Source organism: Ziziphus jujuba, chromosome 7, assembly GCF_031755915.1.
Source record: "Ziziphus jujuba cultivar Dongzao chromosome 7, ASM3175591v1".
Lineage (NCBI taxonomy): Eukaryota > Viridiplantae > Streptophyta > Magnoliopsida > Rosales > Rhamnaceae > Ziziphus > Ziziphus jujuba.
In genome coordinates, this window is record NC_083385.1 from 16765891 (window position 1) to 16827603 (window position 61713).

General features: G+C 32.8%; 7 protein-coding genes across 8 annotated transcripts; 3 read left to right on the forward strand and 4 right to left on the reverse strand.

The window, feature by feature from the left end:
• Window positions 1-3149: 3149 nt before the first annotated feature.
• LOC107425350 (amino acid permease 4) lies at window positions 3150-7254 on the reverse strand. Its single transcript, XM_048478416.2, has 7 exons — window positions 7095-7254; window positions 6575-6716; window positions 6236-6469; window positions 5001-5094; window positions 4657-4871; window positions 4376-4515; window positions 3150-3970 (listed from the first exon to the last, which is right to left on the reverse strand). Exons 2-7 carry the CDS (start codon window positions 6714-6716, stop codon window positions 3317-3319), a joined length of 1479 nt encoding a protein of 492 aa, XP_048334373.2. The 5' UTR covers window positions 7095-7254; the 3' UTR covers window positions 3150-3316.
• An 8280-nt stretch (window positions 7255-15534) lies between these two features.
• Window positions 15535-23354, reverse strand: LOC107425329 (probable glucan 1,3-alpha-glucosidase). The gene is made up of 6 exons (XM_048479000.2): window positions 21573-23354; window positions 19557-19830; window positions 19343-19478; window positions 17514-17724; window positions 17181-17387; window positions 15535-16205 (listed from the first exon to the last, which is right to left on the reverse strand). The coding sequence occupies exons 1-6, from the start codon at window positions 23163-23165 to the stop codon at window positions 15837-15839; spliced, it is 2790 nt and encodes a 929-aa protein (XP_048334957.2). The 5' UTR covers window positions 23166-23354; the 3' UTR covers window positions 15535-15836.
• A 1528-nt stretch (window positions 23355-24882) lies between these two features.
• On the reverse strand, window positions 24883-29103 carry LOC107429913 (glycolipid transfer protein 1). 2 transcript variants are annotated; one of them, XM_048479904.2, is made up of 8 exons: window positions 28915-29103; window positions 28709-28761; window positions 28346-28478; window positions 27758-27813; window positions 26790-26920; window positions 26173-26308; window positions 25545-25676; window positions 24883-25082 (listed from the first exon to the last, which is right to left on the reverse strand). In XM_048479904.2, the coding sequence occupies exons 3-8, from the start codon at window positions 28461-28463 to the stop codon at window positions 25047-25049; spliced, it is 609 nt and encodes a 202-aa protein (XP_048335861.1). In that variant the 5' UTR covers window positions 28464-28478; window positions 28709-28761; window positions 28915-29103; the 3' UTR covers window positions 24883-25046. The 2 variants fall into 2 exon arrangements, with proteins under 2 accessions (XP_048335861.1, XP_048335863.1); XM_048479906.2 differs by lacking the exon at window positions 28709-28761.
• Window positions 29104-29323: 220 nt separating this feature from the next.
• Window positions 29324-34831, forward strand: LOC107425332 (uncharacterized). Its single transcript, XM_048479042.2, has 5 exons — window positions 29324-29507; window positions 30075-30233; window positions 30331-32054; window positions 32643-32757; window positions 32854-34831. Exons 1-5 carry the CDS (start codon window positions 29445-29447, stop codon window positions 33970-33972), a joined length of 3180 nt encoding a protein of 1059 aa, XP_048334999.2. The 5' UTR covers window positions 29324-29444; the 3' UTR covers window positions 33973-34831.
• On the forward strand, window positions 34515-39072 carry LOC132799227 (aspartic proteinase Asp1-like). The gene is made up of 8 exons (XM_048479043.2): window positions 34515-35165; window positions 36131-36248; window positions 36739-36962; window positions 37479-37703; window positions 37810-37948; window positions 38206-38406; window positions 38508-38580; window positions 38683-39072. Exons 1-8 carry the CDS (start codon window positions 34951-34953, stop codon window positions 38793-38795), a joined length of 1308 nt encoding a protein of 435 aa, XP_048335000.2. The 5' UTR covers window positions 34515-34950; the 3' UTR covers window positions 38796-39072.
• An 8740-nt stretch (window positions 39073-47812) lies between these two features.
• Window positions 47813-52398, forward strand: LOC107425371 (aspartic proteinase Asp1). The gene is made up of 8 exons (XM_016035372.4): window positions 47813-48519; window positions 49500-49617; window positions 50083-50306; window positions 50823-51047; window positions 51154-51292; window positions 51534-51734; window positions 51836-51908; window positions 52009-52398. Exons 1-8 carry the CDS (start codon window positions 48305-48307, stop codon window positions 52119-52121), a joined length of 1308 nt encoding a protein of 435 aa, XP_015890858.3. The 5' UTR covers window positions 47813-48304; the 3' UTR covers window positions 52122-52398.
• A 1630-nt stretch (window positions 52399-54028) lies between these two features.
• On the reverse strand, window positions 54029-56125 carry LOC107409894 (NAC domain-containing protein 2). The gene is made up of 3 exons (XM_048479687.2): window positions 55761-56125; window positions 55135-55412; window positions 54029-54992 (listed from the first exon to the last, which is right to left on the reverse strand). Exons 1-3 carry the CDS (start codon window positions 55921-55923, stop codon window positions 54495-54497), a joined length of 939 nt encoding a protein of 312 aa, XP_048335644.2. The 5' UTR covers window positions 55924-56125; the 3' UTR covers window positions 54029-54494.
• Between the last annotated feature and the right edge of the window lie 5588 nt (window positions 56126-61713).

Below are 61713 nucleotides of genomic sequence, written 5' to 3' on the forward strand. Positions count from 1 at the left end.
TGACTAAAGAAAGATGCATTTAACTAGTCGCAGTTGTTCCCGTACTAATATGTCTCAAAACCATAATTTTCCATCAGAAATTGAATTATATAGCGTAAATAATCCATTAAAAAAAAAAAACAAAACAAAAAGAAAAACTCTCTTTGCTTTCTTGTCCGTGATCAAGGAAAAACAAAGTTGGATAAAAGAAAGACATATTAAAAAATTAATTACGCTAATAATATATATATATTTTATATCTATAAACAAGATAGAAAATCAAACACTTGAAATAATAATATATGGGGGAAAAATTTGAAAGTACCAAGATTGGATCTGACAACGTCCATGTAAGTATAGTTTCGCTTGCCGGAAATGGGATCTCCAAGACATATGTAGTAGCTCACAAACGCAAACATGAGCAGCACACGAGGGCCTGCAATCCAACCCAGCTGAGCCGTGGCCCATGCCAGTGACAGCACCCCTGAGCCTATCACTGCTGTTATTACACGGGCCATTGCCGTGCATGTAATAAAATTTTATTATTTAACAATAAAATTTTATCTGTTCACAAGGAAAATATGTTGGTCTAACATAAACAATTATATAATTTAAATTTATCCTTTCTGACAAATTAGATAGTCTCCCTAAACATACTTTTTGTTTGGTAGGTAACATTGATGAAGTTACTGCGAATGCTACAGGCTTGGGAACGGAAAGCAAATTGAAGAAATGACTTTAAATTTTTTTATACTGACTCCGAATCAAATTGTTTGGGATTCGAAAGTGAAAGAAATCATTTTATCTATTAATAGTGGACAAATCAGCATATTACCAAATAACGCCTATTGCCACAGCTATAGATATTGGTATTTTAAGAATATGCCTTAACAACCAATGGTTAACGATGACTCTAATGGGTAGTTTTGCTAGAATAGGCAATAATGAGATTACTGTTTTAGTAAATGATGCGGAGAAGTACAGTGACATTGATCCACAAAACGCTGAACAAACTCTTAAAATAGTGGAAGCTAACTCGAGTAAAACTGAAGAGTTTATTAAATATTCTATTTTTTTTTTAAATATAACACTAATCTTAAAAGTTGAATTCTTAAAAAAATATATATATATTAAAATTTTTAATAAATTAATAGTCATATATAGCTTTTATTTATATTTTCATTGGATAACAATTTTAAAATTAATTGTATATTTATGTCACCTAGATTTAAACAGTTTCAATTTTTATACCATATAAAAAATGGACAGTTATTAAAAAAAAAAAGAAAAAAAATCTTTCCATTGGTTTCTCTAAACATTTTGTTAAACGGATCTAGTAAGAAAAGAAATATACATTATTAAATTGACCCTCTATTTTTAGAGAGTCTATAAGACATTCTAAAATTTTCTACAATATAAATTTTTTCTTTAAAATTCAATTCTTAAAAAAAAAAAAAGAAAATAAACTAATAAAATTTTTAATAAATTAATAGCCATATATAGTTTTTATGCACATTATTAATATAAAATAATTTTAAAATTGACTGTATATTTATACCATCTAGATTTTGACAATGTAAATTTTTATGCCATACAAATAGAAATCATTTATTATTGGAAATTGTTTAATCTAAATTAGAGTAACATTTAGAGATGTCCAATTTGTTTGGTGTTTTAAAAAATACCAAACAATGGGTGGAGAAAAATTATATACTAACTACATTTACAATAAAACCTGAGACACTATAAAAAATTATTCATTTAAAATGAGTATAGAAAAATTATATTATAACTACATTTATAATAAAGTCTCTATAAATGAATATCTATGGGACACTATACAAAAATATTCATTTAAAAAATAATTATTTATCGATAAATGAATAATTTATTAATTTATCAGTAAAACGAATTTTTTACTAACTATATAACATATATTAATAAAGAAAAAGATCAATCAGGTTAGATTAAATCATAATCACGAGATTCATTACTACTTAATCAACAGATAAAAGAAAAAAGAATCAATAGAAAATTTTACTATAAAGAGAAATCTACTAATAGAAGGAATCTTATCAGTAAATGCAAAGAAAACCTTCGTTGTTTTGGTTAATTATTTGACTTCTACTTATGAAAAATTATGGATCAATTAATCAAATAGTATTTCAAATCTAATTTCATTTTCTTGTATATCTTTGAAAAAGCAAACAATTTTAGACGCACATTTTGGGAAAAAAAAATGCTAAATTAAACAAAAAAATAAAAACTGTGAAGTAATTTTTTTTCAATCATGTATAGTAAATTTTATAACCATTTTTTATAAAGGACTTTTTTTTTAACAAAAAATTATTATCTTATACATTTGACAAATTTATTCACTTAGTATATTAGTCCGGGTTGAAAATGAAAATTTTTATTTATTTAGCAAGATTATTTATTTATCAGATATCAATTATTTATCGATGTTTTTCTGTATTAAAAAAGTATTTCCACATCAATTTAATTTGTTATATTATAGCCTAAGCAAAGCCACATTTTCTAACCTTCGGTTTCCACTTCAAGAAGTCTCCAATAACAAGAATGCATAATGTGCATACTTTTCTTTTGTTTGGTCTTTTTAAAGCCGAATTCTTTAATTTTTACAAACATTTGATATAACAGCTTAAACTCTTACGTGTAAAACTGCTTCATACTAATTTATTTAGTACCCATATTACAAGTTCATCCAAACATGCACCCCTAATAAGCTTTGCCTTAGTTTTCTTAGGTATACATTGTACCAAAGCTCCAAACTCAGCCTACCTAGGTCCATGCTAGTATACAAAAGAAAATTAATTTTTGTTAAGTGTACAGATCATAATTAGTGCAAGGGTAGCTGACATTGACAAATCAGCTAAAAGAAATTCAACTAAAGCTAATTAATAATCGTCAAGTTGACTATTCATTCATGGATTACTACTTGTAACAAATATGATAAATGGTAATACTTTTACAAAAAAAAAAAAACTATAATATCTGGTATAATAACAGTAAAACAGTATTGATAAACTTGGTTGAATGATAAAATTATTGAGAATGCATTTCCACGTCCAGGATTCAATTATAATTTTGAAAATCCACATTTCCACAAGTTGTAATTAATAAAGGAAAAGAAAAATGACACAGTTAGGTAACAAATACTAATGCCATATTAATCTACAGTTATATTTGCGGTGTTTATTACACGAATTTTCCTCCTCCATTTCTAAGAAGAAGAGTATTTAATTTAACCAGGATCCTTAATTAAACAAATAGCTATAACTAAACTATTTGGTACAAAGAGATCTATTTTTCATAGCTAATAGCTTGTGTGGAATGGCCGGAAAACTTTAAGCTCGAGAATAACACCAGCGACCGATCCAACTCCGGCCACAACAGTAACAATCAGGCAAAAGAGACTCAACAAACGAAGAAATATCCATTTAGTTGACCACTTCTCAATCTTCTTGTGGACCATATACATTTCAACTGGAAAATATACTGTTAGGGGCCAAAATCCAATTGCACCCATAATTCCTAGTATATCATTGAAGAATGGTAGCATCATTGATACAACGGTGGTTAGGGTTACGAAAGATGTTCGGAAAACCAACCGAAAGAGGGTTAAGTTGAAAGATCCAAGCCCTGGGACGGAAATTTTGATTTGCTTGGTGATGAATTTGGATGTGTTACAATTTTTTGATACCCATTTCTCAGCAAAGGCAAAAATGGGTTGACTAAACACTTGGTAAGCTCCAAGAAGATGGACTACTATGGCAATGTTGGCTATATCAAGAAGCCAAAATGGATTATGGAAAGCAAATCCAGTTAGGAGGTTTCCAGGGGCTAGATTTCCCACAGCTGCATATCCCAAGCAGCCACAAAGCATGTAGAAAGTTGTTGTCACTGTTGTGCTTATTAGATTGGCCCTTTTCATTGTTGTGGCTTCTGAAGGTGGAGATTTAAGTGTATCCTGATAATTAACAACTTTCTACTTTAGAAATAAAGAAATAAATAATTAAAATTAACTGAACTTTTAGAACTTGATAGATCCTTAATATACACACACACACATATATATATATATATAGCAATCTATTTATATAGTCGATTTGTTAATATTAAACTAAAGATTAAGCACAAATTTAATTGGTTGACCTTATCTTTTAAAAGCAAATTATAAATGGTTGATATGGTATATATATGGTAAATTAAATAAAATAAAGTTGATAAAACATATGAAATAAATTAACTGATCAAACATAAATAAAGATAGGAAAAAAAAAACAGAAAATCTTCATCCATATATATATATATATATATATATTATCAAATCGACTTAATTAAAAAACTATATACATGATGGTCAACAACTTACTTGGATTTCTATAAGGATGAATGAGTAGCAATAGGAAAAGGACATGTCTCCAATTGCTTGGAAGCTCCTCCATATCCTTTCACTTTGACTTACCGCTCCCGCACTAACTCCAGTGAGACTGCCCTTAATAGTTCCATTAGCTATATACAGTCATACATAAAACGGATAACAGGTAAATCCAAGTCAATATTCAAATTGATTTTGGATACATCAATGCATGTTTATACAATATATGGTTTTATTGTAAGAATTAATATTGCTTTAAGAATGATATGGTGTACCTGCAATTCTAGCGATTGCAAGGCCGAGGCCAATTGTGGAGTAAGTAAAAGACATAACAGCAGCAATAGTGGAAAGCCACCATGCCTGGCTAAGGTCTGGAATCTGAGATAACACAATTTCTATGATTCCAAACATGATCATGTACGGGTTGCTCGATGACCGACATGCCTTTTTCTCGCCGTTCTTATGGAAACAATTAGAACGGTTTATGGCCCTGCATGTTGAATTTGATTAAGTTATTCCATTGAGCCAAGGATCACAGAACATGATTAATTAAGTTCGTTATTCAAAACATGAAAAATTAGAAAAAAAATTAATAATTATGATAAATATTGTAGCTCACATCATGCTTATGGAAGTTCCAATGGTGTATCCAATGCATATGCCGAAAAGGTTCAAGTATTGAACAACCCCACATATCTTTACCTTTGTTCCTCCTGCCCACATGACAAAGACGACAGATTGATTTCAATGTTATATATATATGTTCACCAAATTAAATTAAAAAGTACTCTTTTAATCTAAATTAAAATACGTAATAAAAAAATTAAATTAAGATTGAAAATTTTAAATTGTGCATCTGCTTGTTTACCAATCAATTTAATCCTCATTTTTAGTTGCCATATATGGTTTTAGGTATAAATTTCTAATTACCCACCTAAGCTATTGAACCATCGTAAGAAAAACAATTATGGTCTCGTCAAATTAATTTGGAAGAAAAATTCGACACCAAAAATTAGACTTCATGTATCATGTGAAGAACAAATTGCTCACGATCAACTATTATTAATAATGCAAATGCTGATCGACTATTATTAATAATGTAAATGCTAATAGAATATTTACTGATATAATGAATGATATAATAATATTTAATTAACTAATTAGTTATTTATTTATTCATTGTTATTGATAAATTATATAGATATGTTAACTGATAGTATATTAACATGTGCCTTCAATATTTTAGTATCTGTAGTATTGCTATATTTATAATTAATGCATACAAAAATTGGTTTTCTTTTAAATGTTTTATTTGGAACAAATTGCCGGATGTTATGCTCTAAAAAGAAGATTATAGTTTCAGCTACAACCCCTTTTTAGCAAAATCATAGTTGTTAATTTATAGCTAAATTTACGTAAAATTTTTCCTACTGTGAATAAATGTATTGTATATTCATTCGTAAGTTTTGGTCATTGAATTAAATGTGATTAGTAAGACAACTTTTTCTTTTTCTTTTATGAGTCAAAGAGACTTTTACTTTTTGACCAAGGAAAGATGCATTTAACTAGTCCCAATTGATCCCGTACTAAGTGTCTTAAAACCAAACTTTTTCATCAGAAATAGAATTATATAGCGTAAATAATCCATTAAAAAAAAAAAAAACAAAACAAAACTAAAAAAAAAAAAAAACTCTCTTTGCTTTATTGTCCGTGATCATGGAAAAACAAAGTTGGATAAAGAAAGACATATTAAAAAATTAATTAGGCTACTAATATATATATTTTATATCTATAAACAAGATTGAAAATCAAACACTTGAAATAATAATATGTGGGAAAAAAAATGGAAAGTACCAAGATTGGATCGGACAACGTCCATGTAAGTATAGTTTCGCTTGCCGGAAATGGGGTCGCCGAATCTGTAACAGTCGGCGAGAAGAGAAGACATGTAGTAGCTCACAAACGCAAACATGAGCAGCACACAAGGGCCTGCAATCCAACCCAGCTGAGCCGTGGCCCATGCCAGTGATAGCACTCCTGAGCCTATCACTGCTGTTATTACATGGGCACTTGCTGTCCATACACTCCCTGTGCAGTTTCATATACGAAATTAATTTTTGTACATAAAATAATCATATATAACTTCCTAATTAACTAAAATTTTGATTTACGTATCAAATTAATTATACTTACCGGTTCGTTTTGGACGGCCATCGTCGTCGTAAAGTTTGGGATTACTTTGATCAGAGAGCACATGATCATCATCATGATGATCCAATGAGACATGAAGTACTTGGTTTTGGCTGCTCTTTATAATCCCATTGTTCTCACCCATCTAGAATTACACAAATTATACACATAACTATATGCATATTACCATTTCAGGAGTGGATATAATTAGTCTATATATACAGATATAGAAATTCTATTATCCAAAATTCTAGATCAACTTATTGAGAATATAACAGCGGATATTATGGATAAACGTCTGGCTGTGTATATTAAAAGCAAAAATATGCTTATTGCTTGTCTGATATATATGTGGATATATATTCTGCATGATGGATTAATCAGCATCAAGTATTTATAGAAATAATAAGAGCTTAGCACATTTGATCACTACTCCAAATAAAGGTAAAAAAATAATAATAACAAAAAAAAAAAAAAAAAAAATAGCTGCATCACTATGTACACACACTCGTCCAAATATTACCTGTGTTTCACTTGAGGCCAGAAAACAATTAATCAGAACCGGACAATGAAAGGGCAATGAAGGTTTTTTCCTTTTTCTTTTTTTAATTTCTCAGTGAAAGGGCAATGAAAGGTTATGGAAGGGTTATTGCCCCGTGGCTTCTATGGTTTTTCCTTTTTATAAACGAAGAAGGTGGTGGGTGTATCTAATAATTACTGTTTATTTAATTTAATTAACATTAATTAATTTCCTTTTTCTCATTATAATCAATCTCTTACTTTCAGTAGTGACTGTGTATTCCATGCGGCATCTTATCCATGTCTATGATATTCAATAGTAGCTAGGGGAATAGAGTCTTTCCTACACATTAAATAAATTTTAAACCCGATTTTTTATTGATATTGTTATTATTAATTATTATTATTGCTTGCTCTTGATTTCTATTCCCTCTTCTATTCAATATTGATGTCTTACCATATAAAATATTATTAGAAGTAATCATTGAGGCTTAGAAAGTTGGCAGCCATAATATGAACCCTTTCGGAAAAAATATAAAAATCTAATGTATATATATAGTAACTGACCTCTTCTGGCATGGACTGGGACAAGCATTAGTAGAATCATGTAGACCTGGTAATTCATGTTCATGGATCGTGTTCTTGTCAATCCATTTAATAATCGTGTTAAAAATGCCTAACCTGAACACGATCCATTAATCGTATCAGGTACCTAAAACACTAATCTGACCTGTTTATAAATAGGTAAACACGACACGATCCATTTAATACGATTATTTTACTGGGTCGTGTTGACCTATTAATCTGTTAACCTGAAATTGACCAGTTAACCCGAAAATTAACCTATTAACCTGAAAATTAACCTATTTATTTTTGTTTTATTAAAGATTTATTTTTATCTTTAAAAAATTAATAATGGAAAATTATTTTTATAAAGTTTTTAATTTATAATATTTTTTAGTTATTAAATATTATATTATGGATAAAATTATAATTTAAATAGGTTGTAATAGGTATATAATCGTGTCGGGTTGAAATTGACACGTTTAATAAATAGGTCATAACGGGTCAATTTCGAGTTAAATGGGACAACCCGAAAATGACACGATTAGTAATCGTATTAAACGGGTTGACCCGATTATGACCCAAATCCATTTATGATAAACCCAAATCTATTTATTCTGTATCGTTTTCGAGTCGTATCGTCGTATCATGATCTAGATTGCCACCTCTAGAACCATGCATGTGCATCAATTTCTCTTTCTGTCGATCTGTCTCATTTCTCTTCTTATTTTTCGGTTTTTATGCATGGACACATCTAAATATAACCAAAGCTTTTAGAAATAAATAAATAAAAGAAATATAAATAGTGAGAAAATTAATTATATGAATTCATCTAGAACAATCCTACCTCACATTATTTTTCTTAAACTTCAAAAATTGAAAAAAAACTAAAAAAAAAACTTATGAGGTAAATTTGTACATAAACAATAAAATGTATTTATATATCAATAATACTATATTTACTAAAATAAATTATTTATATTGTTATCATTAAAATGTTTACAAAATTAAATAATTCAAAATTAAAATTTACTTAGTGAACAGAATTTATATATATTTTTAATTTACTTATATATTTAAGAGTTTATTTATTTATATTTAAAGTATATGATTTATCCATTTAAAAATCCAATTATCCATATTTAAATTATATAAATATATCAACTAATAATATATTTAATACATATCATTTGATAAATGTTTTACCAAAAACATTTGGTGTCTATTGCATTAATGATGTGCATATATAGGTTTTACCATCAAAATTTTCTTTATCAGCATTTTAATCTATTAAAGGTTTGAGATTTAAAATTAATACATGTTTATCTTATATGAATTTAGTAGATTACAAAAATCTCATATGGACCCTTAAAATAGTTTTAATTTTTAATAATTAAAGCAATTCAAAAATTGAAAAAAAGAAAAGAAAAAAGTATTGATGGTAAAACCCTTTGTGATTGGAGCTTGGTATTGTGTATATACATATATACCTAAAACCAGTTTAAGTATTTATTTATTTTTCTTATTGTCTTTTCCCAGAAATTTTTGAATCTTAATTCAACGTAAACAGTAAACTAAGCAAATAATTATCATTTCCTTTCTCTAATGTCAGAGGATTCCACAGGCCAATTTTTACTATTAATCCTCCAATTATCTCCTCCGCGAAATTAAACATGAAAGTGCCTCTCCTTCGTCACTTTCGCTCAGAATATAAGGATTTATTGATTTGTAAGTTTGTAAAACGCACAAAAATTATGTATTATTTTTAATAAGCTAGCTAAGAATAATTAGCATGCATATATTCGATCGTCCAATGAATTATAGAAAACTGTTTCCAATTAAGCTATATATTGATTGAATAATGTCGTCAATAGAAATATCATTGTATATATCTTTTAGAATAATTTAAGATCCATTTACATAATACCCCATTGTTGACTTATTGATGTAATTATTGTTTAACAAAATATATATTTTAGAGATAATTATGACAATATGGAAATTACGGGTTTGCATTGGAAATTAAATGCAACAAATATTGCATGTCGTCCTTTCAAAGGAACACACCAAAAGTACTTCCCAAATTACATGGACTTTGCCAAAAAAAAAAATTAAAAAAAAAAAAAGGTTAAGAGTAAAAGAAGAAGAAAGAAGAAAAATTAGACTATCTTGAATGACTCTTGAGTACAAGATTTTTTTCTTTTTACTATATTAAAAAAATAAATGCCCATTTAAAAAAAAAATTTCAAAAAATATATCTAAACTTTTTATCATGTAATAAACAAATAAAAAAATATTGTCAAAATGACTTTTTATTTTTATTGGACATTCTAAAATTTTTTGAAAATGATTGTTTTTAAAAACAATCAATTTTTTCGATAAGAAAAAAATATTAAAATATTTAATCAATTAATATCCATAAATAATTTTTAAATACATTAACATATAAAAATAATTATAAAATTAACTATATAATTTATACCAAAACAAAATCAATTTTTATGTAAATATTTAGCCATTCACAAAATGATGAGGGAAAAAAAAAAAAAAAAAAAACACAAAGAAACAAAAGCGGCGCATTAATTCCACTTGGGCATCAACTTCCTTGAAGCAACAATTCGGCCATCAAATCAGTTCCCTTAATGGAATAAACAAAACACAATGGGATACGATAGGGTAAAAAAGTCCTATGACGAATATATCATGTGTAAAAATATATAATATAATATATATATATATATATAGTCCGTTTATGGTGCGGATTATAGTATTGATGACAGTTTTTCATAATATTGGTAACGATTTTTTCAAAAACCATCGTTAATACTATGAAAAACCGTCATTAATACTGCGGTTCTCATGCGGACCGTCTTTACTATAAAATTTTCATATATGTATATATAAGTATCTGGTTCATCATAATTTTTTTTTTTTTAAGGTGGCATTAAAATCAGAATTCTCTGCTCTCCAATGTAGTGGGGAACAGATATGCCTTAATTGTTTATATTTTTCCTACACAGAACCAATGAAACACGTATCAAATTGAGTCAACCGATCCATTCCCAAATGCAATAATTTTTCATACACGCCACTTATATAATATGCATAGTTTCTTATTAAATCAACTAGCATAATACTACTATTCTAAAAATTTATAAAATAAGTCCCTCAAATTTAGTTTAAAAGATAGATTCATCGTTGTTAAATAAACCTATGTCAAATTGACCGATTGACTTTTTTTAAAATTTATTTAATTAGAAAGAACCTATATTCTTAGAAATATTTGATAAAAGAATAACTTTATATATATATATATATATATATATAATCATTTTTGTATTACGTAAATGGTAAAATCATTTTTTTTATCAGCTTGTAAATTGTTAAGGTTAAAATTTATAAATGTATTAATAGATTATACATTCTAATAAAATAGTAAAACTTTAGCATAGCAAAATCTTATATCAACTTAAATAAATTACTTATTTAAATTTTAACGCGTGGAACACTTTTAAGAGGAGGAGGAGGTACTAAACTAGGAGAGCCGGATACGGATAGAATTCCTATATATATTATTTTCTACATTCTCTCAGAGTCCCACTTTCTATTTAATATTTTTTCTTTATTAATTACTGATGTAAGTTACCACTATCATGGAATAAATACTTAAAATGGGTATCACTTGGTTACTTTTTTAAGTTGGAAAAAAAAAAAAGAAAAAAAGAAAAAAAAAAAAAAGTGAATTGAGAGATGGGATTAAATGAAACACATTGTCATCCACATAAAATGCACAAATTGAGCTTATTATTAATAAAGACACAGAATAGCTATGGTTATCACAAAGAACTAAACAACAGCCACACAAAATCAAGCAATAGAGTTTCAATTATCCCAAAAAACCGAAAGGAAAAATCAAGATCAAAATCAAAGTCATTTCTTTTGAGCTGCCACCAATAAAACCCCACTTTGATTTCATGATCATCTAGTGGTCCTGTACTTTTATCCACCAACGTAAGCTTTTCGGAAAGCCGTCTGTACTCAATCATAGTGCCTTTGGAAATCAGACAATTCAAAAAGAAGCACATGGCCGACTCTTTCGTGGCCAAAAAGCTTCAAACCCAGGACACCATAATTCTAGATACATGTCTGCTCTTTCTTGTACATTGATATCATGATTTTACCTTCTTTTTGTTTTTTTTGTTTTTTTTTTGGGTGAATGATTTCATGATTTTGCTTAAAGTCTGTAAAATATAACATTTGAATATGTATGTGTATATTTAGAGAGAATGAATAAGGTGTACATAAAAATTAAATATCGTAATTAATTATCACATGGGGATTTTTAGTTTTGGTGAAGAAGGGATGTATTTTGCTGCTTTGTTCAGGATATTAAATGTGAAAGGCTTCGTAATAATTAACCAACAAGATCTCCAATATATTCACCCAAAAAAAAAAAAAAAAAAAAAAAAAAACCAAGATCTCCAATATCATAAAATTTCCATGAGAAACAATAAAAATTAAGCTAGTGATAGAACCAGTCATATTTCCACTACGCTAATGCAAAGCCAAAATTCCAAATATTTATATATCCTTGCATATGACATCACTTTTTACTCGATACATATCCAAATTTGATGAAGTTACAGATCACTTGCTTCCTAAGACATTGGACTATATTGACCAAATTTTCAATTTCATATCATGAATGTAATGAGCTTTTATCGATGAGAGAGAGAGAGAGAGAGAGAGAGAGAGAGAGGACTAGTACGAATTGGCTGAGATTGATGATTACAGTGAAATTTTTATGGAGCTAAAAGGACGCAATAAAGTTAATGAACAAAATACTTGACTAAATACTTGCAGATAAAAAATGCTCGACTAAACGAGGAAGAAGAAACGTTGACTGAAAACCATAACAACCCCTCCCGTAGCCGCCCCTTCCCCACCCCCCAACAACCCACAAAAAAATGCTGCATACCGGAAAATAGAATCCTAAGAGAGGTATTAATCATTTTATTTATCATTTTTATTTTTCTTATTAAAATTTGACTTTGTAATTAAATGTATCTCTGGTCATAACTTACAGCAGCATATTGTAGTAAAATTTCGATAAATAAATAATCTCTCACTAAATAAATAAAATTATTCGATCCCAACTCGAATCAGGATACTAAATGAATAAATTCACTAAATATATAATATAATAATTTTTTAAAGCATTTTTAGGATCAATTGAATATATAAATTAACAATTAATCAAACTTGTAAAAAATCAATAATATATATAAACATTTATTGTACATAATTAGAAATTTTTACTTAAATGAGTTTTTTTTTTTTTTTTCAAAATATGCATACAAGAAAACAAAGTACAATTTAAAATAAGAATTGATGAATTGATCCACAATTTTTCATAAGGGAAGGAAAACTAATTAGCAGACTTAGCAATGGTCCTTTTTATATTTATTGGTAGAATTCTTTCCTTTAGTAGACTTTTCTGTATGGTAAAATTCTCTATTTATTTTTTCATTATTTATTGATTAATTGATGATCAATCATGTGATTGTAGATTTAATTAAGCCTAATTGATATGTTCTTTTATTAATATTTATTATATAGTTAGTAAAATTGTTTCTCAAAAACAGTATACAATAATTCTTTTTAAGTTGATAAAGATTCATTCATCAATAAATTATTCATCTATAGATGAATAAATAATTTATTTATATTAATAATTTTTCATGGTGCATGAATATTTATTTTTTTTAATAGAGGTTTTAGTGTATGGCTAAATGTTACATTTGATCACAACCAAACTTCAGTATAGCATTTCAAGACCAATCCTTGTTGTAAAGTTGGATGACATAATTAATAATGGTTAAAAGTACCATTAGTAAGAGATAAAGATTCAAAGGAAGGAAATTGGATCACAAAACACCTGTCCTCAATAATCTCAGAAGTACACAAGTTATCCAGTAGATTACCCAAAACATAAGCAAAACAGCAATTAGCATGATAATCAAGAATCTAAAGTGGCATAGAAAAAAAATGATTGGAAAAATGACCTAAAATTCCTTTATATGGTCTCGGTGAAAATATGAACAAAGTGCTTTCTGACAAACACCTATTAAAAACTATCCAAACGTCAAAAAGTAAGAAAAGTGGGAAGTAAAGGATTTTATGCGCTCATGTTTATTATGTAATTTGAAAATTGCATATCCATTCACATCAAATCATGGTTAAAATGCTTAGATTCTGATATTGAATAAAAAACTCCATTGTTCCCTTCAACATTTATAGAAGATTTTCATTTATCTTTCTACCAACTTATTTATTCTAAGCTGTCAATATGAGAACCAAATTACCACTCCTCAAGAAAGCTCTGAGAATACTCTGAATAAGAAAAGGTAAATTCTCTCTCCCTAAAACATGTTGTTGACAGGTTCCATTAGAAAAAGAAATTATGCAACTGTCTGGATAGGCTTATCAGTCTTCTCAAGTCTTACGAGCTTCTGTTCAGATATGATCTACTCAAATTGGGATATGAGTAGGCTTTATTATAATGAAACACGTTTTTACATACCCCAACAAAGAGGCAAATCAGCACCACCAACCAGTAATGCTAGCTATATAGTCATAGTGGTTAAAAAATAGCAACATTAATCTAATTATCACTAACCAATTTGACAAAATAAAGTACAACAAATATGACATTTTAAATTGAAAATTGAGATTGTAACAAGATTCCACCATGCTTCTAAAACTCGATGTCCATGTCGATCAACAATATTGGCACTGATCCGACAGCTTCATGCTTGACCATAAGTATTCAATCTGGCCTATAATTTCATCTCCATGACTCAATTGACTGGTGGAGCAGATACAAAAACTTTGAATAAAAATAATCAGAAAGATAGAATAGATTTTTCGGAAAAATCCAACCTTCCAATAAGCTTTTTAAGAAAAACCTGACCTCCTCAAGATGAAAATAATGATTCATACATTTTAATTAGAATAATGCGCACCTCCCATATTGTCATTTGTTATATCTTAGATAGAAAAAATTGACACCATGAATCCCTAAATACTAGGGATTAGGCGGGCATATGAGGTTCTGATCAAACGACTTAATATGGTGTCTCTTCAACTTGAGTAGCTAACAGAGAAGAACCCAATTAGCAGAAAGTGAAGCGAACACACGGGGTGGTGCACGTATGATATCTTCTAATTTGTTGGGCACTAATCACCCACAACCAGTAACACTAGCTTATAGTCATAGTGGCTAAAAAGTAGCAACATTAATCTATCAGTGACCAATTGGACTAAAGCAAAAACAATAAATATATCTAAAATGAAAATTGAATTGTAATAAAGGAATCTAACCTAGCTTGAACCAAACTAACCCTCCTAGAGGAACCTTTCCTTGAATAGTTTTAGTACCTTAAATTAAATGTGGGTACATCAACCAAATCGACATTCAATATGGATTTTGATCTACTATCAGTTTCATTCGATTTTTTGGGCAATTTTAAACCCAATCCAAACTAAATCAACTAAACCATATATATATATATATGTAAATTTTTTTAACATTTTTACTATAATTACTTAAATTTTTTATGTATTTTTATGTTTTTAAATTATTTAATTTAAAATTAATAAAAATATTAAAAAGTTAAGAATAATAACAAAATAATAAAACGACCAAACACAACCAACAACGAACCATTCAGTTTGGTTCTTTCCATTGGTAAACAATGCAAAAAACCAACCTGCCTGAATCGATGTCGATCCCTACAAGAAAAGCCGGAAGATTTCACCAAGGAAGCCACAATCCAAAAAATATCGAACTCCTTCCTAGTCGGAGATCAGGCACAGGCTTGGTTAATAACTCTATATATTGTATACAATTGGATAAAGCTTCAGATGGTTTGCCGAAAGCAAATATCATAGCAATCAAATACACATGAATTGTGCAACGCCAACAACATACGGATGGCAATCCCAACAAGCCTGAGAAAATAGCATGATCTTGTCGAACAGTTTGCTGTATATGAAATATCAGTTGCATGTAGAAAGTAATTTTGCATTTAAAACTAATATAAGAGATGTATCCCTCATCCAGTTAAAGAGATCCTACCAATGGTAATAGAGATATAATAAATTAGACAGCATAAAAGGTCTACAAAATTTTTATCGTCCAATCACCCGTAATTGGGATATTAGGTTTGCGGACGGTAGCAAAAGCCAAGCCTTGCGTTGGTTTAACTAGAAGTGGTCCATATTCAATTTCAGCTTGCCTTTTTGATGGTTCAATGAGAGCATTTTTTGGTTTAGCCGAGTATCCAAGCAGTATAATTCTCTCTATCATGCATTCTGAAGAAAACCGGGCTTTACCAGGGCCAGTCGGTGGTATATTAATAGAGGTAAGCTTGCCATCTTTAAATATAAATCGACGATGTATATAGGCACCTTGCTCAAATTGAAAGCTTTTTCCATCATCCACATACAACTCTCCTTCAGCCTCTTGTGAGCTATTAAGTGCAACTACCTACAAATGGCATAGAGGAAAAATATTAATGTTAAGGTTGCTTACCACTGTTCTCAAAAACTTAAGATGTTAGGAGGTGGACGAAACTATATATATGAACTCTTTAACACAGTAGATAGTTAACATCCGCCTTTTTTTTCACTGGCCCAGAATAAGTTGAAAATGTATGTATGTCTCTGTTACAAAAGGTTATGGCAGTATGCCGAAGTCCAAAGTGAAACTAAATCAGTTGGTAGCCTTAATCAAAAAATTCATACCAGGGAGTACACGCAGATACTTAGAAAATTACAAAAAGAAACTTTACTAAAATCCAACATGATGGCGACATCAGATAAGTACCAATGCTTTGAACCCAAAAAAAAAGAAAAAAAAGAAAAAAAAAACAACTAACATTCTTTACAAAAGAATCGATATAATTCATAAAGTATTACTAAGACCAAGTTGCACAATTCTGGGTACTGGCTCAAACTGCTGGTAACCCCAGCTAGTTGAACTGGTTCTTCCTGTGCCACATATTATTTTTGTGTAATCATGTAATACCAAACAAATTAGTTATTAGAATAAGACATGTTCCCACCTCAATTTCATACAGGTGGAATTAATCATTACTAAAATTTTGCATACCACATCACATTATGAGGAAGCTTTCTTACAAATCAACCTAAGGGTGCCATAAGACTTGGCAGTTCAGAATAAGCAAAAGCATGTCTACAAGTATACAGATCTATATATGTATATATATATATTTATATATTAATGCCGGCCAAAACACACATAAAATCTACACACACATGTAGATGAAACCTATCACCCCAGGAGAAAAAACATAGAGAATTATATAGCAACTAATTAGCAAGATCCTAAAGCTAAGATCCGTGTATTAAGAAAAGAAAATTTGAGTATACCTAGTATGAAAGATGTGATGAGGATTTGAATATTATGAAATTTCTCTAAATCTTGGAATCAAGTACATACCAGAGTATATGGATCATTCGTCATCTGTGTGGAGCTCCGACGGAACCTGTCTTTCCTTGGTATGATGGTTCCAGCCTTTAAGAAAGCAGGAATACACTCTTCAGAAATATCCAACTTATAAGTCTTCCCACCCTTGTATACAGCTCCAGTCCTCAAATCATACCAAGATTGTTTCCCAGGCAAATAAACTGATGCATGCCTTGCTCGCTGGTAGTAATGATTGAAAATAACAGATTTTAACATCACAATAATATTGCAACTTGCAAGTGAACAATTGAAAATAGGGAAAAGGGAAAATATTAAACCACGTAAAAGAACCAGATATGAAAGTACCTCGGTATAAACCCCTTGCACCAAGAGACCACTTCCAACCATAAAAGCCTCATCATTGCTGAAAGTAGCTTCATCAGAAGGAAACTCCATCCATAATGGACGAACAACAGGAACACCAGTCACATTTGCCTCTCTAAATAACGTGTAGTAGTATGGTAGCAACATGTAACGCATGTGTATGGCATCCCTTATAAGTTCTGTATTTCTTTCTCTGTAATGAAATTGGAGACTAATGTCACAAATGTGGTAACGGACTTAAAAATATTTCTCATGTAAGTGATAATATGGTAAATGAGTAGCATCTTAGTCTAAATGCTCTAGATTTTCCAAGTGAAAAAAGCAATGCATGTTTAAGGTTTTTAGCATATCCTTCTGTAAATACTAATATAGGCTCTTTGAGGTATTTTTACTAGACACAGTTGTTCACAGCGGATACCAATCATACATGACTTAGGTAGTGTTTGGTGATTGAAACTTGAAATCAACCTTAGAATGAAACAGGCATTCTAAGGGAATGTTCATTTTCTTATTTGGTTTACAAATAACATATAGGAACAGAGAATCCATAGGAATATGAATGGCTATTGCATAGAAATAGGATGGACATTCCATAAGAATATGAATGGATGCCCCACTACATGGGAAGAGAACATGCCCATCGGTAAATTAGGGAATGGGCATCCACTGCCTAAAAGTAAGAAATGTTTATGCCTTTCTCAATCCTTACTTTCTCTCCTCTATTCTCAAGTTTTTTTGGGACTTTTCTCTTTTCTTCTCCCTATTTTATCTACATATCTTTTCTCTTTCTTGTCTTTACCTCTTAATTTTCTTTCAACTTACACTTCCTATTTCTCAGCCTAGTCTATCTTTCTAGTTATTCTCTCTACTTTGTCTCTCTAATTTCACTCTCTTTGTAATTTCTCTATTTCTTTATCTCTCCATGTACACTCTCTTCAATTTATTCATTTACTTTCACTCTTTAGTTTCTTTATTAACCTTCCTCTTTCTTATCTTGCTTCTTTATATCCTCTCTAAATCTTTCGATGCATCATTGATTAGAATCCAAACATCATAAATTCAATTGCTTATTCACAAAATGACATCATTTTTCAACCACACAATTGACTTGATTCCTTGTTCCATTCGACTACTCATGTAATTTCATTATAGACCATGGCAGTCATCTGTCTTCAAAATAAACTTGTTCCATGATCTTTTATGGCTTCCCTTTACCCAATTCAAGTTGCATCCAATATTATTTTTCAATGATATTTACCCCTTATCTTCTGCTTGCCTAAATGCATGACACTATGCTGCATAATTTTTTTAATTCTAATTTTATTATAAAAAAAATAAATAAATTTTATTCTTATGTGCCGCCCCCCCCAAACCCCCCCCCCCCCCCCCCCCCCCCTCTCTTTCTCTCTTCCTCCTCCTCCTCCGGACAGACTTCATAGAGGGGCAAACAATTTAAAAGTATAAAGTAGATAAGCAAAATAAACTAAGGAGCCCATGTTTATGTCTCAGTGGTTAGCATCCACACCATACCGTCGTGAACCTACCATTGGAATTCTCTCTATGAAACCAATATATTTGAATAGATAAAATATGGAACACTCTAACAGAAAAATGTAAATCAAGCAGCCCCCAACATCCATACATTGGAAAAGTGCCACATTTTGTAATGATGCATGAAGCAAATGAAATTACAAAAACAGCATAATGCCTCTATAAAAATTATACCAGACTTTGATTTTTGAACTTCGGAATTTGAATCAAGAGATTGCAAATACAATGACATAACACTAGAATGGTTAAGGAAGTCCTACCCAAATAACCATGGTTCTCGTCTTTTTGTGTCTTGATGGGCATGACCCCTAAAAAAGGGATAGTATGCCCCCAATTGATACCAACGAACTAATAATTCAGGCTCAGGATTGCCAAAAAACCCACCAACATCAGCACCTGCATGAATATGATAACAACAAATACCCATTAATAAAGAAACTTCCTGTCATTATTCAGATTAAGTGACGGTCTAACCTGCAAAACTAATTCCACTAAGACCAAGAGTCAAAATCATAGGAACTGAAACCCTGAGCTGATCCCAATCAGCTGTGTTGTCTCCTGTCCAAACAGCTCCATGCCTTTGACTTCCAGCAAAGAATGCTCTTGACAATACAAAAGGCCTTTCCTTCCCATCACCTCGTTTTACAAGACCATCACTTGAAGCCATGTGAAAGTAATACCCATATACATTATGTAGCTCCCGGTGCTCAACACCTCCCTCATGTAAAGCATCTCTAGGCATAGTTACCTGGTGACAGTTTATAGTTATGTAAGAATGCAATACCATGGAACTTATAATGAGAGCTCAACTGCTGAACCATCAAATTTGTTGAGTTTATATAAGAAAAACATGGCATATACACAAGATGAGAAGGTAGAACTTGCTTCCCATTCGCTGATAGGATGTGGACTCAACCATGTAATCAAGCTAACACAATAGACAATTTCAACATTAACCCTTCAAATTAATTTTTAATCTTAAGATTTATGTATTACTTCATTGTTTAAAAAGGGCCAATATTAAAAGTTTTTCAAACAATAATTGAGTTATCATTTAATACAAAAAGGAAAAAGAAAAAAAATATACAGTACCATGAGCATTAGGTATTATCTAAGGATCAAGAAAATATCAATTAGTTTAACCACAGTGCCCTGCATATTCTACCATTTCTAGGTGAAGCCCTCTTAGATAAAACAAACTAGCATCGCTAACATTTGTTTTATTACCAGCTCAGGTGCACTGCAAATGAGAGGCTAATCTCAGAATACATGCCTTATCAATTATACATTTGTTACATTTACTTGATCTAACTGTTATTTTACTTGCAGCACCTAAGTGACAACTTAATGTATAGATTTTCTTCTTATTTCTAGCAAGCATTAAATAATAAGAGTCTAAACACTCTCAGATGCATCCATAGAAGTATATATGCATATTCAAAAGAGAAAATACACAAAAAAAATACGTTTAAGTTTCCATATTCTAGAAGATGGCATTGACTCCATGTACATTTAGCTCGGGTAACTTGGAATTAAAGAGCAGACACTCTAGATGGTGACTGGTGCTTAGTATTTGGAGTGTGTGCATGTCAATCTCTTGTTTCCAAAAAAATGAGAATGTTCACTCTTCCACCCCAGGATGTCGAATCACCTTTTATATGGTTATACATTCTACGTTTAGTGGGGGATGATGCTCACTACGGTCCCAATTTTTTGGATCAGGATGCATGCATTTATTCTCATAGAAATGAAGTATAGATTGATCTGATGATTCCAACATACTAGGAACTTATAAACAAACCAAAAAAGAAAAACAACATGCTTACCTCTAATCTTGCACATCTAAACAGAAAAGAACAAATCGCTACTCATATCTCTTAATACATTTCCAACTTATAAATTGCCAAATGGAACCTCCTGGTCTCGCATACTTTTCTTCCCATATCCAAGAGGTGATTCTTAGAGAGAGAGAGAGAGAGAGAGAGAGAGAGAGAGAGAGAGAGAGAACCACATATATATATCTATATATTAATTTTATACATGCAGATGCATACATACATATATATATATATATATGCAGGTGTTGATGGTTGTTGCTTTAAGTTTTCTTTTTCGGAGGACCAGATGGTTGTATAAAAATTTAAACAGAATGTACCACTCATTTCAAGAAGCCCAAGCACTATATGATATATAATAGAAAAAAATAAGTTTCACCATTAAGCATTTTGATAACAAGTTATCAACAAATAAATTTGAGTTGTGCCTCACGTTCTGTTTGGCAAACATTAGTAGAAATATGATTATCTACCAAAATTGTTAAGTTACCATCAATCGCAAAAATTTGAGCAACTAAAAAGTGAATCCTAAACTGCAGATATCACCATAACAACAACAAACATTTACAAAATAATGCATGACAATCAACGAAGCTAAAATAGAACTACAATCCCAAGAAAAGTAACGGAGAACACAATAGCAAACAAATTTTACCTCAGGTCCATTGAAAACAGAAGGCTCATTCATATCATTCCAGATAAAAAGTGAAGGAGTGGAACCAACATAGTTCTCAAAAGAGAATTTCTCAGAACACCAAGACCTAATCTCCCGGTTCAACATATCTGGGTACGATGATGAACCAGGCCAACACCACCCATCATAATCATTTCCACTGGCATCTTTAACATAATAACCCTTCTGAGTTGCCTCTTTGTGCAAATGAAATGATTCATCGCGCTTAATATGAGGATCCACAATAGTAACCATATGCCTACCCTTAGCTGCCAACTTCCTCTGCATCTCTTCTGGATGCGGGAAAAGCACCGAGTCCCATGTGAAATACCTCTTTCCGTCAGTGTGTTCAATATCAAGCCACAAAACATCATAAGGAATATCATGCTCATCAAACTTAGAATCAACATTTTCTACATCTTCTTCATCCCTGTAATTCCACCTACATTGATGGTAAGCCGTGGCGAAGAGCTGCGGCATTGCCGGCCTACCTGTCACACTTGTATATTGCCTGAGAAGATCTTTAGGCCCTGGACCAACAAAGAAGAAGGTATCCACAATACCCGCCTCACTCATCCAAAATGTATCAATCCTACTTTGTGAGGAAGGAAGCGAAATGTCAGAATCTGCATCCCATCCAGACCCAAGAACATCAATCTGCATTTCTGCAGCATTCAACCAAAAAAACCCAGAACCTCCCCCGGATTTCCCATGTGAAAACATCAATGGTATAGACCCGTAAAGCCCAAATGGAGAATCATGAAGATACTCAAAAACATCCAAATTAAACAATCTATAAGGTTCGGAATAGTCAATCCCAGGTCCTCTTGTGGGCTTCAGAGCAAGGCTTGAAGCATGCTCAGGTATACCATAAACAAAATCAGCACCATAAAACGAAACATCGAAACTGATAGATTGAGGTCCGTACGGCCTCGTATCAGTGTGACCCCTAAAGCTCTCCTCCCAATCATCACCTTCTTTTTTGGCTCTTAGTTGCTCAAAATCAAATAACCCATGAGAATTCAAGGAAACTACACGATTACCTCCCTTTTCGCGCACGTAAACCTCGAAAGGATCGTGCCGGAGAACCGCCTCGTAGCCGTCCGATAAATACACGACGGAGGAAGGACTGGCATCGCCTCCAATCGTCTCCGTTGAATACCTCTGCAGCCAAATCTTAGTATTCAGAAACTCCGGCAGAATTACATCGGGGACCTCAAAGCGCTTCTTGGGTGGGTCCAGCTTCGGGTCCTCGTCGATCTTGAGCCGCACGATCCCTTCTTGATAAACCGAAAGGCTTAGAATCAACGGCTTGATCTGTTCCTCATCTTGATCTGGGTTGTTTTCTTGGTTCCTCTTCGGCAACAGCTTGGCGGTGAGCTCACCATCGGAGATGGCAACCTCTTGGGCTTCGAGAGTGCAGAAACCAGGTTTACGATTCCGTGCTCGCTTGCAGAATGGAGTCTGGTTGCAGTTCCTGAACTCGTCCCTTTTCCATGAGAAAACCGAGCTGAGTTGCAAACCCAGAAGAAGTAGAAGAAGAAGACTTATTAGATTTCTCATCTGGGTCTTCATGGATAGATGATCATAGTAAGGAATGCAGACGAGACGAGGACCCAGAAATAAGAAAATGGAGGAGAAGAAAATGTTCTCAGTTTGAGTTTCGGTGTAATTACTGTGGAATTGCAGCTGCGGCTGGACTCATGTCTCTCTCACTTCAGTCATGAACAATTCGGACCCGCTACGTTGGAATATGGACCTGATTATGGTTTCCGGATCAAGCCCAATGTATGATTTGATCCCCGTTTGGTTACAGCGTCAAAATTTGTAGTTCTTTTTTTGGTTTTTCTTTTTTTTAATTTTTTTTGCCTAAAATATTTGGCTTTTATTTTTTTCCTTAAGAATGTCTCGTTGGCCCTCACGTCAAGGGTTTTTTTTTTTTTTTTTTTTTAAACATGTCAAGTTTTCTATGTTAGAACTGACAAAACTGATTACTTGACATTAACATAAATATATTCATCAAAAATAAAATATAAATATAAATATAAAAAAAAAAATTAGCCATTAAGTTGGATATATATTTTGGATAAATATAATTGTAGTCCTTTTTATTTTGCTATTTGTTTTATATTATATTTTTTTTATAAAAATATAAGTATCATCTCTCATATTCCATTTTTATTTTAACATAGCATTTTTTAAAAAACTCTTAATAATAATTAAAATTTAACTTCTTTATCTTTTATCTAATGAAATTCTTTTATTTATTTTAAAAAATAAAAAATAATGAAAATTAATAATAAAAATAATGTCGTAAAACTCACAATTAAATTTTTTTTTAAAATTCAACTATATTTAATACCAATTAGCTTAATTTTTAAAATTATGGTTAAGACAACATAATTATTATATATAATTTTTTTTAATAAATTAAGGAAAAGGAATTTAGCACAGTATTTAAAAATTTTAATAATTGTATAAGAAGTGTGTGTATGTGTGTGTGTTATTATATATAACCTATTATATTTTTTTTGATAAATTAGGAAAAAGGATTTTAGTACAGTATTTAAAATGTTTAATAATTGTATAAGAAGTGTGTATATGAGTGTGTGTCTTTTTTGGAAGAGAAAAAAAAAAAAAAGTCAAAAGTGAAGATAAATTAATCAAATTCTAATAGTAAGAGTTTCAAAAAATGACGTTAGGTTGAAACAAAAGTAAAATGTGAGAAAGTTGTATTGATATTTTTTATAATAAAATGTAATATCGAAAAAATAGTAAATTAAAAGATACCATGATAATACTTACCCTAATATATTTACCAATAAAATTGATCAAAATTACAATAATTATTAAAGCTTTTAATTCGAATTATGTCAACGTCAACAATATCTAATAAAAAGGCCCAAACAGTTAACTAATTCTACTTTAACATTGCTTGAAAAAACAGTTTTTAGAGTGGTTGAAAATATATGTTTTTGAGACATAAACCAACATATTAGATTGTCAATGTTAGATTACAATGGTAAATAGATTCCTGTTTCCTTTTCTTAAAATGAATTATCTTTTTTCTTCTCCTTTTTTTTTTTTTTTTTCATTTATGGAACTTATAATGAATTCTAGTATATAAATATATATCATACATATTTTCTCTTTTTATGTTAATGAATTCTAAGTTGCAAGTAAAGCATTTGATTTTCCAAATTTTTTGTTTCATAAGAAATTTGTAGGCATGAGAACTAAATTAATACGTATAGACTATATGAAGGACGTCTTAACGGTACCAACAACAACACAACCAAAACACTGAAATCGATTGCTTTGTTAACCAAAAAAGTACAATACTAAACTTTAGTAAACACAAACAATTAATGACATATGAAATGATTGGACCGAACGCATGACCTAAAACTAAAAAGGTAACTGATTGCAGAGCAAATCATCTAAAACCCATTTTCATCATGATGCCTTCAAATCATCCAAACCAACACTAGCCTGTGACGGAAAAGCAAAATTTAATGAGCCAAAAGTTCACAAATAACTAGCAATAAAAAATTTAAGACAATTTTTATCTATCATTATAATTTTATTTTAGCTACAGAACATCAAGTTAGTCACAAAACAGAGCAATCTAGTAACTTTACTTCTAGCCAAGAATCAGTATCTTAATCCGGTTTCTGCTCTTGAATGACCAGATCATTAAACTATTGAGCCATTGTTTGCGTGATGCAAAGTCACAGGCTTCAAAAGCACAGGATAATTTATTATCCAATTGCTTTACTTTGTCCGCTTAAAAGTGAGTCAAGCATAAGAATCGGGGGTGACGATTGGCAGAACAGAAAAAATTATTTGATCTACTTCTCTAATAAATTTTTGATAGGTTCTCAACTACTTAGATATTTGGCCAAACTCAAAATAAGTCAAATAAAGATTCCCAAATAAAAAACGACATCTTACCAAGAACTTGTGATTCTCTTCAAGTAAAGGGGAAAAGTTTGTGCAGAATTTCTCTATGTCAGATAGGACATCACCAGAACCACCTACAACCTCCATGAACTTTGCCCTATCAGGAGCGAGTTTCATTGCAACCTGTAATTCCAACATCCAATAACTCAAATTCTAAACTAAATACAAAAGTAAGAAAGAATACAAGGAACTAAAGGCTTCATTAAGAAAAGTAATGTTTATGTAGATGAGGAGAAATACAGATTTTGGTTTTTACTGTCACTATTTTCATGCTTACTTTCAAAATAAAGTACCACAACATAAAGGCCTATCTTCATGACTTTGTCGATGCCCATAACTTTCAAGGGATTGAAGAAGAACAAGAAAAACTAGGAGCAAAATATTAACTTGGAGAGATGGAAGAACATGGAGAAAATAAAATTACATCCAGGACTAACAATCAAACAATGCCAAGAGAAAGTTTACAGGAAAAGCTCCCTAATGTATAATTGTCATAAATCTATAGCAGTACAGTGAGTAACATCCACAGACTTGGGCCAAAATGCAAAGGTTGTGCATCATATGAGTTCAATCAAAACTAAAAATATCATAGATAATACAGAAGCGTCAAAGACTTTACACTGAAACTTGAACTAGCAAGCCAACCATGCCATTTTTTAAGGGTCTTGCCATAGGCCTCTGTACAAGCCTGTGACATTTTCCAATCTGAATGCTCCAGTAAATTGCGAAACAATTCCACCAAGAAATCCATTGCCCTGAAATTTTATTCAAATTGAAATGATACAATTTAAGAATTCAGTTACAATCAAATAAAACACTAAACGATAATTGACAACCATTTATAATGCTTATTTAATTTTCTCCAGGCTGCCACCTAAGATGGTTTAAAATAGGACATTTTAGATTCACTACACTGATTAGCTTTCTGTTTACCAAAAAAAAAAAAAAAATGATTAGCTTTCTTCAATAATTAGTTTTTTTAAATTCATCAGTAACTATCTTCAAAAGATTCTCCAATAATATGTACTCATTTATCAGACTGATATCCATTTGATTGAACTGCTAACTTCATCTTCATTGACACTAAACTACATAACGACTAAAATTTTCCAAGGATTATATACTCATCTTAAAGAGATTATTTACCTCTAAAATATCAGTAAATGCATTGGATGTCACAATGCAACATACCATAGGGTACAAAACAGAAGGAAGCAAAAAAGGGTAGTACTTTACCTTGTCAACCAAAGAAGACCATTGGTGCAACTGGATGATCCTTTTGCTGTTTTAGCTTCGACCTCAACACGTACAAGACTGTACAAGTAGTTGAATTCTGTTGGATTGGACAGATATTTAGTTTCCAATCTCTACATGAAAACCAACAGAGTTAGTAGAATATATAGTGAATCTTTCAAGCCAACAACACAAAAAGATAATTGAAGGAAGTGTTGCATTATAATTAGTCAAGCTATTTTTTAGTAAATGTTAGCTGTTGTTAATACATTTTAGTTGCAGTACAGAAGTACTCGTCTCTAGTATAAATTACTGTAACTAATCCATACCAAATAGTTCAAAATTTGTTTTTCTCCAATAATTACTTTAATAGAAAACAACCAAAAATGCATTCTAATAAGTAACTATTTGATTCCACATTTTCCAAATCAGACGGAAAATATATTAACGGATTTCCATGAGATTCTAAATTGAGCAAGAACTGAACCCAAAAGAAATATTTAACTCAAAATAGCATATATGGAGCCCAGAAGCTCCATCATTTTACACGTGTTGCACGCAGGCAAGGATATAGAAATAACTATTAAACCAATTTTACTAAACTGAAAGATTAATTTCAAGGAAAAATATCAAACATCATGGATATAACAGAAAAAGTACTGAAAATATCAAACATCATGGATATAACAAAAAAAGTACTGATGTTCGTGGAAATTGACTGAGAAATGTCAATGCATACTGGCAATATAAAGGTGTACATAAGAAATATGAATAAAAATATTAGTGGAAGGTAGTTCGAGAAAACTAGCCCATTACAACTTTATATCTATCTTATATGTCTATTTACTGACATAGTTACTGATACTCACATATTCTTTATACTTCAATACATCTAGCCAACAATATAATTATAGATTTATACACCCCATATTTGCGAGCAAGATGAGGAATACAATATAAGAACATCTTACCGTTATGTTTCCACCAATATCAGATTTAACAAGGACCATAGCAGCTCCAAACTTATCTGGCATCACAAATATTGGAATTTTTAATTCGTAACAAGTGGACTAAACCAAAACATGAACAGTTAGGATAAGACTGGTTATGCCTAAAGAAATAGTAAGGTGCATAAAAGCCTGACATGTCTTGTGAAAACCAAGAATTACTTTAACATAAAGTTATTTTAAATAGCTGAAGCAAAATTTTTTTAACAGGCAATTGGGCTCTTAACATTATTGAGATGTATAGTTGGGGATCAATTATGCTTTATAAACTTCGTTCAACCATGTGGAATACGTGTACCTCATTACTATCATACAACATACTAAAACCACATAAAGAAGTCAGACACGAAACTCGGAGGATATGCATGTAAATTAGCAAAATGAATGTTTAAATTAAGAATAAGAATTAATATTACGCAGCAAAATAATTCTACTAAAAGAACCATCACAAAGAATTGACAACGATAATCAACCAATGGAAACACTATTTAACTCCATAGAAATGATCCAAGTAAAGTCATGAACTGGACAAGCAGGAACAATTCAGTTTACCTATAACAGGCAATATATGCTTGCAGACTTCCAAGAAAGGCTTAGTCAGCATCTCTCCACTCTCAGATTTCACATGCTTCATTCCTTCCAAAGCAGGAGTGAACACAGTCCCCTCCATTTCTTCAAAAATTCACTGCAAACAAAACCATATCCACACAAATAATCGCACAAATCAGTCTTCGAATTACAAGTTTTCGCACATGAAAAAATAAATAATTAAATATAAACTCAATCAGATCCAAAACCGATTCCAATTAGATCTACGAACAGCTGCTACCTTCGTACCATAACAACAACCCAAAAATGAGAAAGCCAAAAACAAAGAAAAAAAAAAAAAAGAAAAAAGAAAAGCGATCGGCATACATAGATGATTTCCGATGCGATTTGAGCTGTTTGGGATGTGAGATTGCTTAATTCTAATAGGAAAGAAAAGAAATTGCAGCGATCAAAACCAAAAAAGAAAAAAAAAAAAAAAAGAATTATGAAGCTTAATTTACAGTCTGAGTTGGATTATTCATTGAAAAATAAAAAAGTGAAGAATAAAGAAAAATAGAAGAAGAACCACATACATTTTCAGATTTCCGTAGTTGAAGAATTTTTGTCTATCGTTTGCGAGAATCAGATTCTGTAGAGACTGATCTTTGATTTGAATCGGTTTTCTTTTCAAAGGAAGAAGAAGAAAAGAGTATGATAAATAGTACGAGTAGAATAAATGATTTGCTGTGACACATGTCTACGTGCGAACCACGGCGCGTATTGGAAAATTTTTTACGCGTTCACATTTTGTACGCAAGACTTTCACTTTTATTATTTTAAACGGAGCGGATTTTTGAATTATTTTCTTTAGTTTTTTGGGCCTTTATTAAATACTTTGCTTCAGCCCAACCCAAAATGTTTTTAGTTTTTAGTTTTTAGTTTTTAGTTTTTTTTTTTTTTTAAAAGAAAATTACTATTTTGTTAATTTTGCTTTCTTGGTGAATAAACTGGTACAGTTTACACACTTAAAGCCAATTCAACGAGGCTTTATTCCGGCGATTTGATTGCCGTCGTTCTATATTCCCAAGTGCTCCAGCAACTGGCGGTGACTTCTTCAATATCTATGGCAATGCAGAATGACGAAGTTGGAAAACCACAAGCAATGAGAACCGACAATGATTATCATGTTTGTTTCCTTCACATTCTTTCTTTATTTTTTTTTTAATTTTTTAATATAATATTCTTTGTTAATAATAATTTTAATTTATATTTCAATAATTTTAATTCATATTTCAATGTACTTTTGAAATTGATTGACTGTGTTGGATTTATTACTGTTTTACAGGTATTGTTAAATTAGCATAGTTAATTTTTTTAAAATTTTCTACCAGATTCTAAATTTACTGGAAGTTTGAAGGTTTAGAATTTCACTAAAATGACCTAAGATTGTCATTATCTTTTTTTCTTTTTTCTTTTTTTCAAGAGTCTTGCTGGGTTTTGATTCTTGGTTCATAGAATTTTTTTTGATAGCTGTGGTATTTTGGAATTCCATGAATGGTTGTTTAGGTTATGTTTACATATTGGATATAAAATTCTAATCTTTTTTAGTGTAAAAACGGAAAGGGAGATATCTGAATCAATCGGCCATAATGGAGATAAGCACATATCAACGATAAGAGATTGTTGGTGTTCTGTATGATAGATTATTCAATTCAATTTATCAATTTATAACACCTTTGAATTCTATAAACAGAAAAAAATCATAAGCAAGCTCACTGATGCTGTGCTTGAGGAGTTTGCAAGATCTAACCCAAGCAAAACCCTCATACCTGATTACAAGAACCACATCAAACAACAACTTCAGGGATTCTTTCCAAATTTCCGAACCCCCACTCACCCCACATATTCTGTGGTACTACTCTCTACTCTCTTTTCTTGCATTAATGTTGTTCCAGTAAATATATATTGATTCTTACTTGCTCTTGTTTTGGATGTGAATATTCCTGTAGATGATTTTTAGGGCAATTACTGAGTTGGAGGAAGAAAGGGGGTCAAGTGAGGAAGCAATATCGGAATTTATCAAACAAAAGTTCGAGGATTTGCCATGGGCTCATGCAAGTCTGTTGCGTCACCATTTGAAAAAACTTAGTCAGAGTGGAGAGATAATTGCTGTTTCGGAAAATTCTTATATGCTTCCTGATGAAAACGCTAACTCAGTCATTAAGACAGAAAAGGGGAGTAAAGAGAAGAAGAAGCATGAACAGGGTAGGGGAAAAAAAAGGCAGCATGTGACTAAACATGGAGATCAATCACAAGAAGGACAAATGGTTAAAAAAATGAAGCAATCCCAAAAATTAAAGGTTGCTGTCAGGGAAGAAGATAAGGTCCAAGGTTTACTAAAGAAGATTGATGACCAAAATCAATCTCAAGAACAGCAAATCAACCAAAATGGAGAAAGAAGACAAAAAGAATTGAAAGTTGGATTTAGTAAGCAACGTCCAGTGGGAGAACAACAAAGTGAAGTGGACCAAAATCAGGCACAAATTTTAGAACATGAAGATGAAATGGAAGAACAAGAAGTTGATGTTAAAGAAAAAATCCAAGAGGAAGGGAATGAAGTAGAAGTTTTTGAAGGACAAAAGGTTGCAAGAAGGCATGAACTTGAAAAGATTGGAGGAAAAAGTCTGTTACAAAAGCATGAGGTTTCTTCTCAACCAGTTAATTCAGGAGAGATTGATGCAGATGCAGAAGAATGTAATCAGGCACAACTACCACAAGTTCAAAGGATAGTACAAGTTTTAGAAGGACAAAATATTGCAACAAGACTTGAACTCGAAAAGATCAGAGGGAAAAATCTGTCACAAGAGTGGCAGCTTGAGGAGCAAAAGCAGGAGGTTTCTTGTGAACCAGTAAAATCAGGTGAGATTGATGTTGATGAAGAATGTAATCAAGCGCAACTACCACAAGCTGAAAGGATTTGTGACCAAAAACAAGCAAAAAGACAATCTGAGGCAATTGACAGTCAATGTCAAGCAGAGACACAGCTAATCAAAGAGAATAAGGAAAATGCTCAACAATCCGAAGAGGTTCTAAACACTCTTTCGGAAAGGCAAATTGAAGTTTTCGAAGATCAATTGCCTGCAAAGCAGCAATTTGAAGTAATTGAACAACAAAAGGAAGCTCCTGGGCGAGCTGTCAAAGGATATGAAAATTCAGAACAAGCAGAAAAGAAACAAGAGGAAGTAATTACAGAACTAAATGATCATGGGCAACAAATGCATGTAACTGAAAAACTCATTGAAAGTAAAGATGAAGAAAGTAAAATGATCAACAAACAAACTCAGGAACAACAGAACGAAGTGGTTAAGGATCAAAGTCAATCTCCATTTCAACAAAATCAACCACAAGATGAAGGATATGAACAACCAATACCAACACAACGGGAAGAAATTGCTGTGGGTGTCCTACAGAAGAGTAAAGCAAAGTGGAAAGATAAAGTGACTGAAGAACAAAGACAAGATCCACATGAGCAAGAACTGTATCGAATAAAAGAAAAGCAAAATGAAATGGCTCAAGGGCAACGACAAGTTGGAGATATTGAAAGAACTGTGCATTTACAAGAAGAACAGGTTGAAGTGATTGAAAATCATTCTAAATTACCAAGGCAACGCAATGAAGTTATTGCTGAAAAAAACAAGCAACTAGAGATTATTAACTCGCAAATTGATCTCAGGTTTGCCCTTTTTTATTTTTTTTAATTTATTATTATTATTAATTTTTTTCTTTTTGTGGGTGGGGGGAGGTGGGGTGTGGGGTGCTTATTCATCTAATGTTGGTTGTGTGTTTTTCTTTTTTCCGCTCTAAAATCTAAATTTTGACTTTATTTTTCTAAAATCGAAGCAGATGTAAACATATAAGCATAAAAAATATGTTTATACAAAAACTGAGTGTTAAGTGGACCAGTTTTATACTTGTCTAATATATTTAAATTGTTGGTATCTGATGTAGTCAACCTTTCAAGTTAATCTATGGTTACAATTCTTCTTATTTCGCCCTTTATTAGAAGGGATTGATTATAACTTATTGAGGAAATGGAAGTTTAGAATTTGGATTTTGTGGGGGAAAAGGAACATATTTAAATCATACTACTTTGAGACAAAAGCTGAATATTTTGACTTTTTTGTGTTAAAGATAAAAATGCCGTAATGGAGTAATTATCACTTTAGGATAATATGTGGTAAGGCTTTTTTTTTTTTTTTTTTTAATTCAAAAGCAAAAAAACACTTTCGTAACTTCGATCTTTTTTCCATTTTAATAACAGCAAGATGCAAGAGTTATTATTAAAGAAGCACGGGAAAGAAGCTCATGCAACAGCTTTGGATCCTTCTTTTACGGCTAAGATATTAGACAGGGGTGGTTCATCTACTCTAATAGAGGTAGATATTTAATTTGTCTTCACAAATTTAAAATAACCACCTTTCTGTTTCACATATTTAAGCTTGTTACGTTTGTATATTTGTTTTGATCAACAGAAGTATCTAAAACTGTTAAAGGAGCGACAGAAGATTGAGGAAGAGCTGTTCAGAATTTTTTATCTTTTTAGTGCAACGGAGGAATCAAACCATTCCTCTCGGGAATCCGTAGGTGGAATAGCAGCTTCTCCTGAATTGCCCTTTGGATCATTGCAACTAAGAGGCAATCGAGAACTTTGTAGCCAGAAGCAGACATCTGAACCTCTACCTGTTAGAAGTTCTTTCACAACCTCTGTGAATTCCGTAATGCACGCACTGGAGCGAGAACCAGAGGTTCGAAAGCTGGAAAGGAATCCACAGCTAAAGCCATCAACAGTTGTGCAGGCAATAGTCACTTCACATGATCCCATTACTTCAGTTAATGAGCTCCATCACGTGCAGAAGCACCTCAAGCATCAAGGATATCTGCACCCTCCTGGATCAAATGGAGATGAAGACGCGACTATAGTAATTTCTTCACCTGAAGGTGAGCAAGATGATCCTGAGAAGCAGAAGCTGCAGAGTAAAGGCCAAAAGCGGTTTCTTACACCAAGGTGTAATCCAGAAGCAACGTTGAGTGTGCCAGGACTCTTGGATATTCAGAACCATAACTTAGGAATGAAGCAACAGCCCAAGAAGGATGGCCGAGGGAGGCCCCGTAAACAAAAGTCTGATGCTGAGAATACAACTGGAGACAAAATGATCTCACAGCCCAAGAAGGATGGCCGAGGTAGACCACGGAAACAGAAGTCGGATGCTGAGGCTACACCTGACAAATTGATCTCACAGCCCAAGAAGGATGGCCGAGGTAGGCCACGTAAACGGACGTTAGATGATGAGGCTACACCTGGAGACAAATTGATATCACATAAGAAGCAGGAGCAACGAGGGAGGCCCCGTAAACAAAAGTTGTTAGCTGATACTACAATGGGAGATATATTGATCCCTCAGAACAAGCAGGATGCCAATACTACAACTGGAGACATATTGATGTTGCAGAACAAGCTGGATTCTGATACTCCAACTGGAGACATACTGATCCCGCAGAAGAAGCAGGATGCTGATACTCCAAATGGAGACATATTGAGCTTGCAGAAGAAGAAGGATGCTGATACAGCAACAAGGGACATATTGATATAGAAGCAGCAAAAGCGAAGAGGTAGGCTCCTTGATGAAAAGTTTTAATGCTGATACTACATCTGGAGACATATTGATGTGCAACCAAAAGTGATGAGGGAACCGCTGATCCTACATCTAACTTTGGTGTTTGATCTAATTTTGCTGTAACCACGGAGATAATGCCTTTTTTTGGTGTTTAGGAAGGCATATCCAGCTAACTTTGATTATGACGACTTTTGACAAGATAGAAGAAAAAAAAAAAAAAGAAGCCTTTTTTGTTAAATAGTGGTGATATAAATAATATTTATAAATTTTATGTTCAATGGGTTTTATCTCATGGGACCCATGTAAGAATTACCAAAAAGTCCAAAATAAATTAAGAAATTACCATTTGTTTGTACGGTAGCGTTGTCCTACGCACTGTACTTTCTCGTTGTATTACCCACGAAAGTTCCAGGAAATTACTACTACCTAAAAAACAATTTCTGTACTTTAATTAGGCTTGTACCGCCCCTTTGGGTTAGGCTCGTTTATTTTCTTCATAGATATGCAAGTTTTGTTCCAAAATGTACAATTATCCATCTTTAGAGGAGGTAAGGAATCAAGAAACCTTCTCTGACATTGCATTGCATTTGTGCGTCAGAAGAAGAGGTTCTGTAATCAAACCCACTTGAAGAGGTTCTGTAATAAAACCCACTTGGTAAAGAAACGTAATTAGCAGAAATTAAGGGAAACAAGCAATGCCCATGAAACCTTAAACCCCAAGAAACAGACCCTTTTCATCTTCCATGGCAGCACTCTTTAGCTAGATTCTATTTTTTACAACTTTAAAACCCCCCTTAAAAAGTTCGTTGAGTCATTTCATCAAGCAGGTGGTTAAGTCAACTGGAGGAAAAGACAAACCACCATTTTTACGAGTTGATCCATTGGTTCACTTTTTTTCTTTTTTTTTTGTGATAATTGGGTAATAAAGGAGTAGAATAAGAGAGAAAAAAAAATATGAGACAAAGGAAGGTGGGGTTGGTTATGTTATGTGTTTCGATGTTGCTGATGGGTTGGAGTATGACTATGTCATCAGCTTCTTTCTTCGGTAAGCATCAGAACCGGCATGGAAGAAAATCCATGTTACCCGTTGAAGCATCATCGTCATTGGAACTGAATCGAGTGGGGTCCTCTGTTGTTTTCCCAGTCCATGGAAATGTGTATCCAATTGGGTATGTGTACTTTGCCAATCTGATCGATGTAATGGTTCTTTAATATTTTTTTGTTTTTGCTGATTATAATTATCAGCATGATCCTATAATTTTGAGGAGAATTCGCTTCTTTGTTGTCTTTCCAATCTGCTCCACCTTGTAAGTGGAAAAATTTTCAGTGTTATCTTTTTTTCTTTTTTTTTTCTTTTTTTTTTTTTTTTTTTTGTAAATAATTCTTTTGTAGAAAACACTATCTGTTTGTTGATACTAGGAAGTAGAAGTTTTGTAGCGGTGGTGAAGATGATGAAATGTGTTAATAGCATGTTGCAGAAACCTTTTCTGAAAAAAGGAAAAGTATGGTTAATGAAGGATGAGTAAATTTTATTTTATTGTCTAATGGTTTTTGGCACTTTATATGTAATTTGCACTTATTGAAAAAAGTCATTATTTGGGCATCTTTCATGGGCATTTCCTTCTTTTCTTCTTAATTTTGCAGTGGAGATTTTGGACATGTGGTCAGATCTTTTCACAAAACTTTTTTTTTTTTTTTTTGGTGGATCCATCCTATATATCGGGCTAGAATTGATAATGAATTCTACTGAAGCGTGTGTTTCTGTGAACAGGGAATTTTCCATACTTTCTTTTGAGGCAAAAGTGGTTGCTGTCTTGTTAAAGACCACGAACTTATCTTTCTGCTTTTAATGTTATATACTAGAAAGTTCTCCCCTTATTCTGCCTTTCTTTATGTAGGATTTCAATGATATATATCCCATGTACTTTATTTTCCCGGTATCATTGATTTGAAATTTCATCCTATGTTTCATTTTTTGGATATGTTGGTTATTTTCAAACCATAGGAATTTCATTGCTCTATAAGTTGTTTTGGTAAATATTTCATTGCTCTATATTGTCTGTACATATGAACTATAAATCATAATTCAGAATCTGTAAAGCAAGTCTTCTGAACTCGTGTTTTTGTTGTGTAGGTCTTATAATGTTACCCTCAACATAGGTCAACCACCGAAGCCATACTTTGTTGATCCTGATACTGGAAGTGATCTCACATGGCTCCAATGTGATGCTTCCTGTCGCCGTTGTACTGAGGTAAATCGGAATGAGAAGTCCATTGTAGTTTTTGACCAAATTGTAAATTTGTAACTTTGTGTTTAACTGGAAATGATAAAAGATGTGTTTCTTGCCTATGAATAACTCAAATTTATCTAAATAGTTTGGAAAAGCCCATAATTCTCCTGACTAATACTAATGATGTGATATATTATTTCCTTGACATGCACTGTTTCCCATGACCAAATTTTCCTTCCGCATGATTTCTTTTAAACTCATCTTCTGATTTCTTTTAAAATCATGCCAGTTTTGCTGCTTTCAAGACTTTCAAACAATCCCAACTATTTTTAAAACTATCTTAGTTAGAAAGATGGATAATTTTTTTTCTCATTTATGTTTTTCTCTTTTTTTTTTTTTCTTTTTTTTTTTTTTTTTTTGTGGTAATTTTTTTCTCATCTATGTTGGTACATGCAGATTGTTATAGAAAAAGTTAGTACTAAACCAATGTATTATTTGTTTTTCTCTGCAGACACATCATCCACTTTACAGACCCAGTAATGACTTTGTGCCCTGTAATGACCCCCTATGTGAATCCTTACACTCACCCCGTGCTCACGGATGTGATGATAAAGAGCAATGTGAGTATGAGATTAATTACGCAGATGGTGGTTCATCCCGAGGGGTACTTGTCAGGGATGCATTTTCCTTCAACTTTGCCAGTGGATCCCAGCAGAAACGGCGCCTTGCCCTTGGGTTGGTAACTTTATCTTTCCGTTATTATCATGAAATGTTTGTGCTTTTGAATCACTTTTATAAAATCATGTATTTGAAAGAATTGTCCTATTATCCTCTTGCTTAATACTTTGGAGTACAAATTGCTTCGGTCCTCCCATATGGAATGACCCAGTTACATATAATCCAAGAATGTTGTGAAGACCTAGTGATATTGTATTTGTTTTTTTCTCACAAGGCTACCTGGTTTTGGTTTGTGTTTCTCTGCATTTTCCTATACTATTCTAAATTAGACATGAAAAATCTCATGTAATTAAAATTGGGAAGTTAAATTTGGATTTTTTGGAGAAGATTTAGTAATCATGACTCTGATATAGAAGAACATCTTACACAGTATATCAATTTGCGTTGAACAAAAATGCATGTTAGAGTATATGACAAATATTTCAGCATTCCATCCAATCATTACATTTTACTGAAATATGCTTCCATATTCGCTCTTGGTTGTTTAAGTTTTTCTGGTTCACTTCTATTCAGATGTGGATATTACCAAGTTCCTGGTGCATCTGATCACCCCATGCATGGAGTACTAGGCCTTGGAAGGGGAAAGGCCAGCATTGTGTCACAACTCAGTAGTCAGGGTTTGATGAGGAATGTTGTTGGCCACTGTTTTAGTGGAGGAGGTGGAGGGTTTCTGTTCTTCGGAGATGAACTTTACGATTCTTCACGCATTGCTTGGACTCCGATGTCACAAGACTACCCGTAAGTAACCCTTCTGAATTCATTCATCTTACATAGGGCATCTTTTTATTTCATATATTGATTTGGCTCTATGTATACCAAATCCGCTTCTTGTGGTTTATGTCAGCGAACATTACTCGCCTGGATTTGCAGAACTCATATTCGGTGGAAAATCTACTGGTTTGAAAAACCTATTTACAGTTTTTGACAGTGGGAGCACTTACACTTATCTTTGTTCCCAGGCTTATCAAGCTTTGACATCTTGGGTGAGTGAAAAGCATTCACATAATGGTAGCAGCCCCTTCCTCCACAATATTCCTAAAATTGCAATGTTCCATTAATCCACAAGAAATGCTTGCAAAATTTTCATAATGTTATCAATTTATTTTTCTTAAACATCCCTTCTTTTTTTTTTTTTCCTTTTTTTTTTTTTTTTTTTGCCCCTTTATCACTGAATTCGAAAACATCCCATTTAGATCTTGAAGTATAGGTGGTTTCTGATTGGACCCTTATATCCCTGCAGATTAAGAAAGAACTAAATGGAAAGCCTTTCAAAGAAGCATCAGATGACAGGACTCTCCCACTCTGTTGGAAAGGTAGAAAGCCCTTCAAAAGCCTACGCGACGTCAAGAAATACTTCAAGTCCTTAGCATTGATCTTTGCCAATGACGGAAGAGCAAAAACTCAATTTGAGTTGGCCCCTGAAGCTTATCTACTGATATCGGTAAACTCCCTGCTTCCCTTCATTCCTTAATTTACATTCATTTTAGTTTCCATTACAAGTAGCATATTCTGACAGAATACTATCAATGTGTTAATTCTCAGGACAAGGGAAACGTTTGCTTGGGAATTCTAAATGGCACCGAAGCGCAGCTGCAAGATTGCAATCTCATTGGAGGTAAAAAAATTTCTTTGGTTACATTAGGAAAACATGAAACTTTTTTCGATCATGCCATATACGTCTCCTAAAATGTTACTTGGCTTTTGTTTGTTTCCATAGACATATCGATGCAAGATAAGATGGTGATTTACGACAATGAGAAGCAGGTAATCGGATGGGTTTCTGCAAACTGTGATCAGCAACCAAAGTCTAGTCGTTTCAGCATTCGATGATCCATTAAAAGTTTATCACACCCCCCACTGTTTATGCACCACCGACTTAGTCATATAGAGTTGTATAAAGAATAAAATTCTTAGCATAAAATGGGTGTGTTGTATTCTCAACACGCTTGGTATGTTTAAACATGTATGTCTCTGCTATAAAAACTGCATGGTAATCCATGTATTTGATGCCTACTTGGTTCGAAAATTGTAAAATTTCTACACATACCTGGAATTGAAAACTTACGGTTAGTTGTTTATAATAGAAGAAAATTGACTACTTATTCTAGCTGGTGTGGATTGCAAATTCCTATATACAAAAATTTCCAAAGCTGAAAATAGATGTGAGAATTGAATCCCAAAAGCAATAATATTAAACCCAGTATTTTCCAGTAAAAGTAACGAAGATCTCTGTAATTTTCTCAAATTAAGACAACCTAAAGTCAACATTTTCATTTCACACTTTATTCTCAGTTAAAAAAACGGACTGGCAAAATTAGGGATTATTCTACATCAGATCTCTGACAACCGGTCTCATTTTTTTATTATTATTATTATTTTTGGGAAACAATGGTTATTATATCATTGTCTCTGAATGTAATAAATAATGCCAAAAAAAGGAAAGAATTGAATGAAGTTTGAAGTAAGTGTAGGTCGAGAAACTCATTGGCGACCACAAAATGTACTATGGAAGACCACGAGTTTCAGGCCATGCAATTAGAAGGACCAAAACCACGCCATGCATCTGAATCACGTGACATGGTTATCCCTAATCATCGTTCAGTAATCTCACGTGCTCGATGTACGTTGACTGCCTTTTTTATTTTTTTAGTTTATTTTTTTATTTCTTTTTTAGGGAGCATTGAATCAACTTCCCCAAGTAATTAAGCCCCAATAATTGTGTGGTCAATGCAACATCTACTACTAACTTTTAAACCAACAAAATCATATAAGAAATTATCAAAATTTTATATATGTAAACCTATATATATATATATATATAGAGAGAGAGAGAGAGAGAGTATTGGCTTATTATATCTCAGTAGAAAGCAAAGAGCTCTTTTCTCATTATTATTATTTTGGGAGCTCCATCCATGGGGTGATCAACAGAAGTATCTAAAACTGTTAAAGGAGCGACAGAAGATTGAGGAAGAGCTGTTCAGAATATTTTATCTTTTTAGTGCAACGGAGGAATCAAACCATTCCTCTCGGGAATCCATAGGTGGAATAGCAGCTTCTCCTGAATTGCCCTTTGGATCATTGCAACTAAGAGGCAATCGAGAACTTTGTAGCCAGAAGCAGACATCTGAACCTCTACCTGTTAGAAGTTCTGTCACAACCTCTGTGAATTCCGTAATGCACGCACTGGAGCGAGAACCAGAGGTTCGAAAGCTAGAAAGGAATCCACAGCTAAAGCCATCAACAGTTGTGCAGGCAATAGCCACTTCACATCATCCCATTACTTCAGTTAATGAGCTCCATCATGTGCAGAAGCACCTCAAGCATCAAGGATATCTGCACCCTCCTGGATCAAATGGAGATGAAGACGCGACTATAGTAATTTCTTCACCTGAAGGTGAGCAAGATGATCCTGAGAAGCAGAAGCTGCAGAGTAAAGGCCAAAAGCGGTTTTTTAGACCAAGGTGTAATCCAGAAGCAACGTCGAGTGTGTCAAGTGATACGAACCTAGGACGACCTGCTCCTAAACCCGTATTATATTAGCCTGGATCTCAATTAAGTTCAAGTTCTAATGGAATGGACCTCAACCCCTAACCAACCTGTGGTTAGAAACCTTAGTATATTGTAGACGCCACAATAGGGGATGAAAAAACTATTGATAAGTCAAGCTAAAACAACCAATTCTCTAATGGTGTTTTAAGTGTTCTCAAAGAACAAAGAGATAATTAATCTCACAAGTATTTTCTCAATCAAATCAAAGTTGTATTCATATTGAAAAATAAGCCTTTAAATAGGCTACAAAGCCACGAAATAAAACCCTAGAACATAAAGAAAACCGGCCACCACACATAAAGAAACCTAGTTGGCCGAAACTATACTTCCTTTCCTAATCTAAGTTTGATTAATTAATTCTTTTATATTAAATTAGGAATTAATTAATTTACAATGGAAAGAATAAAAGAAAAACCTTTCTAAAGTTATTTGTCCAGAAAATAAATAAATAAAAGCCAAAAAGCAATGGTAGTTTCCTAAAACAAAAAGTATAAACAAATTAGGAAACTAAAAATGCTAGTCTTTTGATCAAGTTGACTTTGATCAATCTTTGACCTCTTTGAGCTTCAAATCAGCTTCTAGATGCTTTTTAGGATGCCAAATAAGCTGAATATGAAGTCCCACACGTTGCCCATGCTTGGAAAAATAAGGAAAGGCTAATACAGTAAAATACAGTAAAGCCAGCAAGCAATACAGCAAATTCGGCCAAATTGTTGATGCTGTCCGTACAAGCCCTTTTTGATTGCATTTGAGGCTGCTTTAACTTGATTCCATGACCTCTTAGGCATATGTATTGAACTCATAAAGCATTGGAACCATTTCATGCTTCCCGGACTCCAAAAATATACCAAAACCGTCATCCGGGTCCGTACCGGCTTCCACCACTTGGATGGTTAGAATAGGCTTTGTATCTTCAAGTATGGACACGCTCTATTGAGATTAAGTACCCCCTGTATAAATACGCCCAGGTTTTCCTTAAATCTCTTAATTTGAGCTCTTGTGATTGGCCTAGTCTTCATCCGTGTCGAGTCAGCACCCTAGCGGGTTATCGGTTGAGTGGGCTGGGGCGGAATCACATCATTCCCCTCCTCTTGAAAAGGATTTATCCTCAAATCAAGATCATCACCTGCAGCAAAAGTAGTTAAATCAGCAACATTAAATGCAGCACTCATGTTATACTCACCTGGTAAATTAAGCTTGTAGGCATTCTTGTTATTCGGCTCCAAAACTTGAAAAAGTCCATCCATAGGCGGCATAAGATTTGACTTTCTTTGTTTAGGAAACATTTCCTTTCGTAAGTGCAACCAAACCAATTCTCCTGGGTCAAACACTATTACAACAAAATCTAGAAATACATGCTCATTATGGTAAAAATTACACTTTTAAAAGTTAGCAAACAATATTTCCCAAATTTTCAAATTACCACTAAGTAAAGCTCTCAACAATGCAGATAAAGTTCTATGCAATAAAGACATCTTTAAATAAGTATCTTTAAAATTCATGGTCAGCAATGATTTTTTATTCATAATTACTTTATTAACATCACCAAAGCTAAGATAAAAATTTATATTTTTCCTTTCTTGTCTTCCTTTTCCTTTCTCACTCACGGCCATCTCACCTTCCTCACTCTCGGCTTTTGCACCAAATTTCTCACTCTTGGTTTTATTAAAATTTTTCCACACAACCTGAGTATTAGAAGACTTACCTTGGACAGCAAGCTCACCTTTTCCCTCTTGATTGGATGGTAGTCCACTTGGAATTTCATTTGGGAAGACATCTCCAAATTCCTTCAAAAAAGAAATCATTGAACTTGGCAATTCAAGTTCTTCAATGTTAGTTTGATCATTAAAATAATTTTCTTTATAAATCATGACCAGAAAAGGTTTCTTATACTCAATAACCTTATTAATATCCCCTAAACTCAAATAAAAGTTGCTACTTGACTTTTCTTTTCTTTCTTTTTCTTTTTCTCTCTCGGATTGGTGCAAACCTTCGGATTTCCCTTCCTTCTCCAGGCTCTTGGGTTTGCCACTTTCTTTCCCCTCTATTTCGATTTTTCCTTGATCTTTCCACTCAATATGAGCTTTAGAAACCTTACCTTGATCAGCAACCTCATTCTTACCTTCTTGAAAGGATGGTGAAGTCGTTGGTGCCATACTTGATTTTTCCTTGAGCTTTTCGGCTTCTCTCCTTTGTTGCATTTGTAATTGGTCTTTGTAAACCTCTTTAGGAGATAATGGTTCCAGATTGACCTTCTTCCCTTTGAATCTGAAAACAATACTATTTTCTCGACCAAAATGAGTAGCATCTTTATCAAATTACCATGGCCTACCTAATAGTATATGTCCAGCAATCATGGGTACAATATCACATAAAACTACATCCTCATATCTACCTATAATAAATTTTACTTTGGCTTGTTTGTTTACTTTCATCTCACCACTGTCATTAAGGCATTGTAATCTATAAGGTTCTGGATGTTTAATAGTTGTTAAGCCTAATTTATCAACTACAATGTTACTAATTACATTTGTACAACTTCCACTGTCAATAATCATACTACAAATCTTACCTTGAATTTCACATCGGGTGTGGAAGATGTTCTCTCTTTGAATTTCATCCTCATCTTTGTATGCAGCAAGTACTCTCCTAGAAAGCAAGTTTAATTCAGCATTGGATGGTTGCAAGGTTTTGGGTTCTTCCTCCAAGTCCTCCTCCTCTTGCTTGGCTTCATCCTCACTTTCTTCACTTTCCGATTCTAGCTCGTCATTGCCCTTTAACACCATGATTCTTCTATTCGGACATTGGCTAGCAATGTGTCCTCCTCCCTGGCACTTAAAACACACAACATCATGAGTTCTAGAAGGTTTAGGATATAATTTTACCTCATTCTTTGGTGCTTGGACAGATTTGATTCTAGTCTCCTTCCTTGGCCAGTTTGAACTTTCTTCTTTGACTTTCGGCTTTGGCTTGCTTTCATAGATGGGATTGTTCCTCCAGCCACTTGAATTGGACCTTCCACTGTTGGAAACACCTCCAAACCATGATCTTACACCCCTCCTCTTGAATTGATGCTCTAATTTAATAGCCACATGCAACATCTCCTCCAATTTCACATATTGTTGCAATTCTAGTTGATTGGCTATTTCACGATTCAAACCACCAAGAAACCTTGCCATGGTTGCTTCCCTATCTTCATTCAAGTTCAATCTCATCATAAGCATCTCCATCTCCTTATAATAATCCTCCACAGATCCATGTCCTTGAGATAAAGATTGAAGTGTTTGATGCAGCAACCTTTGATAATGTGATGGTACGAATCGCTTCCGCATGGCTCCTTTCATTTGTCGCCATGTAGTAATCAAGTCATCACCAACTCTCCTTCGGGTGTTTTGCTCATTGGTCCACCATTGGAGTGCATAATGGCCAAACTCCATTGCTGCCAATTTTACCTTCTTAGCCTCTGAATAATTATGGCGGTCAAATATCATCTCCATCTTTTCTTCCCACTCCAAATATGCTTCGGGGTCACTTTTTCCCATAAATGGTGGGATGTTGATCTTGATATTGCTAAGATTGTCATCTGTTTCTTCCCTCCTATATCTTCCACGGCCAGCTCTATCTTGGACAGCAAAAGTTTCGTCCATACCTTCCTCAAAGTCTCCACCGAATGGCTCCTCATTAAATTCCTCTCTCGGTCTCTCGCGACCTCCTCATCCTCGGCCTCATCCTCCATGGAATTCTTGCCTATTTTTTGTATTCGGAATTCCTTGGGAAACTTCTAGCCTTCCCATCCTTTGATTCACATGCTCAACTTGATCATTAACCCGCTGTATTGACTCCAAAACAGCTCTCATGTCCACTTGGTCTCCACTCCTGGTAGCTCGGGCATCGCCATGGAATGCTACGGATTCCTCCTCATTGATCCTCAAAGGTGGATCTTCTCTCCTCATTCTTGATTCTGTCATGTTAGTATAATAATGCAATAGAAATAAAATAGGATCTTACCAATTTCACTCCCTTACGTGTTTCACTCAAATGAAGACTCGACACTCGTGTTTGCACAATTGTTTTGGCTTTTTACCCTCTTTTAAGCTCAAACACTCTTGCATTTTTCCACTCAATGAATTATCTCAAAGTTCTAATTAAAACACCCACAAAACAGCAATTAGATCACTAATATGTTTTAATTAAACTTATCAACAAAACAGTAGCAAAAAGTAGGCAATACCGAAAGAATCCAACAAATCCTAATTTTTTGGCTTTCTAGACAAGAAAACACAAAATAATGGGAAAACGTTGGAATTTTTGAAAACTGCACCAGATGGTAGTAGATTATGAGTTCAAGAATAAAATTCCGGGAAAAGAAATTCAAATACGAACAAGAATCAAATTGAACAAAAATATAGAATAGTTGTTGGTTGTTGTTCTTTGTAATTCAAGTTTTATATCAAATCCTTTAACTGATTTTAATCCAAATAATTTAAACACCCAAAATCCAAATATCCAGCAGCAAAAATAATTTCCCAGCAATTCAAATATTGAATAAATAAACAAAAAACCAGCAGCTCCAACAAATTCCCAGCAAACAAATCAAATTCCAACAAGCTGAAATATTTTTTTTTCTTTCTTTTTTTTTTTTTTTTATCCGGCTTTGCCTCTTCTTTTTGTTTTTTCACTCACAGGACATAAACAACTGCAGTAGCAAGAGTAAGTACCAAAATTGCAATTCCAAATCCAAAACAAACAACAAACCCGTGACCTCCAAATAAACAAAATGTGCAGTTTTTTTTTTCTTTTTTTTTTTTTTTTTTTTGAATATATGAATGCAAATATTTAAGACTAAAACATCAAAGAAAAATCAAAAAAAACCAAAATTATCAAGAACAATGATAAAAGACAACCAACAAATTAGGAAACCAAAATACGATAAAATTAGGAAACCTAATTCAACTAGGAATGAATTTTTTTTTTTTTTTTAAAGATGCAAAATGTGTATGGAATGGATGCAACCTTAACATAATGCTAAAATTACAGAATAACACCAAAAAACAAATAAAACAAATAAAGATAGATCAAACCTGAACAAAACTTAGCTCTGATACCAAATGATACGAACCTAGGACGACCTGCTCCTAAACCCATATTATATTAGTCCGGATCTCAATTAAGTTCAAGTTCTAATGGAATGGATCTCAACCCCTAACCAACCTGTGGTTAGAAACCTTGGTATATTGTAGACGCCACAATAAGGAATGGAAAACCTATTGATAAGTCAAGCTAAAACAACCAATTCTCTAATGGTGTTTTAGGTGTTCTCAAAGAACAAAGAGATAATTAATCTCACAAGTATTTTCTCAATCAAATCAAAGTTGTATTCATATTGAAAAATAATCCTTTAAATAGGCTACAAAGCCACGAAATAAAACCCTAGAACATAAAGAAAACCAGCCACCACACATAAAGAAACCTAGTTGGCCGAAACTATACTTCATTTCCTAATCTAAGTTTGATTAATTAATTCTTTTATATTAAATTAGGAATTAATTAATTTACAATGGAAAGAATAAAAGAAAAATCTTCCTAAAGTTATTTGTCCAGAAAATAAATAAATAAAAGCCAAAAAGCAATGGTAGTTTCCTAAAACAAAAAGTATAAACAAATTAGGAAACTAAAAATGCTAGTCTTTTGATCAAGTTGACTTTGATCAATTTTTGACCTCTTTGAGCTTCAAATCAGCTTCCAGATGCTTTTTAGGATGCCAAATAAGCTGAATATGAAGTCCCACACATTGCCCATGCTTGGAAAAATAAGAAAAGGCTAATACAGTAAAATACAGTAAAGCCAACAAACAATATAGCAAATTCGGCCAAATTGTTGATGTTGTCCGTACAAGTCCTTTTTGATTGCATTTGAGGCTGGTTTAACTTGATTCCATGACCTCTTAGGCATATGTATTGAACCCATAAAGCATTGAAACCATTTCATGCTTCCCGGACTCTAAAAATGTACCAAAACCGTCACCTGGGTCCGCATCGGCTTCCACCACTTGGATGGTCAGAATAGGTTTTGTATCTTCAAGTATGGACAAGCTCTATTGAGATTAATTACCCCCTGTATAAATACTCCCAGGTTTTCCTTAAATCTCTTAATTTGAACTCTTGTGATTGGTCTAGTCTTCATCCGTGTCGAGTCAGCATCCCAGTGGGTTATCGGTTGAGTGGACTGGGGCGGAATCACATCACCAGGACTCTTGGATATTCAGAACCATGACTTAGGAATGAAGCAAGAGCCCAAGAAGGATGGCCGAGGGAGGCCCCGTAAACAAAAGTCTGATGCTGAGAATACAACTGGAGACAAAATGATCTCACAGCCCAATAAGGATGGCCGAGGTAGACCACGGAAACAGAAGTCTGATGCTGAGGCTACACCTGACAAATTGATCTCACAGCCCAAGAAGGATGGCCGAGGTAGGCCACGTAAACGGAAGGTAGGTGATGAGGCTCCACCTGGAGACAAATTGATATCACATAAGAAGTAGCAGGAGCGACGAGGGTGGCCCCGTAAACAAAAGTTGTTAGCTGATACTACAATGGGAGGTATATTGATCCCTCAGAACAAGCAGGATGCCAATACTACAACTGGAGACATATTGATGTCGCAGAACAAGCTGGATTCTGATACTCCAACTGGAGACGTATTCATCCCACAGAAGAAGCAGGATGCTGATACTCCAACTGGAGACATATTGAGCTTGCAGAAGAAGAGGGATGCTGATACAACAACAAGAGACGTATTGATATAGAAGCAGCAGAAGCGAAGAGGTAGGCTCCTTGATGAAAAGTTTTAATGCTGATACTACAACTGGAGACATATTGATGTGCAACCAAAAGTGATAAGGGAACCGCTGATCCTACATCTAACTTTGGTGTTTGATCTAATTTTGCTGTAACCACGGAGATAATGCCATTTTTCGGTGTTTAGGAAGGCATATCCAGCCAACTTTGATTATGACGACTTTTGACAAGATAGAGAAAAAAAAAAAAAAAAAGGACCCTTTTTTGTTAAATAGTGATGATATAAATAATATTTATAAATTTTATGTTCAATGGGTTTTATCTCATAGGACCCATGTATGAATTACCAAAAAAGTCCAAAAGAAATTAAGAATTACTATTTGTTTGTAAGGTATATTTGTCGTTGTCCTACTTACTGTAGTTTTTGGTTTTATTACCCACGAAAGTTCCAGGAAATTACTACTACCTAAAAAATAATTTCTGTACTTTAATTAGGCTTGTACCGCCCCTATGGTTTTGGCTCGTTTATTTTCTTCATAGATATGCAAGTTTTGTTCCAAAATGTACAATCATCCATCTTTAGAGGAGGTAAGGAATCAAGAAACCTTCTCTGACATTGCATTGCATTTATGCGTCAGAAGAAGAGGTTCTGTAATCAAACCCACTTGAAGAGGTTCTGTAATCAAACCCACTTGGTAAAGAAACGTAATTAGCAGAAATTAAGGGAAACAAGCAATGCCCATGAAACCTTAAACCCCAAGAAACAGACCCTTTTCATCTTCCATGGCAGCACTCTTTAGCTAGATTCTATTTTTTACAACTTTAAAACCCCCCTTAAAAAGTTCGTTGAGTCATTTCATCAAGCAGGTGGTAAAGTCAACTGGAGGAAAAGACAAACCACCATTTTTACGAGTTGATCCATTGGTTCACTTTTTTTCTTTTTTTTTGTGATAATTGGGTAATAAAGGAGTAGAATAAGAGAGAAAAAAAAATATGAGACAAAGGAAGGTGGGGTTGGTTATGTTATGTGTTTCGATGCTGCTGATGGGTTGGAGTATGACTATGTCATCAGCTTCTTTCTTCGGTAAGCATCAGAATCGATGTGGAAGAAAATCCATGTTACCCGTTGAAGCATCATCGTCATTGGAACTGAATCGAGTGGGGTCCTCTGTTGTTTTCCCAGTCCATGGAAATGTGTATCCAATTGGGTATGTGTACTTTGCCAATCTGATCGATGTAATTGTTCTTTAATATTTTTTTGTTTTTGCTGATTATAATTCTCAGCATGATTCTATAATTTTGAGGAGAATTCGCTTCTTTGTTGTCTTTCCAATCTGCTTCACCGTGTAAGTGGAAAAATTTTCAGTGTTATTTGACTATGAATGAAATTTGTCTTTTTTTTTTTCTTTTTTTTTTTTATTACTTCTTTTGTAGAAAACACTATCTGTTTGTTGAGACTAGGAGGTAGAAATTTGGTAGCGGTGATGAAGATGATGAAAATGTGTTAATAGTATGTTGTAGAAACCTTTTTCTGGAAAAAGGAAAAGTATGGTTAATGAAGGATTAGTAAATTTTATTTTATTGTTTAATGGTGTTTGGCACTTTATATGTTATTTGCACTTATTGAAAAAAGTCATTATTTGGGCATCTTTCATGGGCATTTCCTTCTTTTCTTCTTAATTCTGCAGTAGAGATTTTGGACATGTGGTCAGATCTTTTCACAAAACGGCTTTTTTTTTTTTCTTTTTTTTTTATTTTGATCCATCCTATATGTCGGGTTAGAATTGATAATGAATTCTACTGAAGCGTGTGTTTCTGTGAACAGGGAATTTTCCATACTTTCTTTTGAGGCAAAAGTGGTTGCTGTCTTGTTAAAGACCACGAACTTATATTTCTGCTTTTAATGTTATATACTAGAAAGTTCTCCCCTTATTCTGCCTTTCTCTATGTAGGATTTCAATGATATATATCCCATGAACTTTATTTTCCCGGTATCATTGATTTGAAATTTCATCCTATGTTTCATTTTTCGGATATGTTGGTTATTTGAAAACCATAGGAATTTCATTGCTCTATAAGTTGTTTTGATAAATATTTCATTGCTTTATATTGTCTGTACATATGAACTATAAATCATAATTCAGAATCTGTAAAGCAAGTCTTCTGAACTCATGTTTTTGTTGTGTAGGTCTTATAATGTTACCCTCAACATAGGTCAACCACCGAAGCCATACTTTGTTGATCCTGATACTGGAAGTGATCTCACATGGCTCCAATGTGATGCTCCCTGTCGCCGTTGTACTGAGGTAAATCGGAATGAGAAGTCCATTGTAGTTTTGACCAAATTGTAAATTTGTAACTTTGTGTTTAACTGGAAATGATAAAAGATGTGTTTCTTGCCCATGAATAACTCAAATTTATCTAAATAGTTTGGAAAAGCCCATAATTCTCCTGACTAATACTAATGATGTGATATATTATTTCCTTGACATGCACTGTTTCCCATGACCAAATTTTCCTTCCGCATGATTTCTTTTAAACTCATCTTCTGATTTCTTTTAAAATCATGCCAGTTTTGCTGCTTTCAAGACTTTCAAACAATCCCAACTATTTTTAAAACTATCTTAGTTAGAAAGATGGATAATTTTTTTTCTCATTTATTTATTTATTTTTTTTTTTGTGGTAATTTTTTTCTCATCTATGTTGGTACATGCAGATTGTTATAGAAAAAGTTAGTACTAAACCAATGTATTATTTGTTTTTCTCTGCAGACACATCATCCACTTTACAGACCCAGTAATGACTTGGTGCCCTGTAATGACCCCCTATGTGAATCCTTACACTCACCCCTTGCTCACGGATGTGATGATCCAGAGCAATGTGACTATGAGATTGACTACGCAGATGGTGGTTCATCCCTAGGGGTACTTGTCAGGGATGCATTTTCCTTCAACTTTACCAGTGGATCCCAGCAGAAACCACGCCTCGCCCTTGGGTTGGTAACTTTATCTTTCCGTTATTATCATGAAATGTTTGTGCTTTTGAATCACTTTTATAAAATCATGTATTTGAAAGAATTGTCCTATTATCCTCTTGCTTAATACTTTGGAGTACAAATTGCTTCGGTCCTCCCATATGGAATGACCCAGTTACATATAATTCAAGAATGTTGTGAAGACCTAGTGATATTATATTTGTTTTTTTCTCACAAGGCTACCTGGTTTTGGTTTGTGTTTCTCTGCATTTTCCTATACTATTCTAAATTAGACATGAAAAATCTCATGTAATTAAAATTGGGAAGTTAAATTTGGATTTTTTGGAGAAGATTTAATAATCATGACACTGATATAGAAGAACATCTTACACAGTGTATCAATTTGCGTTGAACAAAAATGCATGTTAGAGTATATGACAAATATTTCAGCATTGCATCCAATCATTACATTTTACTGAAATATGCTTCCATATTCGCTCTTGGTTGTTTAAGTTTTTCTGGTTCACTTCTATTCAGATGTGGATATGACCAACTTCCTGGTGCATCTGATCACCCCATGGATGGAGTACTAGGCCTTGGAAGGGGAAAGGCCAGCATTGTGTCACAACTCAGTAGTCAGGGTTTGGTGAGGAATGTTGTTGGCCACTGTTTTAGTGGAGGAGGTGGAGGGTTTCTATTCTTCGGAGATGAACTTTACGATTCTTCACGCATTACTTGGACTCCGATGTCACAAGACTACTCGTAAGTAACCCTTCTGAATTAATTCATCTTACATAGGGCATCTTTTTATTTCATATATTGATTTGGCTCTACGTATACCAAATCCGCTTCTTGTGGTTTATGTCAGCAAACATTACTCGCCTGGATTTGCAGAACTCATATTGGGTGGAAAATCTACTGGTTTGAAAAACCTATTTACAGTTTTTGACAGTGGGAGCTCTTTCACTTATCTTCGTTCCCAGGCTTATCAAGCTTTGACATCTTGGGTGAGTGAAAAGCATTCACATAATGGTAGCAGCCCCTTCCTCCACAATATTCCTAAAATTGCAATGTTCCATTAATCCACAAGAAATGCTTGCAAAATTTTCATAATGTTATCAATTTCTTTTTCTTAAGCATCCCTTCTTTTTTTTTTTTTTTTTGGCCCCTTTATCACTGAATTCGAAAACATCCCATTTAGTTCTTGAAGTATAGGTGGTTTCTTATTGGACCCTTATATCCCTGCAGATTAAGAAAGAACTAAATGGAAAGCCTTTCAAAGAAGCATCAGATGACAGGACTCTCCCACTCTGTTGGAAAGGTAGAAAGCCCTTCAAAAGCCTACGCGACGTCAAGAAATACTTCAAGTCCTTAGCATTGATCTTTGGCAATGACGGAAGAGCAAAAACTAAATTTGAGTTGGCCCCTGAAGCTTATCTACTGATATCAGTAAACTCCCTCCTTCCTTTCATTCCTTAATTTACATTCATTTTTGTTTCCATTACAAGTAGCATATTCTGACAGGATACTATCAATGTGTTAATTCTCAGGCCAAGGGAAACGTTTGCTTGGGAATTCTTGATGGCACTGAGGCGGGGCTGCAAGATTTCAATGTCATCGGAGGTAAAAAAATTTCTTTGATTACATTAGGAAAACATGAAACATTTTTCGATCATGCCATATGTCTCCTAAAATGTTACTTGGTTTTTGTTTGTTTCCATAGACATATCGATGCAAGATAAGATGGTGATTTACGACAATGAGAAGCAGGTAATCGGATGGGTTTCTGCAAACTGTGATCAGCAACCAAAGTCTAGTCGTTTCAGCATTCGATGATCCATTAAAAGTTTATCACACCCGCCACTGTTTATGCATCACCGACTTAGTCATATAGAGTTGTATAAAGAATAAAATTCTTAGCATAAAATTGATGTGTTGTATTCTCAACACGCTTGGTGTGTTTAAACATGTATGTCTCTGCTATAAAAACTGCATGGTAATCCATGTATTTGATGCCTACTTAGTTCGAAAATTGTAAAATTTCTACACATACCTGGAATTGAAAACTTATAGTTAGTTGTTTATAATAGAAGAAAATTGACTACTTATTCTAGCTGGTGTGGATTGCAAATTCCTATATACAGAAATTTCCAAAGCTGAAAATAGATGTGAGAATTGAATCCCAAAAGCAATAATATTAAACCCAGTATTTTCCAGTAAATGTAACGAAGATCTCTGTAATTTTCTCAAATTAAGACAAACTAAAGTCAACATTTTCATTTCACACTTTATTCTCAGTTAAAAAAATGGACTGGCAAAATTATGGATTATTCTACATCAGATCTCTAATAGCCAGTCTCATTTTTTTATTATTATTATTTTTTTTTTTTTTTGGGGAAACAATTATTATTATATCATTGTCTCTGAATGTAATAAATAATGCCAAAAAAAGGAAAGAATTGAATGAAGTTTGAAGTAAGTGTAGTTCGAGAAACTCATTGGCGACCACAAAATGTATTATGGAAGACCACGAATTTCAGGCCATGCAATTAGAAGGACCAAAACCACGCCATGCATCTGAATCACGTGACATGGTTAATCCCTAATCATCGTTGAGTAGTCTCACTTGCTCGATGTACGTTGACTGCATTTTTTATTTTTTTATTTTATTTTTTTATTTCTTTTTTAGGGAGCATTGAATCAACTTCCCCAAGTAATTAAGCCCCAATAATTGTGTGGTCAATGCAACATCTACTACTAACTTTTAAACCAACAAAATCATATAAGAAATTATCAAAATTATATATATATATATATATATATATAGAGAGAGAGAGAGAGAGAGAGAGTATTGGCTTATGATATCTCAGTAGAAAGCAAAGAGCTCTTTTCTCATTATTATTATTTTGGGAGCTCTGTTTGGGATCGTAGCCCAAAACAGAGGAACTGACTTAATGTTCTTAATCCCCATATCATCCAGCTAATTATTATAATCACTATCTCCACTAGTACGTACATGACCACACCGAATAAAAAGGAACATAATAAATTGAATATTATTTTGTTTTTTTATTCCACTATAAAATAAATAGAACTAAACAGAGTAGATTGCCTTTGACATTGGACCCACACCATTTTTTTTTTAAATAAAAAAAAAAGATATATATTAAACAAGAGGAGGAGGTACATCTAGTTGGATTAGGAAGGACAAAGCTTTTATTGAAGGGCCCTCCTCAATCCATATTGCAGGTTCGGTACAATTTAAAGCAACAACTTTCGCAAGCCCATGTGAAACACAATTTAGTCCCAGTACCAATCAATATGCCAAACTCACATTTTAATTAACTGCAAATAGCTTGTTCGGGTGTATTAATTGAAAAACTACGTTGTTGGTTTTAAAAACAAAAGCTGTTCAATTGTTGAATAATTTTATTTTATAATTATTTTTTTAAAAGATTATTTTAGCATATAATCAAATAAGGATAATACACTTTCATCCTATTGTTTGTTTAGAAAAAATTTCAAAATTTCATAATATCAGAAGATCAACTATGAAACAGTTTTTTTTTTTTTTTTTTAAATGATAATAAAAGAAACAGTTATTTTGAAAATAAAAGAAAATAGGTAAAGATTTAGACAAGCCACCAGTCCAGCAGTGAAAGCAACCGAAATCCCCTCCCAGGTCTGAACACATAGATTACATGCAGATCAAGGAACGAAATTTTCAACAAAATACAAACATATTTTGGCCGACTTTCGTCATTCCAAATTGCAAATATTTCATTTAATTAACTCTGTGAATAAAAAAATGTTTGACATTCTTCAACAAGAATACAAGAATCTTTTCCTACATATTGACAATATAATATTTCTACTAACTAAAAATGAACCAATTAACCCCTATTCACCATCATGGATCCAATCTTCTGTCCACCGTAGGATCTATAAGTCCTCATCTAAACGTCTAGAATCCAATCAGTCCACGTCAGCAAATCGGAGTAAATCACCAAACAAATATTACATTGTTTCATACGTAACATAAATTTTGGTCACCCACCCCTATGTGCAAAAATGACCGATTAATACTGTCGGTCACTCCACAAATAACGGTTCTAATTACATAAGAATTTCTTTTCCCCTACATTTATCAATCAAAATAATTTGGTACCAAAATTAATGCTTTCCGCTTTTTTTATTTTTTTATTTAAATTAAAAGTGCTTCTGTGAGAAATTGAACATGTCCTGCAAGGGGTACATCTGGTCCACCTGTTGATACTGGGCTTGAAACCCGAAGGGATCATCCACGAACCCGCTATCCATATAATCGAAGTTAAAATTCCCCATAGCGCTGATATTATCAAATTCGGGTGTCCATTTGGGTTGACTTTGGACTTCCTTCTCGCACTTGACCTCGGCGGACACCACGTGCTCCGATGAGCTCGAGTAGTCCGTGTGCAACTTCGGCATCGAATCCGACGTGTCCATGTAGAAATGCTGGTTCGCGGCAAATCCTTCTTCTTGTTGTTGTTGTTGTGGTGGCTGTGGTGGTAATAGTGATGGTTGTTGCGAGGACAGCATTGTAATTTGTGGTTTTGTGTCCTCCAATTCTGGAAATTCATCCTCCTCCACTGTCTGGGAAGCCACGGGGAAACTCTTCTCGACGCTGCCTTTTTTGTTGTATATCCTACACAACACCCAGTCGTCCAGCTGGCAAACCACAAACCAAACAAATTTAAAATCAGACGGGGTTTTTTATTGGTCAAATTTGATCGAAATGTCAACACCTATTGTAATTTATGAAATGACTAATTTGCCCCCCTAAAATTGGAAATTCGAGAAAGAAAGATACCCTGGAGTTGGTGTTCCGTTTGGAAGCGGAGCGATCCACATTGGCGAGGCGGTACTCGTGCATGATCCAATTGGTCTTGATGCCACGTGGCGCTTTTCCGGCGTAGAAGACGAGTGCTTTCTTGATTCCCAGGGTCCTGGGCTTTCCGATGGGCTTGTCCGCTCCGGTTGCTTTCCAGTACCCGGTTCCTGCCGCCCGGTTGGGTCTTGAACCGTTTGGATATTTTCTATCCCTTGGTGAGAAGAAATACCATTCTTTTTCGCCGTAGAGTGCCATCTCTGCACGAATTTTACAACTCACAGAAATTAGATAATTTATTCCAAAATTATGATTGGATTTGTTCTTTTTTTTTTTTTCCATAAAAATTGAAGAAGATAATATCTCAGAAATTTAAGTGGAGGAGAAAAATCGATTAAAAACCTTCTTTTTTTTTTCACCAAAAAAAAAAAAAAACGATTCGTTTTCTAGATTTACAATATCCAGAGGGAGAGAGAAAAAGACAATCGCAGAAAAACTTTGATTCGTAGATGAATTGTGTAAAGAGATATGATTAAAGATCTAAAAAAATACAAAAAAGGAAAAAAAGATGTAAAAAAAAAAAAAAAGGAGGAAAATGGAAAAAGTACCAGGGAGCTGCCATGGATCATATTTGTAAAGATCGATTTCCTTGATAATAGGAACAGCAAGAGGGAGAGCCGCACACTTCCTGCACAAGTAATGGTTCACAAGCTCGTCGTCCGTCGGGTGGAATCTGAACCCCGGCGGCAACACCAAATCTCCACTCGTCATTCACAAGTAATTTCTCTCCTTTTTCTTTTTTTTTTTTTCCTTCTTCCTCTGAAACTTTCTTTCTCTTTCTCTTCCCTTTTCTCTTTCTTCTGCTCTTTCTCTTTCTTCTTCTTTTTTTTCCCTTTTTTTTTTTTTCTTTCTCTCTCTGCGGTTAATGGAGTTCCAGGTTCTCCGTTTTGCGACTTGAATCGTCTGAACAAATAAGAGCGTGAGCTAAATATATAGAAAGAGAGGAGAGGGAGGAGAGAGAAAATAGCTGCGTAAGTTTATTTACGCACGTGGGGGAGCAAGTTCCGGGGGCGGGTCGTATCTAATACGTGGAGGAGAGAGAGAGAGAGAGAGAGAGAGATAGAGGGAGAAAAAGCCAGAGACTGGGATGTGTTTTACTCTGCTGACCGCAGCCAGCTACAGAGAGGTACGGTGTGGCGAAAACTAAACGACGTCGTTTTAATAGTCGGCACGTGTGACTGTGCGTCTCTATCTGCTTCGTTTTGTCATTGCTTCCGTCACACGGAAATCCCCTTATAATAAAAGTCCGACCCTAATCGTATCGTTGACTGTCAAGGGCTTTAAACTTTTACCTGGGTCTCTGTCTGACTTCCATCCTCTACTCTCGAATTTGAATAAGCTTTTTGTCACAACCAATCAGGATTTGTATTTTATTCCAATGAGGATCGTTTGGTCTTTTCGTATTAAAAGCGAACTGCTTAATTGTACTAAAGACAAATTATGAGTGGTAACTTAGAATTACATTTTAGTATTGCGTTGTACATGATTCCGTCATTGTGAACGGTGGATTTGAATTACACGTCATCTTCTCAAGTTGTCCATGTAAGCACATTGACGTCATCTCTCGAGCTACATTGTCGGGTATAATGATCCACCTAACCATCCTCTATTTCTTCTTCTTCTTTTTTTCTTTTTTTTTTTTTCTTTTTTTTTATTTTTGGTTTATTTAATTCTTACAAGTAAATTGGGAGGCCTAGTTTTGCATTGTCTATGTGGGCATCACATGGAAACTTGATACCTGTACATGTTAGTGGGCCACGTGTGCTCCATCATCGTATGAATTCACAAAGTTTAGTCCTTATCTATGTTCCCTCTTTGTCTTCCCCTTTTTTTTTTTTAATACCGATATATATAAAAAAATATAATTAATAATTTTAAATGGTTTTACTGAATTTGAATATAACTAAAATAATATAAAAATTAATGGAAAAACTATTGTTTTTTCATTGGTAGGTGGTCTAACAAACAGGGTACTAACAATGAGTATAGTATATGACTATGCAAAGGGAGGCCACTAAATTTCATCCTGTTTTTTTCCGTCTACAACCAAATAAAATATTACAAGTTGTGTTAGTGAGACTTGATAGCTTTTTTCCCATCTTAAAATTCCTATTTACAATAAATTAAAGATTAGTATTGTATTGACTAAGGAATTTAAAGGGTTTTTACATGTTAGGGACCACAATTTGTCAAGGATGGTCCCTTTTTAAAGCATCCCTTCCCATGAAGGATGAGATTCTCTACTAATCAGGGTGAGGACAAGGCCGAGGTAAATTTTTTATTTCTAGATCAGGACTGGAATTGGGATAGATAATATAATCCTCCTCGCAAATCCCACCCGATATGCATATAAATATATATATATATATAGCAAAAAAGTATTATTATTTTAAATTTGTTGTATATATTTTTTTAAAATTTATATTTGTTTTTTTTTTGTATTTTTTTTTATTCTTCTTTGAATATGATTTTAATATATTATTTTTTAGAAAAATTAAATTAAATTAGAAAATGAGTCAAATTAAGTTGAATAGTAGTATTTTCAAATTCTTCTGGTATAATTTTAAAAGCGTTCAAACTCAATTAAGCTCATATAATTTTGAAATAATTTATTCATGTCTGATTCAATTCTATTCATTACAATATCAAAATTTAAAAATTTGAATGGTTATTTTTTTAAAATAAAAAATTTAACATTAATAATTAATTAATTCAATTTATTCTATTAATTTATCATAAAAATAATTTATTTTTAAAAAGTTTATAATTTTAAAATATAACAAATATTGTTTATATATATATATATATATATTATAAGTAATGTTTAAATTCATGATATAACATTTAAATAAAAAACATATAAATAATGAACTATTCACGTAATTTATTTATTGTTTAATAGTAACTCGAGATCAGCTTAAGTTAAAATTGAGTTTCCAGTTCCGCCGTCTCGTTATCATCCTTAATACATGTCAACAAATTACTCTTGGCTGGTGCCATATAAAAAATATATATATTTTTTCAAAATATCTCAAATTACGTGCTTCATATGACATAACTTTATATTTTTTTCCTCCTTTTTTAAATATATATATATATATATATATAAAAGAGTTGATGAGTTTCATACGTTAAAGTAATTTTATTTTAAGCAAGATTCATTTTTGCACAAAGGAAAGTTAAACTATTTTTTTATGATACAAATTAAAACATATTGCAGGGGTGAACTCTGCTCCAATATGGATTGATTTATATAGTTATAACATAACCCTTAGATTTTAATTTTTTTTTTAAACATTAGTAATATTTCAATAGAAATTATAGTTCATATGATTCAGTTAGTATGTTATTTATATTCATACCTAACAAATCATAAATTTGAGACATAAAGAATACAAGAAATTGTTATATAAGTTATTAAAAAAACAATTATTTATTGATTTTATTTAAACATTTTGAAATTAAAAATTTATGAGAAAAATGAAGCATAAAATTCTACAAGTATCTATCATTCAAGCAACATTGTACAGAAAATAATGGGATACAGCTTTATCAAACTATATAATATTGTTTTTTCTCAAAAAAAAAAAACTAAAAACAAAATAATAAATTGTATAAACTCATTATATTAAATTAGGAAAATTAGAAAGTAGCATAATAATTAAAGTCATTTGACCAAGGAAAGAAAGTGACAAAAAAAAAATAAATAAATAAAATTCAACGAGCATGGGAAGAAACTTGGGCACCAAGCAGTTCAACATATGGTCACCAGTCTGGTGTGACATGGAGCATGACATCGAGAATGGTAATGGATATGAAAGCCCCGAAGCTGCTTGGATCCTTCTGGGATTTCCTTCTACTACATTCATCTCCACTTCTGCATTCTTGAATCTTCTTCGTTCCCACTTGGACTTTGGATGTGCTTGGGACCCACATCTCTCTTTTTCTTTTTTTTCTTTTTTTAATAATAGTAATACCCAACCTTTTTTTGGCTAATTGGTATGTCTGCTTGGTAGTAAAAATCATTGACTAAGACTTATAATTCCCCTCTAAATGGCACCTATGCCGCCTTTGTTTGATTGTTTGTCTTTTTTTTTTTTTCTTTTTATATAATTACTTGTATTTTAGTACAAATATTTAGTGTTCAATTTAAATTTAAGGTTTAAGCTTCAACTCAAAATTTTTTTTATTTTTTTATTTTGGAAGTGGGTAGATTGGAATTCAAAGGAACTGCAGCATTTATATTTCAAATATTTTTTTTTTTATTTTGATTAATAATGTCACAACCCGCAGACAAAATATATATATATATATATAATAATAATTTTATAATTGATTACAATAAAGTAGAAGAAATTTCCACTTTTTGTTTAATAACAAGTGGACGGTAATTAGATTTTTCTTTTTTCTTTTTTTTTCCCTTTGGATGTTTGAAAGTGGCCGGTAATTAGATTTTTTTCATAAACCAAGTGTTTATGAAAACTATAAAAGTCGCAGTCATGAGAGAAAGTGGGGGTTTAGTTTTATAATTAAATAATTCACCGTCGTTCTGGGGTTAGTGTGGGGTGGAGATAATCTTGATTAATTATTAGTAAATAAACAAAAAAACTAAGGCTCAGATAATGAATGTTGCTAAAAAACGTCACTCTCAGTGTACTGCAACTACAAGTAGAAGATAAAACAAAACCAAAAAACAAAAGAAAAAAGAAGAAAAGGCATGCAAAAGATGAACGTCCAAGTGAAATGAACATATTCACCTTTAACCGCCTTCTGGGAAGTTTCTGAAATTCTCTCGTTTAGCTGCCAAGCTTGACCATTTTTTCTTTTTTCTTTTTTTAATTATTATTATTATTTTGTTTTGTTTTTGTCTCTAAATGTATTTTGTATCTGGGTTGGATGCGATCTAGGGGAGTTAACAGCTCTCTGATTTGAGGTAGTCCATGTGTTAGCTGAACAGAGTAGAGAAAAAAATGACTATGAATTTTTATCATTTTTCTCGACTGTCAATGATAAAAAATTTAATTTATTATGTTTTAAGATTTTTAATAATGTCTATGAAAACATGTTAATCTCCAATTTAACATATGTCCAAAATAAAAATAAAAAATCATCAAAAAAATATATATTTAAGTTGACAAATTAAGTGCAATAACAAATAAAATCAGTTCAATTGAACATATAATAGTGATCAATACTTAATATCTCTATATGTAATTTTGATCCGTTAAGAATCATGCTATTTAACTATTGTTTAAATGTTGTCACTTTACAATTTAGGTTTTAAATTTTAAATTATTTTGGGTAATAATCAATACAGCTCTCAATATAAGGTAGAAAGAGATTCTTGATATATCAAAACAATATATTGATATATATAAACTAAGTATATAAGAGGGTTATAAATATTCATTAAAAAAAAAATGTTCTTAAGGGGTTCTATAAAGCATATTTATCATAAAAAACTATTTATATAAAATTGATTTGTAATAAGGTCATCTAAGATAAAATGCAGGATAATTAATATTATCTTCGTTGACATTTACTATAATTATATGAGTGTAGACTCAAATTTCAAACTCTTTATTGATAAGTTGACCCAAAATAAAATCTTTATTGAAAGGTCTATGCAGGAACAGGACTTACTTGTAAATATATATATATATATATATACTATGCCAGCAGTAATTGTAAAATTTACAAGAATTCAATTTAATAAATTATCGAATTTTTAACCTTTGTACAAATAATTTAGTAACTTTTTTTTTAATTACCAAAAAAGCAACTCTTTTTTTAATCAGAGTGTAAATAAACAAATTAATGTGAACCTTTTATAGCTAGTGGCAAAGTAATGCTAAATGGGTAGTTTACAATTTTTTATTTCAAATTAATGTGAACCTTTTATAGCTAGTGGCAAAGTAATGCTAAATGGGTAGCTTACAACTTTTTATTTTTTTATTTATTGCAATGAGTCACAACTTTATAAATTATATAATATTATTATAAGCCAGTCATGGTGGGAAAGGTGACAGGGAAATCGTCGATAAAAAGGACAGCTGGTTAGCAGCCGGATAGGATCGTTGAAACGGTGAGGAAATTGCTCTGATGACGTCATACTATACGCGGAAACACAGAGCCGAAACCAAGGCCAGAGCTGACGGCCCACTTATATTATATATAATAATAAATGAAATATTCTATTGGCTAACATAATAATAAATATAACGCGATTTTCTAAGAGCATCTGTAAATTATTATATATGTAAAAAAAGTTAAAAATATTGAGTCATATTAAATCTATAGTTAAATTAAAAATTATTTTTAACAATAATTTTAAAATATAATTAATGATTACTATCAATTAATAATTTTAAAATATAATTAATGATTACTATCAATTATTAATTAATTACATATTATATATATATATTTTTTATAAAAAATAACTTTTAAAAAAATTCAATTTTTATGAAAAATAGAAAATATCTTGCAAAGTTTTAAGAA

Bases quoted from the DNA above. Each gene is read 5' to 3' on its own strand.
- LOC132799227 (XM_048479043.2), top strand. From the start codon at position 34,951: ATGAGACAAAGGAAGGTGGGGTTGGTTATGTTATGTGTTTCGATGTTG. The intron at 37,949-38,205 runs GTGAGTGAAAAG...ATATCCCTGCAG, and splicing joins ATCAAGCTTTGACATCTTGG to ATTAAGAAAGAACTAAATGG. The intron at 38,407-38,507 runs GTAAACTCCCTG...GTTAATTCTCAG, and splicing joins AAGCTTATCTACTGATATCG to GACAAGGGAAACGTTTGCTT.
- LOC107425329 (XM_048479000.2), bottom strand. From the start codon at position 23,165: ATGAAGACCCAGATGAGAAATCTAATAAGTCTTCTTCTTCTACTTCTT. The intron at 19,831-21,572 runs GTAAAATTTGTT...AACTGTCACCAG, and splicing joins CTGTTTTCAATGGACCTGAG to GTAACTATGCCTAGAGATGC. The intron at 19,479-19,556 runs GTTAGACCGTCA...ATATTCATGCAG, and splicing joins TAGTGGAATTAGTTTTGCAG to GTGCTGATGTTGGTGGGTTT.
- LOC107425332 (XM_048479042.2), top strand. From the start codon at position 29,445: ATGGCAATGCAGAATGACGAAGTTGGAAAACCACAAGCAATGAGAACC. The intron at 30,234-30,330 runs GTACTACTCTCT...ATATTCCTGTAG, and splicing joins CTCACCCCACATATTCTGTG to ATGATTTTTAGGGCAATTAC. The intron at 32,055-32,642 runs GTTTGCCCTTTT...TTTTAATAACAG, and splicing joins AACTCGCAAATTGATCTCAG to CAAGATGCAAGAGTTATTAT.
- LOC107429913 (XM_048479906.2), bottom strand. From the start codon at position 28,463: ATGGAGGGGACTGTGTTCACTCCTGCTTTGGAAGGAATGAAGCATGTG. The intron at 27,814-28,345 runs GTAAACTGAATT...TTGTGATGCCAG, and splicing joins GCATATATTGCCTGTTATAG to ATAAGTTTGGAGCTGCTATG. The intron at 26,921-27,757 runs GTAAGATGTTCT...GTTTTCATGTAG, and splicing joins ATATTGGTGGAAACATAACG to AGATTGGAAACTAAATATCT.
- LOC107425350 (XM_048478416.2), bottom strand. From the start codon at position 6,716: ATGGGTGAGAACAATGGGATTATAAAGAGCAGCCAAAACCAAGTACTT. The intron at 4,516-4,656 runs GTACACCATATC...GACTGTATATAG, and splicing joins TGCAATCGCTAGAATTGCAG to CTAATGGAACTATTAAGGGC. The intron at 3,971-4,375 runs GTAAGTTGTTGA...GTTAATTATCAG, and splicing joins TCATCCTTATAGAAATCCAA to GATACACTTAAATCTCCACC.
- LOC107425371 (XM_016035372.4), top strand. From the start codon at position 48,305: ATGAGACAAAGGAAGGTGGGGTTGGTTATGTTATGTGTTTCGATGCTG. The intron at 49,618-50,082 runs GTAAATCGGAAT...TTTTCTCTGCAG, and splicing joins CCTGTCGCCGTTGTACTGAG to ACACATCATCCACTTTACAG. The intron at 51,735-51,835 runs GTAAACTCCCTC...GTTAATTCTCAG, and splicing joins AAGCTTATCTACTGATATCA to GCCAAGGGAAACGTTTGCTT.
- LOC107409894 (XM_048479687.2), bottom strand. From the start codon at position 55,923: ATGACGAGTGGAGATTTGGTGTTGCCGCCGGGGTTCAGATTCCACCCG. The intron at 55,413-55,760 runs GTACTTTTTCCA...AAATTCGTGCAG, and splicing joins TGATCCATGGCAGCTCCCTG to AGATGGCACTCTACGGCGAA. The intron at 54,993-55,134 runs GTATCTTTCTTT...GTGGTTTGCCAG, and splicing joins AACGGAACACCAACTCCAGG to CTGGACGACTGGGTGTTGTG.